The sequence below is a fragment of the Phacochoerus africanus genome, chromosome 5, assembly GCF_016906955.1.
Source record: "Phacochoerus africanus isolate WHEZ1 chromosome 5, ROS_Pafr_v1, whole genome shotgun sequence".
Classification (NCBI taxonomy): domain Eukaryota; kingdom Metazoa; phylum Chordata; class Mammalia; order Artiodactyla; family Suidae; genus Phacochoerus; species Phacochoerus africanus.
The window spans coordinates 84,481,690-84,553,778 of NC_062548.1; the positions used below are offsets into that span (position 1 = coordinate 84,481,690).

Genomic DNA, 72,089 nt, shown 5'->3' on the forward strand with positions numbered 1-72,089 from the left:
CTTCTATTGGGTAAGAGAATCTAGTGTACTTCTAATAAATAACTAATTGGAATCAAATGGTGATCACATTGACCACATAAGTTCTAGCAAACACTTAAAAGTATCCTATGCCTATTTTATACTAATAGTTAACATTGATTGAGTTGACGGTTTATTATATTCCAGACACTGGTCTAAGCACTTTACACACATGAATTCATTTAGTCCTCTCAGCAGCAATATGAGTTCACCCAAATGCACTCTCCCTGTTGTTTTCCCCAAAGCCACTTTTATTTGTTTGTTTGTTTGTTTTTTTAGGGCGGCACCAACAGCATATGGAGGTTCCCAGGCTCGGGGTCCAATTGGAGCTGTAGCTACCGGCCACAGCCACAGCCACAGCCACACCAGATCCAAGCTGCATCTGCGACCTACACCACAGCTCATGGCAACATGTGATCCTTAACCCACTGAGCAAGACCAGGGATCGAACCTGCATCTTCATGGATACTAGTCATGTTCATTAACCGCTGAGCCACAACAGAACTCCCTCCCCAAAGCTACTTTTATTTTTTTTTAATTTTAAAATCAGAAATAAATAAGAGATTCTGTTACATGTCATTTTAATAGGGGCTCCAAAGAGCCGACTTTAGAGATGTACAATCTTCAGCATTTTAGTCTCTCACCCAGTGATACTAGCTCTGATATGGGGCTTGAGCAAGACCAGTTTGCAGGTTCAGGTGTCCTTCAACTCCTCAAAAAGACCTATTTTTAATAATAGAGAAAGTTATATAAAAGCAGAGCTGATAATTTCCTAAAGATATACATTTTGGAACCTTAAACTGGGATTCAGGGTTTGACAGGTATGAATACTACATGGTCAGAATTTGTAAATTGGGACAGTCTTGGAAGTCCAAGAAGGATGCCACCAACACCAATCAACAGAGACTTCTAGAAGGCCAAATACCTCCTTACCCAGGCCTGAAATCCAGTCTCGGTGAGTCACTCCTTTATGTGAAGCATCCGTATGACCTCTGCTCTCTTTTAAAATTAAATACTCTGTAGAGGTATAATTCGGTACCTAATCCCTTTTCTATCTAAAGGGCATGAGGAGTAAGAAGAATGGAGAGAAAGGAGGAATGGAGAGGTCTAGGGTAGTAAAAGATGGGGAAAGGCCTTCCAACCCCACCACTTGACTGAAACTTCTGTTAGTTCCTACCTTCAGATCAGAGCTGTCCCACAGAAATATAATGCACATCACACATACAATTAACATTTTTCTAGTAGCCACATCAAAAGTTTTTTCAACAATCAGGTGAAATTAATTTTAATATATATTTACTTAAGCCAACATATCAAAAATACAATCATTTCAACATATAGCCAATTAAAAATTATTAATGAGCTATTTTACATTTTTATGTCTTGAAATCTGATGTATTTTACATGTACAACAAATAGCAACTTGAATGCCAACTGTATTTAAAATTCACAAAAGTTTTAATTAAAAAAATAGTTTCATATACTGTTGTTCAAAATATACTTAAAAATTTCCAATAACTAAATCAAATGCTTTTAAATTTACATTTAAACTAATTAAAATTAACTAAAAGTACAAGTTCAGTTCCTTGGTCACAGTAGCCAGTGTGGCTAGTGGCTACTGTATTCAACAACACAGCTGGAGAATGTTCTATGAGTGCATAAAGTTTTATGGGACTATGCAGCTCTGGATGTAGTCTTTGGTGTACAATAAACTTCATTCACTGCTTGGTCAGCAGTGTCAGGGAAATGGGTTATATATACAAAACAGATTCCTTAACTATCCAGAAGCCTTGCCTTACCTCTCCTAGACTGACTCCTCCAGGTCCCCTCTGCCATGTTGCCCCCCGCCCCGCCACCATGCGGCAGACTAGTAAAGAGCAAGTTCTTTGGAGTCAAAGCGTCCCAGTTTTCCTCTCAGCTCATCATTTACCACTTGACTCACAAGTTAATTAACTTCTCTGAGCCTTAGTTTTCACATTAATACACTGATGATATTTTAAAGGATTGTTGTGAGAAGTGAGATAATGTGCACAAGACATTTAGCACAAAGCCTGCCATATACAAAGGAATAAATGGTGATTATTAAACAAAAAGCTCTGTATACCCTTTTGCATGTACTTCCACAGCTTCCTGCCACTGGTGTGTGTGGTTATTTCTTGATAATCTTAAGTGGGGCAGGAGTTAGTGGGAGTAGGGGAGAGGGGAAGAGAGCCCTGGCATCTGGGCACTGGTGTGTGCCCCAACTCAGGCTTGAAGTTACTTTATGAATGTTTTTGCTGCTACTGTTATCTTCAGCTTTTCCTTCCCTGCTTATCAGTTCAGATGGCTTTTGCTCTGGAACTCCAATTCCCATGTGGCCCCCCTCTTTCTGCTCTGAACTAGAAAAAATGATTAACCACACAAAACAGCCATCAACACTCTTTCCAAGGACATCAATGACCTCATTAAGTCCAAGCACATGGATACCTTCTCCCCAAACTCTCTTCAGTGTGTGACACTGTTGCTTCACTCTCCTCATCCTGGTTCTCCCCTAACAAGCCTCAAACCATTCTTCCTCCTTCTTTTGTAAAAGCAAACCTGGGCCTGAGCCTTCCCCACGGCACAGTCTTGTTTACTCCCAGGCCCCAGCACAGTGCCATGTCCTGTGCTAGTCACCTCATTTCATCTCTACAGTGGCTCTGAGAGGAAGGAACTGTCATCTGCTTTTTATAGCAGAAAAACAAAAACAAAACAAGAGGAAAAAAAATCTAGGCCTATCTTAATCCAGACTCCATGTTCTTCCTAACACATAGGCCTAATTCCCATAATTCATTCAATGGGTTGATGCTCTCAGCCAGGATGGATATCTAGCATCTACCCTCAAAAGGTTTGCAGTTGAGTGAGAGACTCTTGGAAGATACAAGTAAATATGGTGGTGTGACAAGTGCTAAAACAGGGCCCTGTGGGAAAACACAGAAGTAGCACCTAACACAGCCTTTGTGGGCAGAAAAAAACCTCCACCAAGGATAAAACATCTATGCTGAATCAAGAAGGACCAGTAGGAATTACAAAAGAGAAGGGAGTAAGAGGGGTGATCTCAGACAGAGGGAGATTAACTGCAAATGCCTGAAAACAGGGAAGAAAGAGTGGGAGGCTGCAAGCAATTCAGTGTGGCAGGAGCCTGAGCAGAAGTAGCCTGAGACAGGGGAGCAGGGACTAGCTAGAATCTAGGTTGAGGGTACAGGAAACCATTGAACGCTTTTAGCAGGGGAGAGGCTGGTTCAGATTTGCAAAAAGAATAAAAAAGAATCACTCTGACTGCAAATAGAGAATGGACTCAAGGGGGGGCCCAACAGGGGAGGACAGGGAGACTAATTAGGAGGCCACTGCCATGATCCAAATAAGAGATGATGATGGGGCAAATTAAAGCCGCATCTATCTCCTTCCTAGGTAAGGAGAAATAGAGAGAAATCCAGAATGGAGGGATTTCCGTTCTGGGATAACTTTGTGGTTGAAAAGATGTTATTAGAGTGGAGAGCAGCTAAGGAATCAAGGATAATGGTCACATTTGGAAATGGGCAACTGTGTGGATGGTGGTAGATCATTGAGAGACACAGAAGAAGGGGCAAGTACCAGGGAATACTGATGCATTTTCACTTGGGACGTGTTGAGTTGAGGTGTCAGTGGGAGACCCAGATCAGGATGTCAGGTAGATAATGGCCTATGGGTTTATGGTTCAGGATAAGAACTGTTGGGATAGAGATGGAGGTTTGAGTTTCAGCAATGTAGTCCATGAATACTTCAAAGGGATACAAAGTGAGAGGAAAAGCACACTGAAGAAGGAACTCTGAGGCACACTCACATTTAGGAACTGAGTAGAAGAGAGACCTTAAGGGAGGCTGAGAAGAACCCAGAGAAGCAGGAGGAAAAGCAAAACAGTGTGATCTTGTGGAAGCAAAGGAAGGAAAGGAGTGGAGTTTAAGACGCTGAAAAGTGTAACTAATTCAGCAATAGGGAAGTTACAGTTGCCCAATGGAGAGCGGTCTCAGCTGAGTTTGGGTGGCAAAAGTCAGTCTGGAGTGGGTTGAAAAGAGATTTTATAGTAGGCAATTGTGTGTGGTGAGCATAGACAACTTTTCAAAATGTCTAGTTGCATTAAATTCAAGCAATTCAATAGTGCGGTGAAGATTAAATGAGATGATGAAAATAAAGCAGTTAAGCACAACGCATGGCACTTAATAATTCAATATATGTTAGCTGTTACTGTTATGTATTAAGGATTATACTTCAAGGAAAAAGAGAACTGGTGGTGGCTATAAGGAAATGTGAATTTAGGGAGGATTGTTTTTAAAAAATACCTCTATCTTTACCATATTGAAAAAAAATAAAGTTTCAAAACCCACATCAAACAAATATTTGCAAATGGTTCAAAAAAAGCGACAATCCTCTGAGCCACCCTCTCAACCCTGGAGACAACCACTTTGAACTACTTTTGTGTTGTGATAACCTCCACATCTCTAATTAACCTCCTAATATGACTACATCTTGATTCACCTTAGACTTCCTGATATGCTGAGTGAGAATTTAGTTTGTTTATACTTCCCTCATCCAAAGTGGTTGTATCGGCATTCTCAGTTTCTGCTGGCCACCTTCACTTATGCTCTACTTTTCATTCCATTAATCATAGATAGCATCTCTTGGCTCCCTACATTTAAGATGAGGATGTCAGTAGCCTACTCTTCCCACCACCTTTCAAGGTGAAAGGTTTTTTTTGGGGGGGGGTTGTTTTTAAAATATGAGAGACTCTTGCACAGGTGTAAATGGAATCAATGAAAGTGAACACCTGAAAATAGATGACAAAACAGATGTTAGTGTAAGAAGAGTTCAGAGCCCAGGGTGGGATGTCTCCTTCATAATGGCACCACCAATTTCCTAGCACAAATCTTAGAATCTTCTAGAATGCATGGAACTCCTTTGCACCCTGGATCCAATCAGCCATAAAATTCCATACATTCCACCTCTTCAGTTAGTGTCTTTTTATTCTTTTTTCTCCTGCCCATGGCTTTAGTTTGGACTTCCAATTATTTCTAATTTAGACAATAGACTTCTAGCTGATCTTTCTCCTCATTTTTCCCACCTAAGTCTTAAACTGATGCTGATTAATCTTTAAGCAAGCTCTCATCTTCTTACTCCCTTGTTCAAAATCTGTAGTCTGCCTTTCAAGGTCTTCCACAGTGTGGTCCAAGCCCATCATGAGGTAAGGGAAGGTTCAGTCAGGAAGGAGCAGGCTAGAGGTCTGAGGCAAATGGAACATGTTCCCCAGGTAAAGCATACTTTCTCAGGCCCACCTATTCTACAAGAGCTTCAGGGCCCTTCTGGAAGGAGTGAAGCCTAGTGAACCACTCCAAATGTGTCTGTTGCAAAGTCCAATAACCATAGCCATGTGCTCTCATTCAGAATTCTCTTAATATTTCCTTTGGAAATTCACAAAAGAAGAAATACCAACAGCCAATAAACATTTAAACGTTCAACATCATTAGCTAGAATGTAAGCCAGGAGAAAAGAAGTGTACCATTCTTTGCAAAGAGCTTATGCATTATTCTTGTAGCTGGTGGTTTAGCTGGCATCTGCTTTCTCCTTCCCTGGTCTGAGTCCTTTGGGGAACTGGATAGGCCTGGCATAGGGCACTAACTGTGGAGAGCATGTGAGGCATGTACCTCTGTGTCACGGAAGCTCTGACGCTGAGGGTGATTATTTTTAGTGGTGACCTTCTAGGTTCCAAGGAAAAGTAAACAGACGTGCACATGATTTCCTCTGAGAGACTCGTGGTAAACAAATTGGCCTGCACGCTCCCACTATTATCCCATGTTCTGAATCCAGGGCTTTTAAAGAGCAAGCTCAGGTGAAAGCTGGAAACCAACCAGGATGAAAAGAGGGGTAAACTGAGTGAAAGTTCACAGTTTCCAGCTACTGGGTCAGAGAACTACAGGTGAAACAACTCATCTATTCCAAATTCTTAGAAAACGTGTTGTTTTAAAGTTTCAATACTTCTTCATGAAAATAACACCAAAACTTATTATTTAATGTCTCCCCTTTTATTTTTTATTATTCCATTTGCTTTACTTCTGCTATTTTTCCTATGTAATGTGTTTATTATTTTAAGTGAATATTATTAAAAACGTACAAAGAAAAAAAATCTCCATAATCCTGCCCCTTATTAATAGTTTGTTGGATATCCTTTAGATATTTTATGCAGATACTTACATCTATATATCAACGAAGGAGAAACTGTCTTATAAATCTCTTTGTCATCTAGTACTGTATCTAGGGCATCTTTTCACTTTGGCATATATAGGTCCCATTCTTTTGAATGGAAGGGGTCATTTAGGTCATTTCCAGTGTATTACTATTATAAACAATGCATAAGTAATCATCTCTGAACAGGCATCTTGCATACTTGCATGAAAGTTTCTGTTGGACAGGTTCTGGGAAGAATTTCTGGATCAAAACATTTACATATTTTGAAGTTTTAATTTAGTTTTTGGCAAGTTGCTCTCCACCTGTCTCCTGACAACATGAAAATAATTTCTCATGAAGACTTAGCAGCTAACACAGTGCCTGGTTAGCTCTTTGTTAATTGTGATTAGATTAAAGAATTATAAATATTACTAATGGTCCTAGTTCTGACACCACTGAAGTGCACTGCCTTGCCTGCTTCAATCTTAATTAACCCAGACAACTGAGGTTATTTAAGTGTGGAGAAGTGTCAGATTCATAGCAGTAGTAAATACAATGAAAAGTAATAGTATGTACCACAATATACAGCACTTCTGATTGTCTCCTCTGTGACGTGATATTGTCGTTACCTGAAATCATAGATTCTAGACAGAAACCTAGACATTAAATGGTCTGTTACTTTTTTTAAAAATTTTTTTGTCTTTTTGTCTTTTTTTTTTAATGTGAAAATGTGAAAGCCCAGAAAGGTAGTGATTGTCCAAAGATTTGAGAATTAATAGATTCTACTTAAAACACCTTTTATTTCTCACTTTCTTGACTTGAATGCACAGATTTTTTTATAATTTTATTTCATTTGACTATATCATACAAAAAAGGTACACTATTGGCCGAGATGTGTCTTCAAGTCTTTTTAGTTCTATCAATTTACATGCCTAGAGTTTTCCTTCTTGCCCTCCTAATTTTCTACTTCAAGTTGGCCAAGGATTGAAAACAAAATAACCACGATTATTAGAATGATATGTCAAGTGGTGGGATCTGGGAATGAGTCTAAGATTTTCCAATGAGTGAAACACAAGAGATGTAATACTTTTTTTTTTTTTTTTTGTCAGCTATTTTGGCTACCCAGGACAGCTTGATTTTGTAACTAAGCAGCTTAGGAACATGTATGCCATGTTCTGGATAGCTGAGATGATTTTTTTATATAGGCAGTTGACCCTTGAACAACGCAGAAGTTAGGGACATCAACCCTCTGTGCAGTCGAAAATCTGCATATAACGTTATAGTCTGCCTTGGTATTCATGGCTTTGCACCTTCAGATTCAACCAGCCTCAAATTGTGCAGCACTGTAGTAGTATTTGTTGAAAACAACACAGTTCAAGCCCCTGTTGTTCAAGGGGGAACTGTATATAAAATACTGTTAACAGTAAAATCCTGGGAGGTATTCAGAACCTTTTAGGCTTAAAAATTTGCCCAGTTCTAAGGAAGAAAATAGTCAAAGTGTCTTCAAAGGCTGTTAACATTTGGCCAAGGTCTATTTAAAGGACAGTGAAATAAGAATCCTTTCTCCTTTCCTTTGCTGATATATAATGCCAACTTTGGTCTCATCATCAGTCATTTCAGGAATAGTATCTGTGGCAGGCGGAATAATGGCTGCCCAAAGATATCCACATCATAATTCATGAAATCTGTGAATATGTTATCCAACATGGCAAAATGGACTTTGCAGATATGATTAAATTAAGGATCTTGAGCTGGGAAGATTATCCTGGATCATCCATCTGGGCCCAGTGTAATTACAATGGTCCTTAAAATTGAAAGAGAGAGATAAAAGAGTCAAAGAAGGAGATATGACAGCAAAGGCAGAAAGCAAATTGATATGATTGGTTGAGGAAGAGACCATGAGCCAAGGAATGCAGGCAGCCTCCAGAAGCTGGAAAAGTCAAGGAAACAGATTCTGCCTAAGAGCCTCCAGAAAGGAATGCAATCCACTGCCAACACTTTGATCCTGGTCCAGTGAGACTATTTTAGATTTCTCTCCAGAACTGTAAGATAACAGATTTGTGTTATTTTAAGTGACTAAGTTTATAGTAATTTGTTATAACAACAATAGGAAGCTAACATCGTGTCTTACCATAAGCCAATTTAAGTTTGAGTTTTGATTGAAGGAGAGTTGTTCTTTTGCATTTTAATCAAATAGTTAAAGAATACGAAAATGTTTAAAGAAACAAGCTGAAAAAAGTAACCACATAATAATAGTAATAATTAACATCAGTTGAGCACTTACTATTTACCAGACTTTGTGATTTACAAAATTTCACTGAAGGTTTACAACAATCCTATGATGAAGGACTATGACATTAATCTGTTTGTTAGATAAGAAAACAAATATAAAAAAGGTGCAAATTAATTAACTTTAATAAGTAAAGAGATTAGCCAAATTCTCCAATGGTAAGGTGCAGAATTCCATCCTCTGAAATCAACCAGGGAAAGGTTGAAGGTAGTTGCTGTAAAACTTGGGCAAAGGTAAAGGTTGTAAGAATCCTAAGGGGTAGGTTGTGAAAATAAATCCCACCGAAATGCTATGAGTTCCCACAATATGGGAGGAAGCTCCCAGCTATTACAAGGGGCTCAGCTTGTTGACTGGCAGACCAGCTAGAATCCCCAGAAGGAACATCCCTTTCTCCCCCACCTTCCCTATCCCATCTGGAATCTTTGACCCATAACTCTGAATTCATAACCCCAATCTTGTCTTTGACTGACAACACTGAACACATGACATCAGATTGACAGTCCCAAAATAAATCTGTTCCCCTCCATTGGAATGTCATTGGATAATGACATACTGCAATCCAAAATAACATACACATGATGAAGAAATTAATATAGTCCTAATGACATATTTACAAGATGTAGTAACAAATTTTTAACTCACTGTTCTGCTTGTGTGTGTTATTGTATTTAAGACATTTGAAATGTTTTAGAGAATCACACAAGTTTGGATAAAAATCTGACATTCTAAACTGATTTTTCATTGAAATACTTAGGATTTGACCAATTAGAGATGTAATGAATATTTAAACACTTGAATGAATTTGATTTAATGTATATGTTTGATTTTTTTATGCTACATAAATGCCTAAGAGAATCTGATTTACTAGATTTACAATACACATTTGTTGAGTGCTTATTACTTGCCGGTACTGTTTTAGGTGCTTTGCATGCACTAACTCAGGTAAAGTTCATACAACTCTATGAGTTTGGTACTTTGCTGCCCCTACTTTCAGATGATATAAACTGAGGCACCAAGAGTTTCATAACTTAACCAAGATCATACAACTGATTAGTAGCAGAGCAATCTGGCTAGGAGTCCATGCTTCTAACCAGTGCCCCCTCAGTGCTCAGGAAGACACTTACAGGAATACTCTCTAAGTGCTCAGAACTTGGTAGAGAACATGCTCAGATGATTTACAGAATGTAAATCTGCCTTGTTAGGAACATGAAGTACCTGAGACAATCAGATACAGCAATGTGAGATTTTGATATATTTAAGGGAGTTTAATAAATGAGACTTATAAACAGTGTGTAAATATGCAAGAGAATTGATTTGTTAGATGTGTATGCTTTTGTGACTTTACTATGTAATGCTTAAAATTCCATCCCATTTATAAAGTGTTTAAATGGGAAGTTTAATACATCAAATTAATATGCTCACTGAGCATTAATCAAAGAACGAGTGAAAGTTTCATTTTAACAAGAAACTAACAGATTTAGAAATGAATTTGAGATTTGTGTTTAAATACCTAATAACAACTAGGCTTAAATTTTACAACCCTAATAAATATCATTTAAAACACAAGCAACTTTATGGGTTACTTCCCATGCACAAAAAGTCCACTCTGACATTTAACATCTCAGCTGATAATTGGTAAAGTTGTAGCCCTGTTTTGCAGAGAGGGAAGGAAACTGAGGTGAAGAGATATAACTTCCCAAGGTGGCAGAACTAGGAAGTGATGGATGCTGACACCAGATGGCCAAAGCCAGCACACTAACCACACTCCTATACCACCTCCAGTGTCTGGAGATTCCATTTCTATAGAACACAGTGTTGGTTATGAATACATAACCTGGAGGAGTCCACACTAGTACAACACTAGTCTTTCCTAAAATGGGAATTATGGAGGACTGTTATTTCTGTAACATTTAAGGTTTAAGTAAAAGGAGTCCTCTAGTCCTTCACTCAATTTTCTTTTTTTTTTTTTTGTCTTTTTGCCATTTCTTGGGCCGCTCTCAGGCATATGGAGGTTCCCAGGCTAGGGGTCTAATCGGAGCCGTAGCCACCAGCCTATGCCAGAGCCACAGCAACGCAGGATCTGAGCCACGTCTGCAACCTACACCACAGCTCACGGCAACGCGGGATCTTTAACCCACTGAGCAAGGGCAGGGATCGAACCCGCAACCTCATGGTTCCTAGTCTGATTCGTTAACCACTGCGCCAACACAGGAACTCCCCTCAATTTTCTAACTAATTTCTTTGGTGACAATTCAAAATTTAGAGCATTTGGCACCTCTTTGTATTTTCACTTCTCTGCATTGTCAATCAGTATTTTATAGTCAGGTATTAATATCTACCTCATGAGCTTTTTAAAAAATACTCCTGTTCATGCTTCAAATACCCCTCAGATGGGCATCATTCTCAGGTGAAACCTTTTATGCCTTCATCCCCAAATGCACCATAGAATTCATCACTCCTTCAATGATGCTATTTTTGTACCTAGTACATGCTTTTATTATTAACTGTATAACACTGAGTTATAGCTGTTTTTCTATTCAGGTATCTTCTCTAGTAGAGCGTCTGTGTTATATACGGCTTTTCCCAGGATCCAGCACAGAATTTGGGTGGTAAAACCAAACATATTTTGCAGTTATGGAAGCTGAAGTATGCTTTGCATAAGCATTTATCATAGTTTTTCCTTTCTGTAAAAGACTTTCTTTTGGCCCTTTAACTCTTAAGTGGTCTAGCTTTGGGGTAAATGATACAAACAATCATGACTTAAGTTGATCTAAAAGTAGAGGAATTCAGTTAAACCATCACAAAACTGGAAAAATTAAATTCTCTCAAAACATGAATCATTTGCAAGGAGTTAAGACTGGAGCTAAATCACATATTAACAGCTGGGAGGGAAGGAGAATCTTCTATTTGCTTCCCCTGAGGTGTTCCATGTCCAGTTGCTCTCAGACTAGCCAGGCCCCCACATCTGGTATGTGTTTCTAAGGGTCCAGTTTTCTACTTAGAAGAAAGAAGAAAAAGCACTTAACCCCTTAATCAGAAGAATAGCTTTAGATAGTTGGAGGCCAGAAATTTCACTTACTTAACATGACCCCAGTACATTTGCATTTTACCCTGGATTGCTTCTATGGTGTGATTTCGGGAGACAGTAATGTTTTAGAAGGCACAGCCCTGTAGACCACCTAGCTCACACACCACTAACCCCTCTGTCCTTGCCTGCGGCGGTCTGGGGGCCGGCCTGGGAGTGGAGGCGGTGACACCGGTGTTGACCCCTGTCCCTTCCTCGCCTCCAAGCGGCTGATAAGTAAAAACGAAAACAGAAGCTGCCCCGATTGCCCACTCTGGGGCTGGCGACCTGCTCTGGTCACATGGACTGTGTGAGAGGATGGAAAGAGCCGCGAGCTCGCGGGCTGGCGACCCTCTTAAGAGTTTGTATTCTCCTTTGACGGATGGTGTTCCCTTTCGCACCGCCGGCAAACTTGGACAGCCCTACTGCCCACTCTGAGGAGGCCGGGCTGCCCCGCCCCACCGAGCTGGAACTAACAGGAGTCTCTGCCTCCAAGAGGCCCCGCCCTCCGCTTCCACACTAAGGCCACGCCTCCTGGGCCCCAAGTCCCCTGAGGCTCCATGAGGCTTGGCCGGCTTAGAGGATGGGTAGTTCCTCTTCCTCTTCCTCTCCTTTTCATCCTCCTCTTTCTTCTGTTCCTCCTCCTTCTCTGTGTTGCCTTGAGTCCCTGATCTCGAAGTCCTGGCAGAGAATGAATGAGCCGAGGCGAAGCTAGGGTGCTTTCTTATTAGAGCCCTGGCCGGGCCTGGGGATCTTGCGGCGACGGCGACGGATGGCCTTGGGGTTCAGTCTCCTTTCAGGCGTATCTCCGCTGTGAGAACCTGTTGGGGAGGGTGGATTCTTCCTCCTCGCTTACCAGCCCCAAGCCCCTCAAGTGGAAGTGGTAGTAAGGGGAATAGTTAGATTGTTGAAAGGTGAAGAATGCAGTGGAGTTACAAAGTACCTGGCCAAAGAAAAATGAAGGAGCAAGGACATGAAAGCACTAACATTTGGAACAGCAAATTCGTTGTGAGTTTAAAAAAAAAAAAAAAAAAAAGGACAAATAGAATCACCATCAAAGTATCACTATTTTCGAACTGCCTTCTAATTAATTAATTACAGTTCACAGGATTCTGTTATTTAAAGGAGACACTTGACCTAATGATTGCAAACCGAATGCAGATGGCATTATTTAGAAAATGCAATCAAGAAGCAGGAAAATGGAATGTTGGTGTTTCCGGAGTTCCCATCAGGTACCTGAAAGATAAGGGAGGGAATCTCCAACAGATATGTATATCCCAGACATAATCAAGAATGACTTAAAGTTATTGCCTTTTGGGTTTCTCCGTGTCTGACAGCAGATAGTAGTCAGGGTAAGTTAGCTGGTGTAAACACTTGTTATTCAAATGAAGTCAGATGATTTAGCAGTTTTTTTGCCTGTGTTCTCAGACACTGAAAAACACTTCCTTCATACTTGTGGGGAATTTAAAGGGAAAAACCCCCAAACACCTGCTTCAAATGCTTAGCATTGTCCTCAAACAATTGTAGAAGCCATCCTTTAGCTTCTATGAATTTTTGCCTAAGGAAATGTGTAGCTGTGAGACTACATAACCACCTATTCCTAGTGACCTTTGTCCTTTAGAAATTATTCAGCAATGGTTGGTAGCAGAGTGAAAGGTACACACAACCCTATATGCCTATCATTGCTGACAAGGACATACTGAAATTCTAGGAGTTGTCAAGATATAAGTTCATGCTGTTTCTCCTGTTTTCCTTCTACCTCTGACATAAAGAATAAGTGAATATGGTTAATAGTTGGACATGAGGAAGAAATGATGAATTCATAGATTTCTATTTGAAAGACTCCAGGTAGAAATTTGGAATTATGAAGGTTTTTTTTTTTTTTAAATCCTACTTAATGAAAGGTGAATTGAGAACAGACTATATTCTGGACACTTGCTATTCATTATTTCACAGAACCTTACAACCTTTGAGATCACCACTATCCTCATTTCACAGAGAAGAATTAAGACTTTGAAAAGTCACGATAACTTGTCCAAGGTCACATGGCTAGTAAGTGACCAGTAGTTTGGAATGAACTCAGGTCACCCATCTCTCCAAATTAAAAACTGTGCAGAGTGTGTGTGCATACATTTATCTGAGTGCATCATGATGTTGCTTTAAATAGGTGCATTTTATCTAAACTATACCCCAGGAAAGTTAATTTTTTAAAATCATGTAGAATGAGTGTGATATTTTTATAAAACTCATCAAAGAAAGAGAATGATGATGATTCCTCATCTGACAGTTTCTGAGGAAAAAGAGATGGAGGTGACATATGTATGTTATTAAAACACACACTAAGCAAACACAGAATTGGAAAAGTCATCTGAAGTATGTGATATCAAAATTATCTAACAAAAATATGTCCAAAGTACTGGGCATTAAAAAGTGAGATACATTTGCTAGTGATATGCATTAAAGTCACATTTTCTTTGTATAAGATAGTATGTACTATATTAAACATTGTGATTATAAGCTGTGCAACAGAATTTACACATTTTTATTTTCAATTAAAATTTGAACAGTTTGTTGAAATAAGCTAAGGCACTGTTAGTGTTTGAAAGCCGTGCTTGGCTGTTTAAAGAGAATATATCAGCTCCTTTTTCATTTTATAATCCATTTTTAAATCTCATCAGTTTCAGAAATATTTTAAATCTAGAGCTTTAATTGTATTAAACCAGAGAGTCACCTTGTGGTGCAGTGGGTTAAGGATCCAGTATTGTCATGGCAGTGGCTCAGGTCCCTGCTAAGGCACGGGTTCATTCTCTGAGAACTTCCACATGCCATTGACGTGGCCAAAAAAATTTATTAATCAAATATTTTGTGAATTGTGTATTCTGAATAATCATGGTTGTCCATACATATGTAGAAACAGGATACAAAATAGCTCAGTTCTTTTCACAAATGCCCAAACTGGCTTTCTTAGGGTACTTAAACTGGTAGTTTCTGTCCCCACATGATACAGATGTCTGTATTGGTCAGGTTAATAGCCCTAATAATGACAAACTCCATAAGACCTCAGAATAGGATATGACCAATGAGATTTCGCTCTTAGGAATTCTGCACAACCTTTAGCTTTCTAAGAGAATATATTCCTCAGTGACAGTCACGAAGGCAATGTCTTATCCTGAGTAAAAAAGAAAGCAATGCTCCTCCTTTCATTCTTATCCTTAACTAGTTGTTTAAAATGTTTCCTATAGTTGAAAGGCTATTTCTACCAGAGTAGAATAGTGTAAAATGAATTAAGTCTAAAAGCTTACATGTGCATAAATCCAAAATATTAACGTAATAGAGATTAAAAACACAAGCCACAAAACAAATGTTATGTATAATGACATATTTCCTTCTTTTCAAAAGAGCCAGAACCACAGGCCCTATACTAAATATTTTAGAAGTGCCATAACTGAAGATTTTTTCCTACTAAAACAGTCATACACACACAGATATATGTATATACATATATACAAATATATATGTGTGTGTGCATGCATATGTATACATATATATATATATTCAAACATGTCCTAGGAAAAAGTCTGGAAGTCTATACCCTGATGTCAACATATCAAAGTCTCTGGGTTGGTAGAATTATAAATCTTTTTTAGACAGTTCTGCTTGTCAGTATTTTCAGATTGTTTTATAACATACAAACATAGCCTTTTGTAAAAAGAAAAAGGTGTTTTAACATCATTTTGAAAAAGAAAAAAAGTGCTACTTAAAGCCATCAGAATTAGTTTCTTTGAGTCCTTCCTAATTCGCAATTAGCAACAAATTACTGATTACTCCCGGTACGGAATTTTGACAGACTAAATAATACAGCTTTATATTTGGTATCTGCCTAATACTTGAGAGGGAAAAAAAAGTCCTTTGAACTTATCTACAAACCAATTTAGGAAATCCTCTTGGAAAACTCAGCTGTGGGACAACTATTTAAATAGATTAAATACACATCTTCCATTAGCTATTGTATCAGTTGAGTTGTAGGTTGGTAAAAGATTTAAAGCAAGACAGGTAGTCCAATAAAAAGTTAAACAAACAAAATATCATGTGGAAACAGATTTCCTAAAAGAACTGCATCGTGCTGATAAATGGTCATTAAACAAAAACACCTAGGACATTTTTGCATAGCAGAGGTTTTGAGATGGAACATCACCAGTAGGCTGGTAACATGGCCCATTTTTATAAAATATATTAGCACAGTGTTTTATTTTTTTATTTAATTTAATTAATTTATTTATTTTTTGTTTTTGCTTTTACCTAGGGCCACAGCCACGGCATGTGGAGGTTTTTGTTTTGTTTTGTTTTGCTTTATCTAGGGCCTCTCCCACCGCATGTGGAGGTTCCCAGAGCCACAGCAACGTAGGATCCGAGCCACGTCTGCAACCTACACCACAGCTCACGGCAATGCCGGATCTTTTAACCCACTGAGCAAGGCCAGGGATCGAACCTGCAACCTCATGGTTCCTAGTCAGATTCGTTAACCACTGCGCCACGACGGGAGCTCCCTAGCACAGTGTTTTACATACAGCAGATTTTCAGTATCTTCTTATAAAAATTTATTTTGATTCAAACCTATGCAGTAGAGAATGGTTCCTAAATTTGTTTTACAATTTGAGTTTGATTGCTCACTGGACAAAACATGTGGTGCTAAGTTTCTCCTCTAAATTTGAGCATCTGGAGAAATAAGTTGCAATGAATTTGAGTACACATCCAACAAAATGAAAGAAAACCATCTGTTGAGGCACTCTGATGCAGTAAAAAGCACTTTGGAATGTACTCCAATATTGCAGGTAAGCTTGGGGTTCATTTCTCACCAAGATTTCTTCTGGTTTTAGAAATTTAAGATCTGAAAACAAACATAGGAAGATTCTAAAATCTTCTCTGGAGAGAAGGTCAATCAACTAGGGACCTTGGGACCCAAGGCACAACACAGGAATGAGTCCTCTGGATTGTCTCTTTGCCTCATATTATCCTAGACTCGGAAATGAAGAAGCTGGCAACCCCCACAAATAAAGGAAAGCACCAACAAAATCCTACACTATGGCCAGAGGACTTGGAAAAGAGCAGCCTAGCAGGACAGAAAAGCTTCAGGCAGTAAGTACTACACTCTAGCCAAACATGGCAGAAGAAACTGTGGCTGCAACCCCACCTGTACTAGTAGTAGCCAGGTGGATAGCTCAGACTTCCACTTTTGCAAGGCTGTAGTGAACTTTCCACCCCTCTCCCCAACTCCCACTAACACAAGTTTGGTGTCGGAGGAACCATGATTGAGAGTCAGGATTTTGACGACAACTTAGTAGTAATGAGACCAGACACCACTCACCCTACATCCATGGTGTTAGTGGAGTCCACATGGAGAGTAGTATTAAGTCCTCCTGTGCTCCTCCTACCTACCAGGGAGGTATCAGCGGAGGCATGGTGAAGAGCTGGAACTCCCATCTCCACCTATAGGTAATGAAAAGCACCCACTGCTCAGGTGCCAGCAGAGGCTGAGAGAGTCCACTACCCATCTGGATGCCTACTGTCAACTGGCAATAACAAGGTGGCTGCTCCACACCTACTCCTTCCTTCCCCTGCTGGAACAGTGCCAGAGAAAATCAGCTAAAATAACAGGTTTAAATAAAATCCATATGATCTCCTTTGAAGCACAGAAGTTTTTAATTTTGATGAATTTTTTCTTTTGTTGCTCTTGCTTTTGGTGTCATATCTAAGAAACCTTTGCCAAGTTCAAGGTCATGAAGATTTGACCCTATATTTTCCTAAAAGAGTTTTATAGACTTAGGTCTTTGATCCATTTTGAGCTAATTTTTGTATGTGGTGTAACATAAAGGTCTGGCTTCATTCTTTTGCCTTTGGTTATCTGGTTGTCCCAGCATTTGTCAAAAAGAATATTCTTCCCCATTGAATGGTCTTGGCATGCTTGTCAAAGATAATTTGACCACAAATATACAAGTTTGTTTCCAAACTCTCAATTCTACTCTATTGCCTATATATCTATCCTTGCACCATTACTACATTATCTTGATTACTGTTGCTTTGTAGTAAGTTTTTTTTTTTTGGGGGGGGGGGGTGTTGCTTGTTTGTTTATTTGCTTTTTAGGGCCTCACTCACAGCATTTGGAAGTTCCCAGGCTAGAGGTTGAATTGGAGCTACAGCTGCCAGCCTATGCCACAGCCACAACAATGCAGCATCTGAGCCGAGTCTGTAACCTACACCACAGCTCACAGCAACACAGGATCCCTGACCCACTGAGCGAGGCCAGGGATCAAACCCACATCCTCATGGTTACTAGTTGAATTTGCTTCTGCTGTGCCCCAGAGTAAATTTTGAAATAAAAACCAAGAATCCTCCGTCTTTGTTCACTTTTTCAGGATCAATTTGGTTATTCTGAATCCTTTGAAATTCCATATGAATTTTAGAATCAGCTTGTAAATTTCTACAAAAAGTCAGTGGGGATTCTGATAGGAATTGAGTTGAATCTGTAGGTCTGTTTTAAGAATATTGCATATTGGAACTCCTGTTGTGGCTCAGTGGTTAACGAATCCAACTAGGAACCAGGAGGTTGCGGGTTCTATCCCTGGCCTTGCTCAGTGGGTTAAGGATCGGGCATTGCCATGAGCTGTGGTGTAGGTTGCAGACACGGCTCGGATCCCGCATTGCTGTGGCTCTGGTGTAGGCCGGCGGCTACACCTCTGATTAGACCCCTAGCCTAGAAACCTCCATAGGCCACAGGTGTGGCCCTAAAAAGACAAAAGACAAAAGACAAAAAAAAAAAAAGAATATTGCATATTAACAATGTTAAGTCTTCGGTTAAAAACATGGATTTTTTTCCCCATTTCCTTAGATCTTTAATTTCTTTCTTTCAATGATGTTTCGTAGTTTTCAAAGGAGAAGTTTTGCCCTCTTTGTTAAATTTATTCCTAAGCAGGCGTTCCCATTGCAACTCAGCAACTTAAGAATCCAACTAGCATCACTGAGGATGAGGGTTCAATTCCTGGCCTCACTCAGTGGGTTAAGGGATCTGGTGTTGCCATAAGCTGCAGTGTAGGTCACAGATATGGCTTGGATCCTGAGCGGCTGTGGCTGTGGCATAGGCCAGCAGCTCCGATTTAACCCCTAGCCTGAGAACTTCCGTGTACCTCAGATGTGGCCCTAAGAAGACAAAAAAAAAAATTATTCCTAGCCTTTTGTTCTTTTTGATGCTATTCATAATGAAATTGTTTTCCTAATTTTATTTTTGGATTTTTCATTACAATTGTATAAACTGCAATTAATTTTGGTCAATCAATCTTGTTGTCCTGTAACCTTATGAAAATGTCTTCTAGTTCTAATAGTTTTTTGGTGGACCTCTTAGGATTTTCTATGTAAAAGATTCTGTCATCTGTGAATAGAGACAGTCTTATTTCTGCCTTTCTGATCTGGATGCCTTTTCTTTTTCTTGTCTAATTACCCTGGCTAGAATATCTAGTACAATGTTGGATAGAAGTGGTGAGAAGTGGTGAGAGTGGACCTTCTTGTCTCATTCCTGATCATAGGGGGAAAGCATCCAGTCTTTCACTGTTAATGATGTTAGCCATGGGTATTTTGTAGGTGTCCTGCATTGAAGAAGTTTTCCTTTATTCCTAGTTTGCTGAGCAATTTTATTGTGAAAGGGTGTTTGATTCTGTCAAATGCTTTTTCTTTTTCTTTCTTTCTTTCTTTTTTTTTTATTTGTCTTTTTGCCTTTTCTAGGGCCGCTGCCGCGGCATATGGAGGTTCCCAGGCTAGGTCGAATCGGAGTTGTAGCCGCTGGTCTACGCCAGAGCCACAGCAATGCGGGATCCGATCCGAGCCGCGTCTGGACCTACACCACAGCTCACGGCAACACCAGATCCTTAACCCACTGAGCAAGGCCAGGGATCGAGCCCACAACCTCATGATTCCTAGTTGGATTTGTTAACCACTGTGCCACAACGGGAACTCCCAAATGCTTTTTCTTTATCAACTGAGCTGCCTTGTCTGCTTGGGTTGCCGTAACACAATACTATAGACTGAGTAGCATTAACAACAGAAATTTATTTTATTGTAGTTTTAGAGGCTGAAAGTCTGAGATCAGGATGCCAGCATAGGTAGATTCTGGTGAGAGCTCTCTTCCTGGCTTTCAGACAGCCACCTTCTCACTGTACCCTTTCACTGGGGAGAGAAACCAAATTCTCTGGTATCTCTTCTTATAAGGGAACTAATCCCACTATGAGGGCCCTTGTGACCCTTTAAGACCTCATCTAAACCAAACCACCTCCTAAAGGCCCCATCTCCAGGTACCATCACATTGGGTGGTAGGCTTTCAACATAAGAATTTCCATGGTGCTCAATTCAGTCTATAGCAGATGATCATGTCATTTATGTTTCCTATTCTACTGAAATAATGTATTATATTAATTGAATTTCTGATGTTGAAACAGCATTGCATTCAAAGATTGCTCAATGTTACCCACCATATAAACAGGTTAAGAAGAAAAATTATGTGATCATGTCAATCAATGAAGGAGAGCACTGGAAAAAATTCAACACTTGTTTATTATAAAAGCTGTTAGAAAATTAGAAATAGAGGGGAACTTTCTCAATTTGAGAAAGAACATCTAGAAGAAAAACTTACCATTACTATTATACTTAATAAGGAAGGATTGAATGTTTTCCCCCTAAAATCCTAAACAAGGCAAGGTTATTCAGTATCATCACTCTCATTCAACACTGTGCTAGAAGTCCTAGCCAATACAATAAAGCAAAAAAAAAAGAGAAAAGAACAGGCATACAGATTAGGAAGGAAGAAATAAAATTCTCCCTATTTGCAGATGACATGATTGTCTACGTAGAAAATTCCAAGGAACCTACAAAAACAAAAGCACCCCCCCAAAAAAAACTAATAAGTAAGTTCGGCAAGTTCACAGAATATAAGATAAACAAAAGAATCAATTGCATTTCTCGAGTTCCCATAGTGGCAAAGCAGAAATGAATCTGACTAGGAACCATGAGGTTGCAGGTTCGAACCCTGGCCTCGCTCAGTGGGTTAAGGCTCTGGCGTTGCCATGAACTGTGGTGTAGTTTGCAGACTTGGCAGCTTGGATCCCATGTTGCTGTGGCTGTGGTGTAGTCCAGCAGCTGTAGTTCTGATTCGACCCCTAGCCTGGGAACCTCCATATGACACGGGTTAGGCCCTAAAAAGACAAAAAAAAAAAGAAAAAATTAGGAGTTCCTGTCGTGGCTCAGTGGTTAACGAATCGTACAGGGACCCATGAGGTTGTGGGTTTGATCCCTGGCCTTGCTCAGTGGGTTAAGGATCCGGTGTTGGTGTGAGCTGTGATGTAGGTTGCAGACGCATCTCAGATCTCGCGTTGCTGTGGCTCTGGCGTAGGCTGGTGGCTACAGCTTCAATTGGACCCCTAGCCTGGGTACCTCTATATGCCTCGCATGTGGCCCTAGAAAAGGCAAAAAGACAAAAAAAAATCAATTGCATTTCAATATACTAGCAATGAATATGTGAACACCAAAATTATAAATTCAGTAATATTCATAATCACGCTCCTAAAAATATAATAAAGTATAAGTCTAACAAAACATGTAGTATGCTGAAAAATATAAAACTAATAAAAGAAATCAAGAAGGTCTAAATAAATGGAGAAATATAAACTGTGTTTATAGATTAGATACTCAACAAAGTAAAAATGTCAGCTCTCTCCCAAATTGATATACAAGTTTGGTGCAAGTCCTGTCAAAATCCTAGCAAAGTTTTCTGTAGATGGACAAGATTATTCCAGAATGTATATGGAGGAGTTCCCTTCATGGCTCACCCGGTTAACGAAACCTGACTAGGATCCATGAGGATGAGGGTTTGATCCCTGGCCTCGGTCAGTGGGTTCAGGATCTGGCGTTGCCATGAGCTATGGTGTAGGTCGCAGATGCAGTTCAGATCTGGCATTGCTGTGGCTGTGGTGTAAGCTGGTGACTACAGCTCCAATTTGACCCCTATCCTGGGAAACTCCATATGCCATGGGTGTGGCCCTAAAATAGAAAAACAAAAAATTATATGGAAATGCAAAGAATCTAGAATCACGAAAACAATTTTTAAAAAGAAAAATAAGATGTGAGGAATCAATCTACTCTATTTCAAGACTTTATTATATAGCTACAATAATCAATACCATGTGTCTACTGATACACAGACCAGTAGAACAGAATAGAGAACCTAGAAATAGACACAAATATTCTCAACTGAATTTTAACAAAAGTGCAAAAACAATTCAGTTAAAAGCTAATCCTTAGGAGTTCCCATTGTGGCTCAGCAGGTTAAGAACAGAACACAAGGTTCTCTCTCTGAGGATGTGGGTTCCATCCCTGGCCTCACTCAGTGGGTTGGGGATCCGGCATTGCTGTAGATGTGGCTCACATTTTGGTATTGCCACGGCTATACCATAGGCCCCAGCTGCAGCTCTGATTCAACCCGTAGCCTTGGAACTTCCATATGCCACAAGTGCCGCCATAAAAAGAAAAAAAAAAAGAACATGAAGGAAAAATCACACTGATAGGCACTGAATATCTCAGAGTGAGCAGACTGCTAGCTGAGTGTCAGAGTCTTGTTCCTGCCCTGCTGAAGATTGGGAATCAACAAGATAACAGCCTAATAATATCTTTAGTAGAAATAAGATAATGTACAGAAGTAAAATAATTTTATGAAACAAGAAAAGTATCTAGGTTATATTTTAGTAAGTACTTCTATGGAATTAAAATTAGAGAGGTATGGGAAGAAAGTTCAATTTGGGGTTTTACAATATGCAAGACAATTTTGGGTAATGGTTATGGCCGTGGTTTGACATGAACTTTGGTCATATTTTTCTGAGTAGCTCCAATTCCTTACTAAAGATTGTGAAAGCAAATTTGACCTGATTTAGCGAAAGTAACACCAATTTCCTGAGGCAGCAGTAAGCTGCCCATTTCATAACCTACTTTCATTAATTTCTACACAGGTAGATGTCTATTGCAGGTGATGTTTGGATTTAGGGTATTTATTCCAGCTCAGAACTATTGGACTACCTCATGGCCTTAATACTCAATGCTCAATCAAGCAGTAAATGGCATAGATTCTGCGCCTGGCAGATTCAGAGCCAACCTGGTTCTGGCCCAATTTAGGAGTGTACTTGACCGAGGTGGTTCAGCATCATCTCTGTTTGGAAAGAGGAATTTGACCCTGCCCTTATCATTATTATTCAACTCTCCTAACCTCAAGTAGTTCACTACTGATAGGGTAAAGTATAAATTCCTCCAACATCAGGCTTGGTTGTATCTATATTACCTATGTATGGCAGAATTCAGTAGTGAAGCCATCTGGGCCTGTGCTTTTCTTTGTGGGTACTTTTTTTGGGGGGGGGGTGCATTTATGCAGTTGCTTTTATTTAATTCAACTCTAAAGATTGTGGCAATTTTTTGATGGGTAACACCTTAGATTAACACTAATTATATTGCTATAAATTTGGTTCAGGGTCCAAACAGGAATCAGGAAAGAAGCAGAACAACAACAAAAAGTTTCAAACACTAAAACAGAGAAAGACTTTTTTCCCTTTAATGAAATGCTACTTTCCCATAGACTTCCCTAGGCTGGTCTGGCATCTCAGTACTAGGAAACAAGGCTTGGGCATTTGGAAGAAAATGCAGGTTAAGCCACGGTGCCAAGCAAGAGACTGAAACCCCACCCTGAGTGTCCATCTCAGGCGTGTTCTGGGAGCAGAGGCAGATTCTCAAGTGTTTCCTAGTGTTCTTTCCTTTTCAACAATCCAATTCCCCTTCTCTGGCTAATTTAGGGCAGGACTCAATCCCCTCACTGCCTCTCCTGGTTACCCTGCTACTTCCAGGGAACCAGGCAGGCATGTCCGGCTTCTGCTTAGACTGGAAAGGCAGCAAGACCAGCTCCGAGCCACCTCCTGAAGCCTGCGCAGTAGGGGTTGCAGAGGAAGGCCCCTTCAGGCACCGGAAAGACCTGGGGCTCTAGGGAGAACCCCGCTGACCCTTGGGAAACCTGGCAACAGTTGCCTGTGATCCCTGGTGGAAATGACCAGTCAGAATTAATCCCTATCATTGGGAAAGGTCAAGGGAAAAAACAGCTTCCCTTCCAAAAGAAAACGAGAGAAGAAACCAAAATATTTAGAATGGCGTAAGAAGTGATATGTGTAAACTTCTTTTTGTTATTAAATCTAACTATAAGTTCCTAGAGTCCAGTTACCAAGTTGAATTGTGTGGGATGGAGGAGAGAACCCAGGCGGAATTTAACTCAAGAGTTCACGGTTTCGGGCTGTGAGGTCCTGGGTTTGTGCTGGGCAGCCCCTTTATGAACAAGGGCTTGGGTGGGCTGGGCTCTGTGCTGGCTCCAGTTCCATTGGTCCCTTCGGGGTGAGCCTGGCCCCGTTCACTAGTGTTTCCTGGTGCCTGGGATGGAACACTCTGTTACCTGGAACCAGATGAATACCAGGAGCTATTTCTATAACAACCTGTGCTGTCATGGCACCCTTGGTTTGTGGGGTCACTGGACTTTGGGCCTTGTGGCCTGTAGCCTTGTCCTCCTCATCTGTTCCCCGGCAATACCTCTCGATGAGGCTGGTAGGGCCAGCCACTGGAGTCTGCGGTGGCTGCAGGAGTCTCTCCTAGTGCTGAGCTTTTCTTGTTAGCAGTTGTAAGGCTGGGAGCAGAGGCACAGGCGGAAGAGGAAGCAGCAGAGGCATCACATGGGCTACTCAAAACACAGAGGCAACCAAGCTACAACAAGATCTGGTTGAATAGCTGTTCTTTGGATGGGACACTTGTCCAAATGAATCAATGTTCTTCTTTAGGGTCTCTATATCACAGGTGAATCGGGCCACTCATCCCAGATCCTCGTCATATTTGCGTTCACTAACAAAGTGCTTGATATCAGCTCTGAGCTCAACCAACTGCTCCTCTGACATTCGCACAGCCACAATGGTCATCTTCTTCAGAAGCTTGGCCTTCTTTTGATGGCTGAGCAAAATTTCCATTGCTTCAGCTTTCACTTTGTCCATTTTGGCCAGCAATGCCACTTCTCGATCCATTAAACAGCTCTGCAGTTCAGCAAAAGCTTGTTTCATTTTCTTAGTGGAAGCATCCATTTCTTCTTTAACTACAACTCAATATCGATATCGTGCAAGAGACACCGTGCAGCGCTGGAGGTCTTCCACAGATTTTTCAATATTGAAGTCTAGCTTTTTGTTGGTGGAAGAGAGTAGAACATCTTCCAAGCCTAGATTTGAAAATGGAGGTCCTAAGGTAGATCCTGAGAGAGATTTATCAGCATTCCTATTTTGTTGAGAATTCTGAGTGGAGTGCATAGTCAAAGACTTGGACTCAAAATCAGAGACACTATTCTCCAGCATGGATCCTGTTCTATTCAGCACATGGGGTGTGGCAGACTCAGGATCCTCCAATTCTCTGGCATCTACTGAAAGTGTCTCCATACCTTCACTGAGTGAGTCCACTGACTCAGTATCATTGATGGCACCACTGACATGGTAACCATTAATACCACCTGTCTCTGAGGAAGGTGCAGACTGCTCCTCCTGAGTGGGAACCGATTTATTGGAATCTGGGATACTGTTACTTGGTTCTGCTGCAGGTTTTGGTTTTCTTTTCTTCTTTTTGTTCTTTTTCTTGCCTGTTACTGCCCATTCTTTGAGTACTTCACTGGCACTACCTTCCATGAATGCTTGTACTGTTTTATCCACACAATTATCAAAGTGCTGCAAAACCAGGATAATTTCATTGTTGCTCTTATTGGGAACTATTGCACGCACTGCATCAATCTTCTCTTTCATGTTCTCAAAAGCTCCTCCCTGGGCCAGTACAGTATTGGACTGCAAATCAAAAATGAATCCTGATGAATCCTTCTGGTTTTGTTTCCTAGACATTTAAGGGTTTTTTTTAATATCAAAAAATACAGAAGAAAAGTAACCGTTTGCCTTGTGTTTGCCTTGTCTTGGTTCTGGCTGTAGTTCTCTCTGATTTAAAAGGACATAACAGAAGTCTGTAGTTGGAGGCGAAATAAAATCCTGGTAATTCGAAATCCTGTTCCCTAGTTGTTGATCCCCTTGCCTTCTCTGGTTATCAACTTCTTGTCAGGAAATATCACTGCAGACATTCATGTCTCTTTTTCCAGGAAGATTCGGGTTAAGGATCTGGTGTTGTCACTGCTGTGGCTTGGGTTGAAGCTGTGACGTAGGTGTTTGATCCCCGACCCAGGAACCTCCCGGGCTCCCGCAATCGCTGTGTCCCCCCAGTTCCGGCTCTGTGCCCTGGATGCTCCGGGGTCTGAGAAGAGGAAAGGAGCTCCTCCGCCACCTCCTCCTGCTCTTATCGGTACTTTTTTTTAAATTAATAATTCAATCTGGAGTTCCTGTTGTGGCTCAGCGGTTAACATACCTGACCTAGTATTCGTGAGGATGCAGGTTCAATCCCTGGTCTTGTTCAGTGGGTTAAGGATCCACCATTGCCATGAGCTGTGGTGTAGGTTGCAGACACGGTTCGGATCTGGCGTTGCTGTGGCTGTGGCGTAGGCTAGCAGCTACAGCTCCACTTGGATCCCTAGCCTGGGAACCTCCATATGCCATGGGTGCAGCCATAAAAAGACAAATAATAATAATAATAATTCAATCTATTCACTTGTACAAGGTATCTAAATTGTCTTTTTCTTCTTGAGTTAGAGTTGGTAGTTTGTGTCCTTCTAGGAAATTGTCTATTTCATCTAAGTTATCTAATTTGTTGGTGTACAGTTGTTCATAGACTTCCTTATCATCATTTGTGGCTAAGCTGAACTAAGCATTTCTAAACATGAGCACTCCTTTCTTGCTCCCCTTTCACTTTTGCACTTGGAATGTCCTCAAATTAATCTCTACCTATTGAATTGTATTAAATACCTCCTGGGACCAAAGTATTTTTCAGAGTTCTTTAGGTAATCCATGAACAACTATATATGATAAGGTCTTGGCATTAAAAGAGCTTATTGTTTAGTATATTTCCTAAAGTGTGTTCTTCAGAAGTCCTAAGATAAAACTCAAAAATAAGTTTCTATGATCAAAGACATGAGGAAGATACATTCATTCTGTAGCTGATTCATAATTCTCATTTGCATGTCAATTGCTCTAAAAAGTTCTACCATGGAGTAGCCCAGTGTTTTCCTAAAAGTATTTGAACAGAATTCTTTCTTTATATAACATCCATTAACAGCTCAAATAAGTTCAGTTCCATGGAACAATTTTAGGAAACATTGGTCTAGATAAAACGTACAACCAAGTTTATGTGTAAACTTTATGTGTAAACTTGGGTTTATGGTACAATACAAGTTAAAATGAATGTCACATCTGAGAGTGAGTCCTTAAAACATGATTTATATGGAAGGACTGGAGAAAAGAATAGAAAAAAGGCAGAGTACATAATGTAGCATTCCAGGAAATAGAAAAGCAGAAGTGAAGATAATAAGAGTTAAGCTAAGGGAATAGAGAGCTGTCAAAAATATCAAGTGCTGCAGACAGGACAAATGGCACTTGGATTTCAGTTTCAAAATCAGTGTCAACTTTCAGAAGAACAATTTCAGGACAATGGTGGAAGCAGATAAGAAGAAAATAATGAACAAGTAGAATAAGTATGTGACCTCCAAGGAAGCAAGGGATTTTTATTTCTTTTATTTACTGATTTTCCCTGTCATGCAGAACCATGCCTGGGATATTGAAAACGCTCCATATATATTAAAGTGAATGAATTAATGCATGGATAAGTGATGGTGAAAAAAAAAAGTTAGGGCAATGGGAATAATAAAGGGAAGATTATAATAATGGTGTAGTTAAGGAAACAGGCAACTTGAATATGCTTTTAGGTAAAGAACTCCAGTGGAAAAGTGGAACTCAAAAGTGAAAAATGGGAGCTCCCACTACGGGCAACGGGATCGGCAGTGTCTTGGGAGCACTGGGACATGGGTTCCATCTCCTGTCAGCACAGTGGGTTGAGGATCCAGGGTTGCCACAGCTGCAAATTAGTTTGGGGCTGCAGTCCAGGTCTGATTCCTGGTCCAGGAGCTCCATACACTGTACACAGCCAAAAAAAAAAAAAAAGTGCAAAATGGCGGAGACTGATGGAACACTATCATAATGGAAGCAAAAAGGAATGAAAACAAAGTCATAAATAGAACAGAAGGAGGCAGTCCCCACCTTAGCACATAAAATGAAATTCATGGAGTTCCCGTTGTGCCTCAGTGGTTAACGAATCCAACTGGGAACCATGAAGTTGTGGGTTTGATCCCTGCCCTTGCTCAGTGGGTTAAGGATCCGGCGTTGCCATGAGCTGTGGTATAGGTCGCAGACGCGCCTTGGATCCCGCGTTGCTGTGGCTCTGGCATAGACCCTCGGCCACAGCTCTGATTCGACCCCTAGCCTGGGAACCTCCTTATGCCACAGGAACGGCCCTAGAAAAGGCAAAAAGACAAGAAAATAAATAAAAATAAAATGAACTTATTCACAACTCTCTTCAAAAAAAATATTCACTATGGGTTCCATATTCCCATTAACTGTGTGAAAACCCACTCAGGTTTCCAAGCTAAAAACTCCAGTCTTTTTTAATACTTCCTTGTGTTTCCTCTTCTTGCCTAAATTTTACTTAAATTGATAGGAAGTTACCTCAGTTCCACTCCTCGAATGCTCCCTATTATCTATTTCCATTTTTCATTCCCACTGGCACTACCCTAGGTAAAGTGTTCTTTTCTAGGTAGTGTTCATTTTCCTGCCTGAAATATTTTAATGATTTTTCTAACCATCCTCTGAATTCAGTAGCTTTCTGCTCTCATTCCTTTCTCCCTAGTTTCACTAGAACTATGGTCTTAAAGCCCGGATGTGATTACACCATTTTTCTCCTCAGAAGAGCAGCAATAAACATTCCTATCTATTATGCATCTTCCTTTAGTGAGTGCCTCATATGTGCTAGGTGCTAAAGATGCACTGATGAGTTATAATAAAGGGAGCATTTCAAATTAGGGGCGAAAGATCAAATGACCAAAACAAAATGAAAAGACGCTCCATAATAAAATGTTATTTTTCTCCTATGAGATTGGCAGAAATTAAAATGACTGAAAATACCCACATATGTGGGAAAACGAGTACCCTCATCCATTATTAGTGCAAGTATTAATAAATACAGGCTTTGGGGAAGGCAATTTAGCAATACTTGTTAAAACTTTAATAATATCCATTTGCCCTAATAATGGTTTGCTCTGGGGTTGTGGAATTATGAGAAGCTATTTCTACTTTTCAGTGTTTTCTACTGCTTTTCACAATATTTAATGTTTATAATAAATATATATTTATTTTTCAACTTGAAAAAATGAAGACACAAAAAGGAAAAAAAATCTTTCTTTGATAGAGTAACACTTTTTAGGTCAACCTTCCAAGTCTGCTCAAATTCCAGCCCCACCTTTTTGCCTTCCCTGCCTTCCCCCTCCTCTATTAATCAAAACAGTACTCATCTTCCTAGAAGGACTCCTAATCACTTCCCTTTCTCACTGAAGCTCGTCCTCCCATCTGGGTTCTCCCATCTGGTTTACGTTGCCCCTCCTTGCTGCTAAGAGGGGAGCTTGTTTGCACCTCTAGCGAACACAGTTGGTTTGTATTGTTGTTACTGTGACTGGTATCTTCCTTGCCATCATTTATTCTCCACTTTATCTGCCTTTTTGTGGAATAAATGTTCACTTCAAAATATTTCTGTGGGGTCTTATGAATTCCATAACTAAATCCATACTTTAATCATAGAGCTCTTGAAGATAGCTCTTGGACAATTACCTTCAAGTGACAAAATGCTATTTTGTATTAATTTGTATTTGAACAGAGTGCAGGAATTAATTAAATATATCCATAGATGCCTGGTGTTTATTCACTGACAATGAAACGGAATTATTACCTCAATTTAAGCCTTTCACTGGTGATTTGTTTACGAAGAGTTGTGCTAAATAGCTGAATTGTTGTCATGACCCTTTGCCTAGATCTTTTCAAAACAGTCATTCAGTTTTACATAACAAAACACACACACACACACACACACACACACACACACACACACAATCTTGTAACCAGGAGAGAAACAGAAAACAATTCTTAGAATTTTAAGCTTGCACATTCTTTAAGATTGGGCTTACAGCAGATGGGCATAACCCATGATTTTGTAACTCAATAATAATTAAATCCTGTAAGTGCAGAAGTGTGTATGGTTGCACAACTGTGATAATGTGTAGAATAAACAAACTAATAACCTTAAATGAACTTGATCAATAGGGCTCCTTTCAGTAAATCAAAGAATTAACTACTTTTTGCTGTTTTGGTGACTACAGAGTTTCAGGTCCCCAAGTGGGAGTAGCCCTTAAAGCTAAAGTGGCAGCCTCATTATCATTTGTAAATTTCCACTAACAAGCCAGCCTGGCAGCCTCCCTTGGCTGCTGCAGGCTGTGACCTTTCCAACAGCATAGTATTTGTCATTGTTTTGTTTATAAGCATCTATATATGCCATGCAAGTTTTGAGGAGAGAGTTTCATGAAAACTGAAACTAAGAAGGAACTCAAAAGTAAAAAAACCAGAAACTACTTCTTTATCCCTTTCTTTATGATCTCAGGACTTCAGGGACCTCGAAAGATTGATTTCCTCTCACTCAAGTTTCTTATAAAATTAGCTTTGGCTCATGCATCTGTAACACAGTAGTTAATTTTACAAGATAAGCAGTACAGGGGAAATGTATCTGAGGGGAAAATCCAGTGCCAGAAGCTCAAGAGACACTTATAAGGTCACAGAACTAAGGTGGTAAGTGAAGTGGTCCTGCCGGAGACCTGCAAATAGCAAAGGGTTCCTCTTCGGGTTAATTTCAGTGTATCTTTCATCACATTTCACTTTTCTTTTCAGCCAGCATTAACTGTAAGTGGGCCTTACTCAAACCTGTTTTTTGTGCACCTTTTGAATCACTCATCCAAAGAGCAATTGTGATTTAAGTCATGAGATTTTAACTTTTTATGTTATTATCTACATCCCTGTAATGGTCTTGGAGGCTCTATTAGCCACAACATTGACGTATGAACCAGTTCTCCGAGTTCGCAGCTACTTATGCCATTCCTAGAGACTAAATGTGCTTTCAGATAAGCAAAATGGGCTATTCAAGTTGGAAGGCATGTTACAGGTTTTTTAATTCAATCTCACACTATAGGAGGGGTCCCTGAGCTCAGAAAGGCTCCACAAGGCTCAGAAAGATCAAGCAGTTTCTTTGGGAACAGAGCTGGAATTAACTACTCTAGATTCCTAATCTGGAGTTCTTTATCCTCCCAGTGATTCAACGCCAGGATAATTTCACTCTTATACAGTCAGAGAAAGTCTCTGTGAATTAATTAATCTTTTTATTTGGATATGTTAATCTTTTTAAATATGCAGAAGACTCATTTAACTTCAATATGTCAGTACTGGGAAAATGCTCACAAAGAAACTTCCCTCCAAAGCATCTTGAGGCAAACTGTCTTATAAAACAGTTTGATGGGACTGGCCTGTAGAACTTTTCCGCAATGATCCCCAAACTATGAATTTTTAAGAAAATATTAACCAGAACTATTAAATTTCCACCTGATTATCAAAGTGCCATGTTTACCAACCTGCTTCAACAAAATTCCCTTCAAGCCAGTCAAATCACTGTGAAACCGATAGCACTTATGTCTTGAACCTGGCCAGAACCCAGACTGGGACTTGAACCCACATGCCAGGACTCAAACCCAGCCTAAACCCAGATTGGGACTTGAATCCACAGTTTTTAAATTAGAATCACTCACTCCATGTCTGGACTTAATGAGGTTCAGGTTCTTTGTGCTTCTGTGCAGAAGGAATTCAGGGAGAGACAAAGTGAAATAGATTTCAAAAAATAGATTTATTAAGATAGGACGCTTGTGGGAGATGCGAGTAGGCAGGCAAGGAAGTTCTGCCTTGAGGATTAGGTGGGCTACAGTTTTACAATCCAAGGGGAGTGGGGGTGGGAAAAGACCTCCTCTTCCTTCTCAAATATTAGCTCCTCCTTGGTATCCGTAAAAGAGTATTTGACCCTATAAGGTCAAACTAGGACAACACGGTGCTTATTCAAATAAGCAGAAGGGTGGTCCTTAAACTCCTGCCCTGGTCTGAACCCAAATTCAGGCCTCACTCCATCCCCCATGCAATAACCTGAGGCACATCTCACCCCTCCAATAGTGAGGCAAGCCTGCCTTGTTCTGATGGATTTCTTGAGCAATTAACTTACAGTGATCTCCCAAAGTTCCCTAGGTTTTCCTGTATCTGTGGTCCCTTATTGGGACTTCTACAACTACCTGTGAAACTATCCTACTCTATCCCTATCAACTGGGTTTCTTCTCTGCTGTGTGCCAAGTGAGTGGGGCAGCTCAACAGGTAAGTTCAGAGAGGCACAGAAATCCTGTGGAATACACAGGGCTACTTCACTTCCTCTTGATACTTTTCCCTAATATATGGACTTGGCATTTCCAAAGTGTGTCCCTTAGAATGTTAACTTGGATTTGAAAAAATGTTTCCATGGTTAGGTAAATTTGAGAGATCTATTTCACCTAGTTTCCTTTGTTATGCTAATTCTATTGCTTATTCATTCAATGGATTTTTTGTCAGTGTCTTCTATGTGTCAGGCATCATTTAGGGGGCTTAGGATACAGGATACCTTTGTTCAACAAAAAGGACACACATCTCTGCTCTTATGGATCTTATATGAGACAATGTGATGAATGTAGCTTTTTCCTCCTGTTGAATTCTTAGGTTAATGTCCACTTAAGAATTAATTCTCGGAGTTCCCATCATGGAGCAGCAGAAATGAATCCGACTAGGAACCATGAGGTTCCAGGTTCAATCCCTGGCCTCCCTCACTGGGTTAAGGATCTGGTGTTGCCGTGACCTGTGGTGTAACAGTCACAGAGGCGGCTTTGATCCTGTGTTGCTGTGGCTGTGGAGGCCTGCAGCTGTCACTCCGATTCAACCCCTAGCAAAAAAAAAAAAAAAAAAGAATTAATTCTTAAGTTAAATGACCAAGAATGGGACGATGAATTGCATAATTAATAGTTTGCAATAATAATAAGTTTGAAGAAGGAAAAACCCAACAAGCGATAGGATGATAAAATAAGATTTATTAGGAACTTGGTTAGGAGCAACCAGAGAGTTGCTCACTTGATGAGATTCTGAATCTGGCTGTGGGTAGGGAGACTTTGGTATTTTGAAAGCCCCTCCTGATGCATCCAGTCTCTTCTACAGCCCTCCCTTTCTTTCGTGAGACTCCTACACCACACCTCAGAGCTCCAATCCTAGGCAGAGCAAAAACACAGCACAGCCAGCTATGGTGGCCTCAGGTTCTTCCTCCCTTCCCAGGAGTTCTAGGTGAGGAACAAGCAGCAATGGGCCCTGAAAGCGGAGCTAAGTGGCAGAAATTTAGTCAGGAGGAAGTGACTCAAGGCTTTCACCATTAAAGACTGACATTTCATTTAAACTTGACAACTAAATAAACTTTTTCTAAAATATAAAAAATACTTATTTTGTGTCAAAAATCATGAAAGTGTTCATACTATGATTCAGCAACCCCCCTCTAAAGAATTTAACTTAAGAATTAAGTCAGGAGTTCCCGTCGTGGCGCAGTGGTTAACGAATCTGACTAGGAACCATGAGGTTGCGGGTTCGGTCCCTGCCCTTGCTCAGTGGGTTAATGATCCGGCATTGCCATGAGCTGTGGTGTAGGTTGCAGACGCGGCTCGGATCTCAAGTTGCTGTGGCTCTGGCATAGGCCAGTGGCTACAGCTCCGATTCGACCCCTAGCCTGGGAACTTCCATATGCCATGGGAGCGGCCCAAAGAAATAGCAAAAAGACAAAAAAAAAAAAAGAATTAATTCAACAGGATTTCCCTGGTAGACTAGTGGTTAAGAATCTGACGTTGTCACTGCTGTGACATGGGTTTGATCCCTGGTCTGGGAAATTCTGCATGCTGTGGGTGCGCCCCCACCCCCCAAAAAAGAATTAGTTAAACAGAATTATAATGCTACATACACCAAGTTGGTTATTGTAATGTTAAATATAATAACAAGGAGGGAAAAACAATCTAAATATTCTATAGTTGGAAAACTCTTAGACTGTGGTATATTAACTTAGAATTATTACCTTTGGCAATTTATGTCAACTGTGAAGAAATACAAAGTAATGGTAAGTGAAAAGGCAGAAGACAAAGTTGTTCGCTAAGGAATACAAGCTATATAAAAATGGGTATGCAAAACACAGATGACAAGATTAAATGGAAAAAATGGAATCAATTTGCTAGAGTGGTAGGAAAATAGGACAGAAACCCATGTGAATTGGCTTAAGCAAAAAGGAAAATATTCATTGGCTCAAATAACCAAGCCTTGTGTAGAGATGGCACTGGCCTTAGGGATATCTTGAAAGAAGGACATAAATTACTGTCAGGATTTGTCTGCCTCTCTCCTCATTTTTCTGTACAGGGAAGATTCCTTTCTCTCAAACAAACTCTTCCCAAAATGAGGAGATCCTCTTCTTTCCAAGATGAATGTAGATGCCCCAAAACACATTCTTAATATATTCCAAATACAATGAAAGAGCTTGCTCAGCTCCAGTTTAAGAACAATTCTGGGGAAGAGTTATGATTGACCTGACTTCAGTCATGTGCCCATCTCTAGGCCAGCAATGGCCAAGCTACCATGATTAGTTCCAACCTCTCAACCCACCATGTGGTCAAGGAACAGGGACCATTTAGGAACACAGTAACTTTAATTAGGCTCCTTTGTCTAGAGGAAGAAGAAAGCATTTCCCTAAAAGTAGAGAGGTGCTGCTCCGAGAGACAATTAATTTGCCTATTGTTCAATTTAACATTTTAGAAAGATGTCTTGTTCTTAGTACCACTCACAATACACTGTGATTTCCTAATGCAACATGATTTATTATAAGGCTACATGGTACAGTAGAAAGAGCACTACATTGAATGCTAGGAAGATGGATTCTCCTAACTTTATTATGAATCAGCTGTGTGTCCTCCTGCTAGTCTTTAAACTTCTCTGATAGCAGTTTCTTCATCCCTGTCAGAATAATGTCAACTCCATGATGGCAGAAATCAAGCCTGTATGAAATGGAGGGAACAACTGTGGAGGCTTGGGTTAGACAGAGGAAGAAGTTGAAGAAGTTGAACTATGACATGTTTGCCAAAAAGTCCTCTGCTTGTCCCATGGGGAACTCTGGGCTTAGAATGGCCTTTCAGAGTTGTCACAGTTTGCAGTGAATGGGTCTACTTTATATGTCCATGTAGACTGGATGTGTGCCGTTCTTAGGTAGAGACGGTAAACTTGGGCAACCAACATCCCCAGCTCCTAGGAAAATAAGTGCCTTTGTCCTCCAGGAGGGCAGCACACTGCAAATTCCACTACAATCAACATATTTATAGCACCAACAGGTGCCTGGCAGAGAGGAGGTGCTTATTAAATATTTGTAAAGTGAACAAATTATACAAAAGGAAAGTGTGGATGAAATAGCCCCTCTTAGCAGGCTAAGGACCCAGTCTTGTCACTGCAGAAGCTGCTAAGGTGACTGTTGTGGCATAGGTTCAGTCCCTGGCCTAGGAACTTCCACATGACTCAGGCATGGCCAAAAAAAAAAGGCATAAGGATAAGTAATAGGAAAAGAATTTTAAAATTCATGTTGACTGATCTATTTAGGTAGGAAAAAATAAGGCATTCTTTGTGATTGAGTTATTAGTAGAGAGCATTAAGGAAGTAATTAATACAGATATACACAGAGTCAAACTGGGGCGTCTAATACAATAACTGCAAGTCATGGGAGGCTATTTAAACTACTTAAAATTAAATAAAATTTAAAATTCATATCCTTAATCACACTAGTCATATTTCAACTGCTCAGTAGCCATATGTGGCTATTGGCTACCACATTAAACAATAGAGATAAAAAACTTTTCCATCATCCTAGAAAGTTCTAGTAAACAGCACTGGTCCACACTCAAAAGTTGTATTCTTTTCTTCCATTCAATAAAAGTCTAATTTACCCTCATGAATTTTGCTGCTCATTATTGTGACAGTGCTGGAAAGGGAGCCAAAATTTTTAAAGGCTTGGGTGAAAAGGATCACCCTGTATCCAAGTTTCTTCTTGGAAATCCAAGTAGTACAGAACAATCTTAAAGTGGAATAAATATTTGTTGTCATTTCATGCTCTTCCTGCCAGCTGGATCATCTGGGTGTAACCAGGACAGAAAGCCCTGGGCTTCTGAAATGAGCTCTGCTCCTGGCTCCCCACAGCCAGTAAGGCACAACTGCTGTTTCAGCCTCGAGCTGTTAAGATTTAGACATACAAGAGTCAGATTTGTGTTCTTCTTAAAAGGCCTTCTGGAATCTGGCATTAGCCCAGATGTAATGTTGTCTCTGTCTTCATTAGTTTTTTGACCTACATTTCTGAAATTTTTGAATATATTCAAAAGTAGCAGATTCACATAATGAATTCCCAAGTACCCACCACGCAGTCTTAGTAATGATCAAATCAGGGCCTATCTTGCTTTTTTTATATCTCCATTCACTCTTTCCATCAGGATTAACTTGAAGCAAACTCCAGACACTGTATCATTTCATCTGTAAATATTTTCCTATGCATCTCTAAAATATAGAGATACTTTTGGAGTTCCTGTCGTGGCTCAGTGGTTAACAAATCTGACTAGGAACCATGAGGTTGTGGGTTCGATCCCTGGCCTTGCTCAGTGGGTTAAGGATCCAGTGTTGCCATGAGCTGTGGTGTAGGTTGTAGACCCAGCTCGGATCCCAAGTTGCTATGGTTCTGGCGTAGGCCAGTGGCTACAGCTCCGATTCGACCCCTAGCCTGGGAACCTCCATATGCCATGGGAGCAGCCCTAGAAAAGGCAAAAAGACAAAAAATAAAAAAATAAATAAAATATAGAGATGCTTTTAAAAATAATATAACCACAATATCATTATAATGCCTTAAAAAGCCCTGATAATTCCTTAATATCTTTAGGTACCTAGTCATCTGAACAGGTCCATACAATGCCAGAGTTGATATATCCTAAGTCTTTAAATCGGTAAGTGCTGTTCCATCTTTCTTTTTCCTTCTCATAATTTTTTTATAGAGGAAATCATCTTCTTCTTCTTCTTCTTTTTTTTTTTTTTGTCTTTTTAGGGCTGCATCCACTGCATATGGAGGTTCCCAGGCTAGGGATCCATTTGAAGCTATAGCCGCCGGCCTACGCCAGAGCCACAGCAACGCGGGATCCGAGCCAGGTATGGGACCTACACTACAGTTCATGGCAATGTTGGATCCTCAACCCACTGAGAGATAACTAGGGATCGAACCCGCATCTTCATGTATGCTAATCGGGTTTATAGCCGCTGAGCCACGAGGGAACACCAGAAATCAAGTCTTCTGTCCTGTAAAATCTTCCAGAGCCTGGCCTTTGCTCATTGCATTCCCATGATATAATTTAATATTTTCCTCTGTTCCCTTTCTTTCCTGTATATGGGTAGTTGGACCTAGAAGCTTATAAGACATTCTTATACATTGTGTTGTATCCTTGTATTTAGTTGAAGTATCAGATAATGATGTGATCAATCATTGCTAATAATTGCCTAGAACCATACATTTATTTTAGGCTGTAAAACTGTGATATTCTAATTCTATCATTTTTTCATTTATTAGTTGGAATATATCCATTAAAAAAGATACTATATCTAACTCTTCAGTTAGCCATAGGTAAAGTTAACATTGGAAAAGTGCATAAATTCTTTATTTTTTTTCTCTTTATTACCACTCTTCAAAAGAATGAGTTGACTCCTTACCATCCTCCAGAAGACTAACTATGAGCTTATATTTTTATTTTCTCAGTATCAGAAGAGATAAACATATCTGATGTGTTTCAATCTATTGTACTTACCTTTTTTATACAAACTGTTCCATCTTTGGCCATTGGGAGCATCTTCAAGTTGGCTATGGAGCCCTTTTGATGTGACTTCAGCAGTCTTTGATAATTTCTTTACTAATATATGTACCCCCTTTCTAATCTGTTTGCTTTGATATTATCCCACGTTCTCCTGCAAATGTATCAGTTACTGATTGTGCAGTCTCAGAACCTTTCTTACATAAGAACCAAGAGAGACAATCCTTGTATCTTTAATGCATTTGGAATAATTTATATTCATTCATTTATTAATAAATAGTTATTGAGGGAATTCCTATTGTGGCTCAGCAGGTTAACCCAACACAGTGTCTGCGAAGGTGAAGGTTCAACCCCTGGTCTCGCTCAGTGGGTTAAGGATTGGGCGTTGCTGCAAGCTGCAGCATACGTCACAGATGCAGCTCAGAACTGGCTTTGCTATGGCCGTGGCATAGGCTGGCAGCTCTAGCTCCAATTTTACTCCTAGTCATGTGCCACAGGTGGAGCCCTCAAAAGAAAAAAAAAAAGAGAGAGAGAACAAATAGTTATTGAGAATTGGCAGTGTATTAGGTATTAACACAATTCCCACTTCAGCAAGAAAGACAATAAAAACTCTATAGATAGTTATATATAAGTGTGATACTGTGAATAGGATTGTAAAAGAAAAGGAAAAAGTACAATGAGAATGTATAATACCTGATCTAACATGTTAGGGGAGACTTTCCTGAGAAAGTCAGTGAGAAGCCAAAATTCAGAGTAAGTAGGGTGATGGTCGCCTAGGCCTAGCAAAGGAATAGAGACAGAACAGCATGTGCAAAGTCTGGAGGTGGAAAATACTTATCACACTTAAGGAACAGAAAGTCCTGCAAGAGCTGGATGATGGTAAGGAAGAGAAGATACTCAATGAAGCTGGAAATGCAAAAGCAGGGGTCAAATTATCCATGGCCCTGTGCGCCAGGATTTTAGGCTTTATCCTAAAAGGGATAGGAAACTACTGGAGTGTTTTAAGGGAGAAACAACACAATCAATTTTTTGTTTGTTTGTTTCAATTCTAGCTGTTGTGTGGAAAGTGAGCTGGTCAGGGCAAGAATGAAAATGGAAATTGGGGGTTGTAAAAGCCTGATGTCATAATTCCTGTCATGGCCCACCACTGACAAACCTAATTTGGGTTTGCTCCCTGACCTTGGGTTAAGGATCCAGTGTTGCCGTGAGCTGTGGTGTAGGTCACAGACGCAGCTCTGATCCTGCATGGCTGTCACTGTGGTATAGAATGGCAGCTAAGCTCTGACTCGACCTCTAGCCTGGGAACTTCCATATGCTGTGAGTATAGCCAAAAAAGATAAAGAAAGAGAGAGAAAGAAAGAAAGGAAGGAAAGAAGGAAGGAAGAGTTCCTGTCATGGCTCAGTGGTTGACAAATCCTACTAGGAACCATGAGGTTGCAGATTCGATCCCTGGCTTCACTCAGTGGGTTAACGATCTGGTGTTGCCGTGAGCTGTGGTGTAGGTCACAGAAGCAGCTCGGATCCTGTGTTGCTGTGGCTCTGGTGTAGACTGGTGGCTACAGCTCCGATTAGACCCTTAGCCTGGGAACCTCCATATGCCCCGGGTTCGTCGCCAGAAAAGACCAAAAGACAGAAAAAAAAGAAAAAGAATAAAGAAAGAAAAGAAGATCCTAGTGTCTTACACTAAGACAACCATGAAAATAGAGGGAAGTAGATAAATCCTAGAGATTTATGGACAACCAAACACCAGTTTCATGTTCGGGGGAAACAATGGAAACATTCTCACTAGTCTCAGTAGCAAGACAAGATGCCCACTGCCAGAATTCCCTAGTGGCTCAGTGGGTTAAGGATCTGGCTTTGTCACTGCTGTGGTTCTGGTCGCTGCTGTGGTACGTGTTCCATCTCTGGCCCTAGAACTTTCCCATGCCATGAGCACAACCATGAAACAAAAAAGTAGGGAAAAAAAGATGTCCACTTTTACCACAATTATTTAATATTGTTCTAGATGTTAAACAATGCATTTGAACAAGAGGAGGGAATTAGCAGTGTCAAAACTGGAAAGGGGAGTTCTCATCGTGGCACAGCAGAAACGAATCCGACCAGGAACCATGAGGCTGGGGGTTTGATCCCTGGCCTCACACACTGGGTTAAGGATCTGGCATTGCCATGAGCTGTGGTGTATGTCGCAGATGCGGCTCGGATCCTATGTTGTTGTGTCTGCAGCGTAGGCCAACAACCATAGCTCCGATTCCACCCCTAGCCTGGGAACCTCCACATACCACTAGTGCGGCCCTAAAAGGCAAAAATTTTTTAAATAAATAAATAAACTGGAAAGGAAGAGTTATAAACTATCGCTATTGGTAGATATGATTATATATCTGGAAACCCCAACGTCATCAAATGGAAAATCCATGATAAACAAAACAAGAATGCAATCAATGCATACAAACCAACAGCTTTTATGTACACAAATAGCAATCAGGCAAATTAGGAAAAAGACATTATTATTATTATTATTTTAATTTTTAGGGCCACACCTGTGGCATATGGAAGCTCCCAGCCTAGGGATCGAATTGAAGCTGCAGCTGCCAGCCTATGCCACAGCCACAGCAACGCCAGATTTGAGCCTCATCTGCGAACTACACTGCAGCTTTCAGCAACACTGGATTCTTTAACCAACTGAGTGAGGCCAGGGATCAAACCCAAATCCTCATGGATACTAGTTGGATTCTTAACCCAGTGAGCCACAATGGGAACTCCAAAAGACGTTATTTACAATGGCAACAAAAACAGATAAATTCCCAGGAATAAACTTACCAAGAAATGCACAAGATGAAAACTTTAGCACAACAGTTTAAAGAAATTTTTACCAGAACATAAAAGAAGAACAAATGGAAAGGCCAATCATGTTCTTGGATGGGAAATCAGAAGACTCAGTCACAAAATATCAATCCTCTCTACCTTAACCTAGACATTTAGAAACAGATACATCTTTGATCACATTAGCAAACGTAGTTCGGGTCACTTATAAGTGAAAACAGAAGCCAGGAGATAGTGAGAGGCTGAAATGCAAAAGATAAATAGAAATTGTTAGCTGAGTGTCATTTTTATGGACTAAAGACAAAACAGCAAAGGCTTGGGGACTCAAAATTGTTGTAACTTTCAAGAACAGAAAGACCCACAAGAGGTGGACTGTGGTAAGGGAGGATGAGCAGGTATGGGAAGAAGCTGGAAAGGTAGTGAGCCACAGAGTGGTGATAGAGTGAGGAAGTGGAAACCTCGATGCTGGCAACTCTGTCCGGAAGGAAGACTAGCTGCTCAGTGGGTAGTGATAGGACGCTAGCTGATATTTCCTCCTTCAGGGAAGTATTCAGCCCCAACCTGGTTCCTTCTAAGTAAGAGGGATTCTTCACTGCTACCTTCAGGATAATGCCCTGCAAATCAGACCTTCATGAAGGCTTCCTGAGACCCCTGGGCTGAGGGACTTGTTCCTTCCCAGCTCCCAGGCTCTCACTGAAAGTCAGTGACTTAGTGCATTTCTCAGCCCTTCACAATATATACCAATCTTTTCACAAGATATTCCACGATTGACTTAATACCAGCAGGGGATGAACACGGCGCTGTTTATCGGGGAATGGGACAAGGGCTAGAACCGCCACTCCTTCCAGGCCAGCCCTCCATGGTGCCATCTGCCACACATTGGCTGGAGTGCAGCCTGTGGTGAGGACTGGGAGAAAGTTAACCTGATATTTGAACAAGACCCTGCCCTCATTACTCAGTGTCCTGCCCAGGAGGGCTAATGAATGATATGGCAATGTGGACCTAGGAAATACTATTTGATACACCTGACTAATGCCTGATTTCCCAGAGAACTAATGTCCCAGAGAAGCTTAGGCTCTGGGAAGGTAACTTAAAGTCTATTTCCTGGAACAAAGGCCCACAGCAGTCCTGCTTCATAAGCTGCCAAATAAAACTGTCGGAATGTATTTAAGAAAGCCAGGCCAGTCTGGCTATGTTTATTGGGAATAGCTACATGAGACAAAGAGGAAAAGAGTTCTCATTCCATTCATTCACAGATATTTACTGAGCATCTACCATGTGCCAAGTCCTATTCAAGGTGGTGGGAATACGGAAAAGAGCCAAGTAGATGAAACACTTGTCCTCACAAAGCTTACATTCTAGTGGGAGGAAAGACAATAAAGATAACAGATGACAATAGATATGCATATATTAGCAGGTTGTATTACAGTTTCAGTTAGTGTAGGTAAATGTCTATAGGACATTTTCAGGACACAAATTGGTGTTGGTAGAAAGCATAGCTATGATGGATATTAATCATCATATTAGCTATTAGGTAGAGTAGCTAGGGAAGAGCTTTCTGAGAAGGTGACATGTAAGCTGAATCCTGAAAGATGAGCCTGTCTTGTGAAGAGTGAGGGAGAGAGAGAAATGTTACAAAGGCCTGAGTTAGACAAGAATTTGGAATGTTTTAAAAAACAGAAAGAAAGTCCATTTCTGCAGTGTGCTAAGCTAGGGAAGAGATCTTAAACACAAGGCTGGGGAGGCAGGCATGCTGTGATAAGGGAGGCGGGGGTTCCCTAACTCACTGTGCTCTTACAGCACAATTATCTGTTCTACTGTAAAGCAGCCCACTCAGAAGCTGCCTGGCCTCAGCTCCGAGAGAGGACATCTTCAGAACGTCCCAAGAGTGGCGGAAACAGATGTAAAAAAATCTATGCTCTAAAGCTCACACATAGCCCCCTTCAGGGTGCTTCTGGAATTTTCTCTCAGGTCTTTTACTTTCGTGTTACATGACTTCTAAATAAATTTCCTTATCTGGTTTCTAGCCCAGGGTAGATTAGAAAGGGAGGGAAGGGCAGGCACTCTCTTCATTTCGTCATCAAAATTCAGCTGACATTTTGATCCAGTGAGTCATTTTGCTTGGAAACCACCTTTCCCCCTGACGGACTTCAGCCTGCAGTGTAAGTATTCCAGGATTCCTCAGAACACCATTACAACATATTTCGTGTAACATGATGTAGTGGCAGAACACTGATACATGTCAGTCTTGGATGCAAATTCAGACTCCAACATTCCTAATTCCATGTTCCCTCTGGATTGTGAATGATTTAAGAACATTGTGTCTTAGTCATCTTTGAATTCACATAATCCATGCCCCTACTCCAAGCCAGAAGTAATGCTCATTATGTAATCGTGCTTGATAAATGGATCTTGAATGAATAAATGAAAGCATGATCGTGGATAAATTACCCTCTCTGATCCTCAGCTGCCTCATCTATAGAAGGAAATAGCATCACCACCTCAAGGACTTGCATGAAATGCTAAATAACAATATATGCAGAAAGCACAATGTACAGTATAACATACATATGCATGCGAGGTATTTTGCTACTTGGGGCAGAATCAGAGGTGTTCTTCAAAGGGTCAAGAGAATGTTTAAGTCCTTGCGCCTACGACTTGAAATAGTTGCCACTAGATGGCAATGTTTTCTTAAGGCACATTGAGCCATTTTTCAGTTTACCCTAAGGGCCTTCTCAGACTTGAGTGTTCTCTTACAACTGGGCAAACAGTATGCTTTCGACCACATGCTCAGTCATGGATAGCTTTGAGGAAATCAACCTTCCCATTCTCAGCTTCTCTGTGTCCTCTTTCCTAAGACTAACCTGCTTAGGAAAGTACCTGTGTTCATGATTAACCCTTCTCAAACTTTTCAAAAAAAAAGAATACCCATTATTCCTCCCAAATCTGATTTTATGGCACCACCAGGTGAATATCCTGCAGGGCATCAAACAAAAGGGAATCTCCTTCAACGATGAACGAGGAACCGGTCTTTCCCTAGTTTTTATATGCTTCTGTGAAGAGTGAAACATGGCTTTAGAAATGGGATATTTTGGCTGATTTTGATATCATGCTGTTCGTTAATGGTCTGAATATAATATGCAGTATATGGAGTGATGGGATTAAAACTTCTGCTATCCCCTAAGTATCAAAGAAAGCATTTACTTTAAGGATAAAAAGCACAGAGGGAATCTTTTTGAAATGCTAAACAATAGTTTTTCAAATACTTAAATATAATTATTTTTGCCTATTCTCAATACTAATCCCAAAGTCTTTTTTTTTTTTTTTTTAAGGGCCACATGCAGCATAGGGAAGTTCCCTTCTAGGAATAGAATAGGAACTGCAGCCGTCTACACCACAGCCACAGCCACAGCAACACTGGATCAGAGCAGAATCTGTGACCTACACACCACAGCTTGTGGCAATGCCTGATCCTTAACCCACTGAGTGAGGCCAATGATTAAACCCAAATCCTCAAAGGCTACTAGTCAGGTGCTTAACCCCTGAGCCACAAAGGAAATTCCCAGGAAACAAATACCTCTGAATGGCCAATGTAGTTGTCATTTCAGGTCTAACTATGATATTTTCAAGGATCACCAAATTTTTCATGACTAACTAACTAAACAAACCAAGTTTTTACATATCTCTTTCAAATTTGACGTGCTATTCAAAAACATAGGTTAAAACTATTTTTATCAAATCGTATAATATTTCAATTTTTTTTTTTTGTCTTTTTTGCCGTTTCTAGGCCGCTCCCATATGGAGGTTCCCAGGCTAGGAACAATCGGAGCTGTAGCCACTGGCCTACACCACAGCCACAGCAACGCGGTATCCTTTAACCCACTGAGCAAGGCCAGGGACCGAACCCGCAACCTCATGGTTCCTAGTCGGATTCGTTAACCACTGTGCCACGACGGGAACTCCAATATTTATTTCAATTTTAATCAGTTATCTTTATTTCATTTTATTTAATATTGCCTATTTCTTATTAACAAAAATGCAATCGAATGTTACATGCCAAATCAATTAATTTTTGCAATCTATATTTTTCCACTTCATTAAACCATAGGAAAAGTTTTATTGTAACAGCGCTCTTTCTGATTCTTATAGTTGACATTTATTGCCAAAAGCCAAAACACAGAGTTTGAAATAAACATATAGATAACATTTGACCAAAGAAATATCAGGACTTGTATCATATCCCTTTCTTGATGAATAACTTATAATTTGGCTATTCATGACATTGCATTATTTCAAGTTAGGTAATGAAGAATAGCATATTGATTTATTTGTTTTCTTAACTTTAAAAATTGATTAATGAAAAAAATTGATAAATGAATTATATTAAATTACCTTAAATTTATTTTGACCACTTTTAATCCTTACAACCCTTGAAACAGGTCCTATGATTTCCCTCACAGAGAGGTTAGGTAATTTATCCACAGCCACAAAAGCAAAAAAAGGCTCTGAGCAAGCCAATATGAATGTCATCATAACCACGTAGTAAAACTTACAGTTTGTATAACTTATACTTTATGTAGTCCAACTTTACACAGTGAAATAAGCATGACCATCTGATTTCCAAGCTCACAACAGAAAAGAAACTAGAGAGGGGAGCATAATCTTGGAGGGACAAACATTTTGACATTAGTGAGAGTGATAGTCAACACCCAAAGCAAGTGAAAAAACACTAGAGCTATAAAAAGCAATCCTTAAGAGGAAAAATGGAGCTATTTTAGTGAAGGTGCTAAAAATTCTACCCTGTATTGCTCCTTTTAATTAAATTAATATTTAATGGCTATGTTATAACTGTAAATATTTTTACTGAGTCACTTATTGTATTATTATTTAAGTTGGGCAACTTATTGTTTTCCCTGGAAGTAATAATTGCTTCATCTTCCCTATTACTTAGTTTGCCAGATACCTATTACTAATTAATTCTCAAACTCAGACATTACTGAAAAATGTTGTCTAATGTAGTCAAATACTTCAGGTACATTTTTTTCTAGGAACCATCCTTCTGGAGTCTCATTCTTCTGCTTCAATCTGGTTCTCTGTATGCCTGAGAATCATCTATTCTCCCAGAACTTCTCATCACTACTTTCCTAAGCATTCTTTTTATTTTATCTTATGATTTTTTAATTGCGGTAAAATACACATAACTTAAAATTTACCACCTTAGCCATTTTATTTATTTTATTTTATTATTTATTTATTTATTTAATATTTTTTGAGGGCCGAACCCACAGCATATGGAGGTTCCCAGGCTAGGTGTCCAATCAGAGCTGTAGCCACCAGCCTATGCCGCAGCCACAGCAACTCGACATCCAAGCCGTGTCTTCCGTCTACACCACAGCTCGTGGCAACACTGGATCCTTAATCCACTGAGCGAAGTCAGGGACTGAACCCACAACCTCATGGTTCCTAGTTGGATTCGTTAACAACTGAGCCACGATGGGAACTCCACTTAGCCATTTTAAAATGGACAGTTCAATATTTTTAAGTGCCTGACATTGTTGTGCAATTTCCAGAACTCTTTTCATTTTGTAAAAGAGAAACTCTATACTCATCATATGGAGCTAAAACATAGTAAGTAAATTAGCTCCCTATGACTGCTGCCATAGCAAATTTCAACACCTTGGTGACTTAAAATGACAGAAATGTATTTTTTCTGTCAAAAGATCAACTTCAGTTTACATGTATTGTTCATTATTTTTCATTGCTATGCAGTATTCCATTGAATGAATACACTGTTTAGTCATTCTCCTGTTGATGCATATTTGGGTTGGGTTGTTTCCAGTTTGGGCTTATGAATAAGGTTGCTATGAACATTCTTGTTCATGTCATATGCATTCTTTATTTTTTTTCTGTGTTTAACACTTTACTACTTGGATTCCTTCCCTTTTTTGGTTTAACCTCTCAGTTTGGTGAAACACATTCTCCAAACACTTCCTGAGAAATGATGAATGGGAGGTAATTTATTTGAACCTTTCTGTGTCTGAAAACAGTCGTATTATGATTCCAAACTTGGTTTATAGTTTAGCTGACTACAAAATTCTTCATAATTTTGATTGCCTTTCTCAGTTGTCTTCTGGATTTCACCATGACTCTTGAAACGTCAAGTATGGTCCTGATTCCCAAGTCTTTAGATGTTACTTGTTTTTCTTCCTGGAAACCCAGACTTCTGAAGTTTCACAATGATGAGTCTTGCTATATTGAGATTCAATTTACATGTTATAAAATATACCAAATTTTAAGTGTGTAAAATCATGAGGCCTTTCTTTGTTTGGTTTTGGGGTTTTGGCTGCACCTGCAGCATATGTGAGTTGCCAGGCCAGGGGTCGAAACCGTGCCTCTGCAGCAACCCAGATCTTTAACCCTTATGCCACAGGGTTAATCTTACTACACCACAGTAAGAACTCCTAATTAGATGAGGTGGTTTTGTTTGTTTATTTGTTTTTTGTTGTTTTCTTTTTTGGTCTTTTTAGGGCCACACCTGCAGAGTATGGAGTTTCTCAGGCTAGAAGTCGAATTGGAGCTGGCCTATGCTACAGTCACAGCAACACCAGATCCAAGCCACATCTGCAACCTACACCACAGCTCACATCAACACCAGATCCTTAACCCACTGAACAAGGGCAGGGATCAAACCTACACCTTCATGGATAGTAGTCAGATTTGTTTCCACTGAGCCATGACAGGAACTCCCAGATGAGTTTTGATACATGTATACATTCATATAATCTCTACTGCATCATGATATATAATATTTCTAGCATTCCTAAAAGGTCTCCCTTTGCAAGTAACCTCTATTCCCAACACCTTTTGAGGCTTGTTGATTTTGTTGTGCATAGCAGTAGTTTCTTTCCTTTTGTAGTTGAGTAGTATTCCATTATATCAAATACTACAATTTATCCATTTACCAGAAGATGAACACTTGGAGTATTTCAAGTTTGGTTTTTATGAATAAAACTGCTATTAACATTCATGTACAGATCTTTGTATGAATCTGTTTTCATTTCTCTTGGGTAAATACTTAGGAGTAGAGTTTCTAGGTCTTTGATAAGTGTTTGTTTAACTTTACAAGAAACTGCCAAACTGTTTTCCAAAGTGGTTATATCAACTTGCATTCCTAGCAGCAATACTTGAGGGTTCCACATGCTACATATTCTCACCAATATTTGATGTCGTAATCTTTTAAGTGTTAGCTGTTCTACTGGGTGTGTGGAGGTATCTCATTGTGGTTTGAATGCTGTTGAGTAGTTTCCATGAGCACATTCGCCATCCATATATCTTCTTGGGTAAAGTTTTCAAATCTTTTACCCACTTTTTATCGGGTTGTTTGTTTACTATTGTAGGAGTGTAAGAATTCTTTATGTATTCTAGATACAAGTCCTTTGTTGGATATGTTTCATAAATATTTTCTCCCAGTCTCTGAATCGCTTTTTTTCTTAAAAGTGTCTTTTGAAGAGCAAAGGCTTTTAATTTCGTTGAGTTCCATGTAGTGGATTGAATACTGTTACTACAAAATTTACATCCACCCAGAACCTCAGAAAGTGATCTTATTTGGAAATAGGATCTTTGCAAATGTAATTAAGGTAAGGATTGAGATGCGATCATACTGGATTAGAGTAGGCCCTAAATCCAATGATACTTGTAAGAGACAGAAAAGGGCACCAGAGACACAGAGAAGAAGGCCATGTGAAGATGAAGGCAGAGATTTCTATTATGCTGTAAATAAGTTCTGGTGCCAATCAAGCTGGGGTGGGTGGGTGTCCCATAACCACCAGTTCTCCCGCACCAACTGGGTGTCCTACAATTCAGTTCAATTCTGACACTATCATGAACTGAAGTTTGGCACTTGCCATCGGCCTCTACATGGAGTAAAACATGCAGCTACTACCAACCTGCAGCACCCCCTGAGTGGAGTGCAGGATGGAGACCAGGAGTGAGGCACTCTGTGCTCTGGGAAAACTGGAAGAACAGGCCTTCACATAGATAATTTTAGGAGATTTTATGAGCTCAATTCTTGCATCTCCTCATGTCTAGAAAAACCAAAATCCTTCAGTGATGACTGATGTCTGTGAATAACAGCAACCTTAATGAGACCAGCAGCAAATTTCCATAAAATGTGTGCATGGGAGTTCCTGTCATGGCTCAGTGATTAGCGAATCTGACCAGGAACCATGAGGTTGCAGGTTCGATTCCTGGCCTTGCTCAGTGGGTTAAGGATCCAGTGTTGCCGTGAGCTGTGGTGTAGGTTGCAGACGCAGCTTGGATCCCACGTTGCTGTGGCTGTGGCATAGGCCAGTGGCTACAGCTCCGGTTAGACCCCTAGCCTGGGAACCTCCATATGCTTCGGGAGTGGCCCAAGAAATGGCAAAAAAAAAAAAAAAAATGTGTGCATGGTTGCATGCACCTCCCCCTTCACCTTTATGACTTTTATCTTGATGTTCCCCCCTTTCCTCTTTAAAGGCAGCATTTCAGAGTTATCTGGGCTGTAGTTAGTGGACAAAACAAAAGATGTCATGGTCATCTGTGACAACAACCACTCCCAAGGGTGGGACCTGAGGGAACTCAGGGAAGAAACAAAGAAGACTGGCCCACAGCTGAGGTGCATATCAAAGGAGTGACTCCGGTGAGCCCAGACATTTGCATCTTCCCATAGAAACTGGTTTTCTGTAAATCTGGTTATCTGTAAATCTTTGGTTCCTACTACCTTCCCTTTGTTGAAAACTCATATATCCTGCCACCCCCATCTCAACCTGCTCAGAGTGGTTTCTTGGGGCTACCTGAGATGCTGTCTCCCAGGCTTAAGTCCTAATTTCACCCCAAATAAAACTTAACTCTCAACTTTCAGGTTGTATTTTTTTAGTCGACACTATCTACCCAGAAATAGCAGCAGATTCCGCTGGTTAGGGCTTAATATCGTAAGACTGCCCTTCAGTTCAGATGACAATTACAAGCCCAGGTTGTTACCTGTATTTCTGGCTAACTTGCTATAAATTGAAAGTTCCCACAACCGCTTCCTGGGGTTTGATTAATTTGCTAGAGCAGCTCACAGAACTCAGAAAACCCATTTGCTCACTAAATTAGTTTATTGCAAAGGGTATTAATGGATACGGATCAACAGCCAAATGAAGAGATATGCAGGGTGAGTTCCCAAACAAAGGAGTTTGGGGCCCAGCACAATGGCATGTGGAGGCATTGTGGTTCTCCAACCCAGAAGCTCTCCTTATGGGTTTTTATGGAGGCTTTATTACGTAGACATGATTGATTAACTCATCGGCCATTGGCAATTGATTTAACCTCCAGCTGCTCTTTTCTCCCTGGAGGTCAGGCAAGAGGGACTGAAAGAACCCACCCTCAAATCGCTGGTTCTCTTGGCAACCAGCACCCCTAGGGAGGGGAGGCATCCAAAAGCCTCTCGTTAACATAACAAAAGAATCTTTGTCATTCTCTTCACAGAGGAAATTCCAAGGGTTTTAGGAGCCCCAGTGCCAGAAAGGGGAGAGGGAAACCAAATATATATTTCTTATTTTAAATCACAATATTTGGTCATAAAGTAAATTGCTTAAAAAATTGGATCCTAAAGATTACAGGTGGGGGAATTTTGGAGTGTGTCCTTATTCCATTAGAGATCACGGAAGCACAACTAAAAGAATTGTGGACTCACATGGCAACTGTGGATTGAGCAAAAATTCTTTTTGAAAAGGCTCTCTTGAAGATTATGAACTCAAACACTGGAGGCACTAAGGTGATTGCAGGGAGGAATCAGAATATGTGAAATTCCTTAAAAATTTATTGACTTAAATAATTTTGCCTGTTATACAAAATTTTTAAAACCCTTTACACTTACCAAGAAAAAAAAATCGCAAATATTACATGCTGCCACAAGCCAAGAAATACTAGTGAAACTGACAGCACTTAGGACTCAAACCCAGCAGAAGTCAGATTGGGACTTGAACCCACAATTTTTATTTTATTTTACTTTTTATTTTATTTTATTTTATTTTTTCTTTTTAGGGTTTCACCTGAGGCATATGGAAGTTCCCAGGCTAGGGGTTGAATCAGAACTACAGCCAACCTGTGCCACAGCCATAGCAACTCAAGGTCCGAGCCTCGTCTACAAACTACACGACAGCTCACACGATGCCAGATCCTTAACCCATTAAGTGAGGCCAGGGATCAAACCTGCATCCTCAAGGTTCATTACCACTGAGCCCTGATGGGAACTCCTTGAACCCACAATTTTTTTTTCCCTGCCTTTTTAGGGCCGCACCCACAGCATATGGAGATTCCCAAGCTAGTGGTCTAGTCGGAGCTGTAGCTGCCGGCCTACACCACAGCCACAGCAACACCAGATCCTTAATCCACTGAGCAAGCCAGGGATCAAACCGGCAACCTCCTGGTTCCTAGTTGGATTCATTTCCACTGTGCCACGATGGGAACTCCCTGAACCCACAATTTTTAAATTAAGATTACTCACCTGATGTCTGGACCTACTGAAGTTCAGGTTCTTTGAGTCTCACTGCAGAAGGAATTTGGTGAGGGACAGTGATAAACGTATTAAGACAGGATGCTTTCAACAGATACAAGCGGGCAGGCAAAGAAGCACTGCCCTGAGGATTAGTTGTGCTACATTTTTATAATCCAAGGAAAGTGGGGAGTGGGAAAAGATTACCTTTTTCCTCTTTCTTCATTAGATCCACCTTCATATCTGGTAAGAGAGTTCTTTGTCCCTATGTGATAAAACTAGGACTGTCATGACACTTACTCAGATAGGCAGAAGGGTGGTAACATACACTAAAATATGTTGAATCATGTCAGGTTTCCTCATAAAGAGGGTCTCCTACTTTGTAATGTCATCTTTCCCTTAATTCCTGTCCTTGGATCCTTACCTTGCTGAATTTGAATACATGCCTCATTTTATCTTTCAATTAATGACCTGAGGTATATCTCAAGCTTTTCCTTATGGTTTTATAGTTTAGCAAGCCTGCTTCGTTCTGATGGCTTTCTTGAGCTATTATTAACTTACAGTGTGGTCTCCCAAAGTTCCTTAGGTTTCCCTTGCTATCTATGATCTCCTACTGAGACTTCTACCACTACCTGTGTAACTATCCTACTCCATCCCTATTACCAGGAGCCCAGAAGCAAGGAAGGATTCTCCCTTGGAGACTTCAAAGGGAGTGTGGCCCTGCCACATCATTTTGGACTTCCGGCTTCCAGAAATGTGAGAAAACACTTTTCTCTTGTCTAAGCCATCCTATTTGATACCGTTAGAAAACTAATACAACCAAATATGACAGAAAAAAAATTAAAATCATTAATAAAGAAAACTAATACAGTCTAATGTATCCATTTTTTCTTTTATAATTCTGCTTTTTTTGTGTTCTATTTAAGAATTTTTTGCCTCATTCAAGTCACTAAGATTTTCTCTTTTTTTTCTCTAAAACTTTTATAGTTTTAACTCATATACCTAGGTCCATGATCAATTTCATGTAGATTTTTTTATGCTGTGAAATAAGAATGGGGTTAATTTTTTTTTCATGTGGCTATCCAATTATTCCAGCACCATTTGTTGAAAAAAAAGTATCTATTTGTCATTAAATTACAGAGGAATCTTGGCCAAAAATCAATTAGCCATAATTCTAGGGGCCTATTTCTGGACTCTTTATTCTGCTCCATTGATCATCATTCTACTGATATTACAATGCCTTGATTTCCACAACTTTATAAAAAGTTTTGAAAATAGATACTGTAAGTCCTCCAACTATGTTCTTTTTCAAAATTGTTTTGGCTTTTCTAGATCTTTTGCGTTTTTTGTTTTGTTTTGTTTTGTCTTTTTGTCCTTTTTTAGGGCCGCACCTGAGGCATATGGAGGTTCCCAGGCTAGGGGTCTAATTGGAGCTGTAGTTCCCAGATCCGAGCTGTGTCTGTGACCTACACCACAGCTCATGGCAAAGCTGGATCCTTAACCCACTGAGCAAGGCCAGGGATCAAACCCACAACCTCATGGTTCCTTAGTCGGATTCATTTCCATTGAGCCATGATGGGAACTCCTCTTTTGTATTTTTATCAAAATTTTAGAATCACTTTCTCAGTTTTTACAATTGGGATTTTGATTTGAGCATTCTTCCCTAAAGCAATTTTATGTCCAAGTTATGATAGGCAATGTCTGGAGACATTTTTGGTTGTTTCAGCTAGGAGGTGCTACTGGATTTTGCTAAACATCCAGGACAGCCTCTTAAAACACAGAATTACCTGGCCAGAACATCAGCTGTTCTGCTGCTACAAAAACTTGCGTTGAATATGTAGGTCATTTTGGGGAGAAATGGTGTCTTATTGAAGACATGGAACCTTTTGACCCATGAACACAGCATTTCTCTTGACTTACTTGGGTCTTTAATTTCTCCTAGCAATATTTTGTAGTTTTTGGCATATAAGTCATGCACATTTTATGTGAAATTTGTCACAATCAGCCATCACCACTATCTAGTTATAGCACATTTTCATTATCCCAAAAGCTATACATGTTAAACAGTCACTTCCCATCCCCCTTCCTCCTGTCTCTGGAAACCATTGATCTGCTTTCTGTATCTATGAATTTACCTCTTCTGCATATTTTATATAGTGGAATCGTATAATATATGGCCTTTTGCGTCTGCCCTCCTTACTTAGCATAATGTTTTTAAAGTTCATCCATACTATAGCATGAATCACTACTTATTCCTTTAATGACTGAATTTATACACACACACATTTTGTTTACCTAGTCATCAAATGATGGACATTTGGGTTGTTTCTACCTTTTGGCTATTGTGAATAGTGCCGCTATGAACATTCATTTATAAGCTTTTGTTTGAACACCTGTTTTCAATTCTTTTGAGTATATACCCTAGGAGAGAAATTGCTGGGTCACATAGTAATTCCATGTTTCACAGTTTTTTTGTTTTTGTTTTTGTTTTGTGTTTTTGCTATTTCTTGGGCCGCTCCCGCGGTATATGGGAGGTTCCCAGGCTAGGGGTCTAATCGGAGCTGTAGCTGCCAGCCTAAGCCAGAGCCACAGCAACACTGGATCCGAGCCGCGTCTGCGACCTACACCACAGCTCACGGCAACGCGGGATCCTTAACCCACTGAGCAAGGGCAGGGATGGAACCCGCAACCTCATGGTTCCTAGTCAGATTCATTAACCACTGCACCACAACGGGAACTCCCCATGTTTCACGTTTTGAGGAACTGCCAAACCATTTCCCACCAGTGGCAGCACCATTTTACATCCCCACAAGCAATGTACAAAGATTCTCTTTTCTGCACATCCTTTCCAACTCTTGTTAATATCCTCTTTCTTTCTTTAATATTGTTGTCATCCTGGTTGGTCTGAAATGGTATCCCACGGGAATTTTTTTTTTTTTTTTAAGCTATTTCTTGGGCCGCTCCCGCGGCACTTGTCTTTTTTGTTGTTGTTGTTGCTATTTCTTGGGCCGCTCCCGCGGCATATGGAGGTTCCCAGGCTAGGGGTCGAATCAGAGCTGTAGCCACCGGCCTACGCCAGAGCCACAGCAACGTGGGATCCGAGCCGCGTCTGCAACCTACACCACAGCTCACGGCAACGCCGGATCGTTAGCCCACTGAGCGAGGGCAGGGACCGAACCTGCAACCTCATGGTTCCTAGTCGGATTCGTTAACCACTGCGCCACGACGGGAACTCCACCAGGGGAATTTTGATTGGTGTTTGCCTGATGACTAATGATGTTGGACATCTTTTCATTATTTGTTAGATATTTGTATATCTTTTTTGGAGAACTATTTAGTCAAGTATTTTCCCCATTTTTAAATTGGGTTATTTGCCTTTTTGTCGTTGAGCTGCAAGAGTTCTTTATATATTCCAGGTACTAAACCCTTATTAGATATATGATTTATACATAGTTTCTTCCTGCCTATGAATTGCCTTTTCATTCTCTTGATAGTGTTCTTTGATGCATGAAAATTTTTAATTTTGACTAAGTTCCATTTATCTATTTTTTCTTTTGTTACTTGTGCTTTCAGTGTATATCTAAGAAACCATTGTCAAATCCATTGTCATGAAGACTTAGCCTTATGTTTTCTTATAAGAATTTTATAGCTTCACTCCTATATTTAGGTCTTTGATCTATTTTGAGTTAGTTTTTGTCCATGATGTCAGGTAAGGGTTTAGCTTAATTCTTGCCTGTGGATATCTAGTTGTCCCAGCACCATTTATTTTTTGTTTTTTCACTTTTTTTTTTTTTTTTTTTTTTTGGCTGCATTCATGGCATGTGGAAGTTCCAGGGCCAGAAATTGAACCTACACCACAGTTGCAGCCTGCACCACAGCTGTTGCAATGCCAGATCCTTAAACTGATACATGGCAAGGGAACTTCCCCCAAACAATTTGTTGAAGAGACATTATTTCCCCACTGAATGGTATTAACATTTGAGTTGTAAATCAATTGACCATGAAAGTATGGGTTTATTTCTGAATTCTTAATTCTATCCCATTGATTAATTTATTATTTTTTTATTAAAAAATTTTTTTTTGTCTTTTCTAGGGCCACACTCATGGCATATGGAGGTTCCCAGGCTAGGGGGTCCAATCATTGCTGTAGCTGCCAGCCTATGCCACAGGCAAGCAACACAGGATCTGAACCAAGTCTGGGACCTACACCACAGCTCATGGCAATGCCAGATCCTTAACCCACTGATCGAGGCCAGGGATCGAACCTCCAACCTCATGGTTCCTAGTCGGATTCGTTAACCACTGAGCCATGACAGGAATTCCTCTATCCCGTTGATTTAAATGTCTATCCTTATGCCGGTACCACAGTTTTGATTACTGTAGCTTTAAAAGTTTTGAAATTGGAAGTGTCCTTCTGCATTGTTCTTTTTCAAGATTGTTTTGGCTAGCCATGATGTCTTGCGATTCCATATGAATTTAAGAATTAGCTTTTCCAGAAAGTTCCGATTGTGGCTCAGTGGTTAATGAACTAGTATTCATGAGGACATAGGTTCGATCCCTGACCTTGCTCAGTGGGTTAAGGATCCAGCATTGCCGGGAGTTGTGGTGTAGGTTGCAGATGCAGCTCAGATCCGGCATGGCTGTGGCTGTGGTGTAGGCTGACAGCTGTAGCTCTGATTCGACCCCTAGCCTGGTAACCTCCATGTGCGTCAGGTGCAGCCCTAAAAAGACAAAAAAAAAAAAAAGAATTAGCTTTTCCATTTCTGCAAAAATGGCCATTAGGATTTTGATAGGAATTGCATTGAATCTGCACGTTTCGTTCAGGTAATATTGCCATCTTAATAACATTAAGAATCTATGAACACAGGATGTCTTTCTATTTATGTATATCTTCTTTAATTTCTCTCAGCAATATTTTATTTTATTTTATTTTTTTGACTTTTTTTTTGTCTTTCTTTTTAGGGCCGCTCTCTCGGGATGTGGAGTTTCCCAGGCTAGGGGTCTAATCAGAGCTGTAGCCTCCAGCCTATGCTACAGCCACAGCAATGCAGGATCCGAGCCGCATCTGCGACCTACACCACAGCTCACAGCAACACTGGATCCTTAACCCACTGAGTAAGGCCAGGGATTGAACCTGCAACCTCACGGTTCCTAGTCAGATTCATTTCTGCTGCACCACAATGGGAACTCCTCTCATTCTTAATATTGGTAATTTATCTCTTCATTTTTTTTTCTTGATAAATTTGACTGGAGGTTTGTCAATTTTGTTCATCCTCTCAAAGAACCAGCTTTTGGTTTCGTGATTTTCTCTATTATTTTTTTGTTACCTATTTCATCAATCTCTGCTATTACCTTTATTATTTTCTTTCTTCGGCATACTTTGGTTTTAATTTGTTCTTCCTTTTATAGTTTCTGAAGGTGGAAGTTAAGGTCATTGATTTGAGATGTTTCTTCTTTCCTAATATATGTATTTAGTGCTATAAATTCTGTCCCCCCCCCTCTTTTTTTCCTTTGGCTTTGTCAGGGATCAAACATGCTCCATAGCAGTGACGATACTGGATCTTTAACCTGCTAGGCCACCAGATAAATTTCCCTTTAAATACTGCCTTACTTGCATTAAAAAAATGTTGACATGTTGTTGTTTTCACTTTTATTTACTTCAGAGTACTTTTTAATTTCTCTTTTGCTTTCTTTTTTTGACCCACACGTTATATAGAGTATATTATGTAGTTTCTAAGTATTCAGGGATTTTCCTTAGGTCTTTCTGTTATTTATTTCTAATTTAATTTTGTTTTGGTCAGTGAAAGCACTTTGTAGATTTTTTGGGTTTGGGGGGGGTTTTTTTTTTTTTTTTTGTCTTTTTAGGGCCCCACCCACAGCATATGGAGGGTGCCCACAGCTCACCACAACACTGGATCCTTAACCCACTGGGTGAGGCCAGGAATCGAACCCACAACCTCATGGTTTCTAGTTGGATTCGTTAACCACTGCGCCACGACAGGAACTCCAGGTTTGGGGGTTTTGTTTTGGTTTGGTATATTTTGAACAGCTGAACTTGCAGCATATGAAAGTTCCTGGGTGAAGGGTCAAATCGGAGCTGCAGCTGCAGACCTATGCCACAGTCACAGCAACACTGGATCCTTAACCACTAAGGCCAGGGATAGAACCTGCGTCTTCATAGACACTATGCTGGGTTTTTAACCCACTGAGCCACAATAGGAATTCCTGTTTTGATTCATTTTAAATTTATTGAGACTTGCCTTATGGCCCAGACATGGTTGGAAATATGGTCCACACACTGGGAGAAAATGCATTCATTATTACGCTAATACAATGACTAAGGTCTGAGCAACAATATGTGTCATATCGTATATTAAAGTTTGGATTTTACGCATCAGTCTAATGAGCTCAGTAAAGAGTATTCCCTCCTGTGAGAGCAAGCTGCCTCTTAAATGTTCTCTACACACAATGGCAAAGATCTTAATTGAAAACTGAACTTTTCAATCTTCCAGGTATTTTCAAGTATCCATATGTTTGTATTCAAGTATTTGTTTTAGCTTAAGAACATGAATGAAGATCTTAGGTCTCTGAACAAATTGCTTTTTCTTGGTTACTTTGTTTCTCATCTGAGAATTAAAAATTAACTCAAGTAAATTTAATTTACTATATTGATACACAAATGTATTCTAAGGGAAAATGTAGTTCATAGTGCTTAATATCACTGAATGTAACAATTTAAGTGACCAGTAAATATGTAGAATTTGAGCCTCCTCAGAATCAGTCCCAAAGTCTATTCATGAACATGTTGAGTTTAAATATTTGTAGAGCCATTAAATAGAGTGTGTGTGCATTGTCGACTTGGAATATTTTTAATATGCTACTAAGGATCATAACTGCAATATCTGAATAAAATTATTGGTCTAGGAGTTCCCGTCGTGGCACAGTGGTTAATGAATCTGACTAGGAACCATGAGGTTGCGGGTTTGATCCCTGGCCTTGCTCAGTGGGTTAACGATCGGCGTTGCTGTGAGCTGTGGTGTAGGTTGCAGACACGGCTTGGATCCCGTGTTGCTGTGGCTCTGGCGTAGGCCAGTGGCTACAGCTCCGATTCGACCCCTAGCCTGGGAACCTCCATATGCCGTGGGAGCAGCCCAAGAAATAGCAAAAAGACAAAAAAAAAAATTATTGGTCTATTTAAAGTTGTCACCTGGAGTTCCCATTGTGGCTCAGAGAGTTGGGGACCCAACATTGTCTCTATGAGGATGTGGGTTCAATCCCTGTCCCTTGATTGGTGGGTTGGGGATCTGATGTTGCTGAAAGCTGCATTGTGGTTCACAGATGTAGCTCAGATCCTGTGTTGCCAAGGCTGTGGTGTAGGCCTCAGCTCCAGTTCAACCCCTAACCCAGGAACTTCCATGTGCCATGGGTGTAGCCATAAAAAGAAAAAAAATGTTGTCACCAGTGTCGAAAAGCAAAGCAAAACAAAGCAACTGAAAAGAGTGACTTTTGCTAGTCCCACAAAGCAGAGGGGAGTAACTGGAGGAAGAAAAGATCTATCCTTCCTATGCTCTCCCTATAGCCTATACACACACACACACACACACACACACTCACACACACACACACCTATTTTTGTTTAGGCCAAACCTGCAGCATATGGAGGTTCCCAGGCTCAGGGTCGAATCAGAGCTGTAGCTGCTGGCCTTCACCACAGACACAGTGACGTCAGATCCTTATCCCACTGAGCGAGGCCAGGGATCAAATCTGCAAACTCATGGATACTAGTTAGGTTCATTACTGCTGAGCCATCATGGGAACTCCTCTTTTTAATTTTTTTTTGGCCACACTCAAGGCACATGGAAGCTCCCCCAGCCAGGGATCAAACCCGCACCACAGCAGCAATGTGAGCAGCCACAGTGACAATGCTTGGTCCTTAACCTGCTGAGCCATGAGAGAACTCCACAGCCAGTATTTAATCTCTAATTTAATATCTAATTGAGCCCTCTGTCCTTCAATGTCTAGACACATCCTGTGGTAAAGAGGGTACAGTGATGATAGGATTTGCTTAAGTCATTAGGCCCTTGTGAGAACTATTTTTTTGTCCCCCACAGGGGCTATCTGGGAATTTCAAGCCCTAATTTTGATTTTTTTTTTTTTTTTAGGGCCGTACCTGTGGCATATAGATGTTCCCAGGCTAGGGGTAGAAGTGGGGCTACAGCTGCCGGATTACACCACAGCCAAAGTAACACAGGATCTGAGCCTCATCTGTGACCTATACCACAGCTCATGGCAACGCCAGATCCTTAACCCACCGAGCAAAGCCAGGGCTCAAACGTGAGTACTCATGGATACTAGTCATGTTCGTTAACCACCGAGCCATGACGGAACTCCTTCAATATCTTCTTAACATATGCATACGGGGCCCACATGCCCCATACTAAGCATGGGTCCTTTCAATTGCAAACTCTAAAGCTATGTAGAAAACTAAACGTTATGGTATCAGATCTTAGGAACCAATCATCAATTTTCTTTTCTTCAGGGAACATTTTTCCTAAAATAACCACAAGTCTGCATGCACAAAACTAAATTCATTTCTAATTTATAATATTTCAATGATAATTCAACCCCTCTCATCTGGTAAGTGTTTTTCAATTAAACATTCTTGGCACACCATGATAAGTTTTTAAAAAGAGAAAAGAAAATATTACTAAGTTCAGTCTTTTTTTTTTTTTTTGTCTTTTTGCCATTTCTTGGGCCGCTCCCGCGGCATGTGGAGGTTCCCAGGCTAGGGGTCGAATCAGAGCTGCAGCCGCCGGCCTACGCCAGAACCACAGTAACAGCAACGTGGGATCCGAGCCTCGTCTGTGACCTACACCACAGCTCACGGCAACGCCGGATCCTTAACCCACTGAGCAAGGCCAGGGATCGAAGCCACAACCTCATGGTTCCTAGTCGGATTCGTTAACCACTGAGCCACGACGGGAACTCCCTCAGTCTTATATTTAAAGCAGAGAAATGAAAGAAATGTCCCTCACTTCAGCCACAAGCCTACAACAAGGTAGGCAACCAATCCACTCTGCAGAATTTTCCCCGAAGTTCCTCAATAGCTTTAAAAAATAATAATAGGGAGTTCCCATCGTGGCACAGTGGTTAACGAATCCGACTAGGAACCATGAGGTTGCGGGTTCGGTCCCTGCCTTTGCTCAGTGGGTTAAGGATCCGGTGTTGCCATGAGCTGTGGTGTAGGTTGCAGACATGGCTCGGAACCCGCGTTGCTGTGGCTCTGGCGTAGGCCAGTGGCTACAGCTCCAATTAGACCCCTAGCCTGGGAACCTCCATATGCCACAGGAGCGGCCCAAGAAATAGCAAAAAAAAAAAAAAAAAAGACAAAAAATAATAATAACAATAATAGGAGTTCCCATCATGGCTCAGTGGAAATGAATCTGACTAGTATGCATAAGGATGCAAGTTCAATCCCTGGCCTAGGTCAGTGGGTAAAGGACCTGGCATTGCCGTGAGCTGTAGTGTAGGTCGCAGATGTGACTCGGATCCCGAGTTGCGGTGACTGTGGTGTAGGCCAGCAGCTACAGCTCCGATTAGACCCCTAGCCTGGAAACTTCCATATGCCAAAGGTGTGGCCCTAAAAAGATGATTAATAATAATAAAATAATAATAATAACAACAACATAGAGAGAGATGTTAGTTACTCCCTTCACATTCAATAATGTCAATTTATCAACATTATTTAATGTGAAAGGAAGAACTATATATATAATTCAAGAAGAACCATATATGCATAATTCAAGAAACTTTTTTGTGAGCGGTAATGAAGTTAGGAACCCTGCCCATACCCAGGGCTGAATAAGAAAGCAATCTCCTACACATGTCTGCAAGGTGAAAACAGTTAAGAACGTTGGAGAGGAAATCAGAAAGCCTGAATGCTGGTCCTGGTCTTGTCACTGACCTTTTCAGTGAGTTTGAATTAACCCCCCCCCTTTATTTTCCCCACTCTGGAGTTGCTCATCTTTAAAGTCAGGAGAATGGATGAATAAACTCCAGCATCCATAGGAAAAAGCTTCCTCCCATCTGTTTCCCTGTTTTCCATGGCTCTCCGATCTCCATGTTCTTCTCTGTCTCTGGTGACTCCTTCTCTGACAATTCTAAGTCTGTTTGTCACGTAAATGTAGGAGCCCCACAGTGAAGTCCTCGACTCTTTTTTTTTTTTTTCTCTTATCCTCACTTGCAATTTTAGTTATAATCCCTGTGGTGGCTACTGGTGTATTATCCAAATTCCCCTTTCTGTATTGAAGCTTCACTTTTCCCAGCTGCTGGGAAGTTTGGTGGATAACAACTCTCAGCTGAGTTTCCCTCTAGGCATTGCCTTTCTGCAGAGAGATCAGCCTCACCCAGGTTCACACCCCCTCCCTGGAGAAACATTTGGGTTGCTGCTATGGTGTGGGTTCAGTCTCTGGGTCAGGAACTTCTGCATGCCAAGCCTATGGCACTGGACCTCCCCTCTGCCAGCTGGCAATGAGATCCCCATCACTGGTGGTAGGGTAAGCACTACAAGCTCCTGGTATGCCGTGTAACTGTTAAACTGTAAGTAATGATGACTTTTTGGGTGGGTGTGTGTGTGTCTTTTTAGGGCCGCGCCCACAGCATATGGAGGTTCCCAGGCTAGGGGTGAATTGGAGCTGTAGCCGCCGGCCTACACCAGAGCCACAGCAACGCGGGATCCAAGCCGAGTCTGTAACCTACACCACAGCTCATGGCAATAGCAGATCCTTAACCCACTGAGCAAGGCCAGGGATCAAACCCGCAACCTCATGGTTGCTAGTCGGATTCGTTTCTGCTGCACCACAACAGGAACTCCCCTAAGTAATAATGACTATTAATATCCCACCAAGTTCACCACTAGAAGACCAGAGGGCCTCTGTGGAAGTATAAACACACTCATCTCCTGCAACCAGAGGGGCAGAGAAAACTGAAATTTGACCCTGGATTTAGTTAAAAGAGTAGAAAATCTCCAAAGAAATTTGACTTCTTCAGTCAGCTATCCCAAGTCAGGGACAGCAGATCCCTCTAAACCCTCTGGGCCAGCAGAAATGGCCCAGTGCTTCTGGTAAAGGCAAGTGCTCCCACTTGTTTGAAAATAATTCAGAAGCCTCTCAATCTAAAGAAGAAATCAGAGAAGGATTTTCAAGAGCAGCCCTGCTACTTGGCCATTATGACTCCATAGTAGGAAAGTATGCCATTCAGCACTTATGGCAACTTCCAATAGGAGAATCATAAGATAGACCCCTAGGGTGTTAGAAGTCTATGCCAACTTCCACCATTTGAAAAATAGCTCCAGATGTGCTACTGCACTTTGATAGAGACAGAACTGATTTTTGATAGGTTCACAGGAGGACGGAGACAGATCCCCCCCAACCCCCAAATGGGGCTGTTCACCTTGGAGACTTGCTGTGGACACCCTTTCCTGGAATGTGTTTGCTCAAGTTGGGCAGCAAGAAACAATGGCCTGCGGAAAACAACTGCCTGTGTAGATTAACCTCCTACAGGGATTAACTGCCCTCTGTCATGGGACGAGACCCCCTACCCCTCCCTTGACCTTCCTCTCCTTCTTCGTTGTTCCTGGCACAAGTTCCTGCTATGAACTCCATCCACCCACAGATTCCTGCCACAGATCCTTTATAAACCTAGCACCTCCTAGTCAGAGCTGGCACCATCCTGAGCTTAGTCCATGCCCCTCTGATACCTTAATAAATCTCTCTTGCTTTACTAACTTGGCCTTGTGCATTCCTCCCTCAGCAAACCTAACAATTATGGGACATCAAGTGGATATGTGGCCAAGGTAGCCTATTGTGAGATGGTTTCTCTCAAGCCCATCTGTATGGGGAGGCCATTCAAGGTAGCTGTTCTCCAGATCTCTTTATATCTCCTGCTTGACCAGGCTGTTTCACTCACAGGATCATCCAATCCTCTTAATTATAGGTCCCCTTAACTAATTACAGGACCATCCCTAAGAACTGATTGGTCCATACAGCATATCCCTCCTATAAAAGATAGCCTTCCCACCTCCAGCCCGGGTTGAAAATACTGCTGCCGTGTTCTGCTCGCTCTCTGCTGTATACGTTGGGGGTATTGCTCCAGGACCCTTTGTGTAAGTTCCTCTATCCAATAAGCCACCAATGTTTCTACTGCTGTCTCTGGGCTCTATTGTTACTCTCAAAGCTGGGCAACTACAAGGCTTGCCGTCCTATGGGGGGAGGGGTGCAGCCAATACCACCCGTTACATAGTGGAAGAGGTACCTCTGGGATCAGGCAAGAACAGAGTCAGAGGCCACAAGCAAGCTGCACAAGTAGGTGATTTGGACCCCCTCCCTCAGTTCACACTTGTGTTTACAGTGGTATATCCAGTAATCCCTTGGGAGTGTTTCTTTGGACTCCCTTGTTCAGTTTTGAAGGTAAAAAGATGAATGCAGCATCCATAGTCTGAGAAAGTTTGGTGACCTGAGGCTCATCCCTCAGTCTGTGGTCATTCAATGTGTGTGGAAAGAGAACTGGCCTGACACAAGAATACAGGGGCAGCCCTGAATGGCTAGTTAGTAAAGTGGTTCAGAACAAGCCTCCCAGGATATGCCATTTTGGCAAGTAGATTATTTTGAGCTGAAGACAGTGGAGGCCCAAAAGATTCATCAAGAGCTTTTTGCCTATCACCACAACTGCCTAAAAGAACTTAGGGAGAGGACCTGGTCTAGGAAGAGAACTATTACTGGAGATAAATACAAAGAGTATGGCAGGTATGGTAAGCTGGGGGGAACCCCCTGTTTATTCAAAGTCCTCAGTGTCTTCTTGTTGTAACTAAACATTTGCCCTTCCCATCTTTTTGTGAATTTCCTTCCTTCCCTTTGAAACACAAGACACACATCTATCTCCTTCTCCTTAGATTGAAGTGGCACATAAGCCTGACTGGTCAGAGAGCCTCTCATTGTCTTGGTGAGGCTCCCATCTGTACACAATTACCTTTGTTTTTCTTCTGTTTGTCTTAGGTCAATTTAATTACTAGATCAGCCAAAAGAACTGAGATGGGTAGAAGATAATTTTTCCTCCCCTACAATAAGTTGGTCAGGGATCACAAAGAAGAGATTGAAAGATAGGAATGAGGGACCAGGTCACACAGACCATGAAGGCCTAGCCCAGCAGAGGTGCTGGCCAAGGATAAGGGGAACAGGTAATGGAGGAGGGCAACTGTGAGTTTTACTTGCACCTGAAGACCTGCTGCCATAGTGAGGCTGGGCCCATCACACTAACCTTCCTTTCATAAGTTCCCCCCAGGAAAATAGACCTACCAGAATTCTGGAGAAGCTAAATTTACTTCACAAAGAAAGTGGGTCTGGATGGATAAGGGGTGCATTGCCATGGACCCTGTGGTGTGCCACCCTGTCCTCCATTCTGGACCCAGACACTCATTCCCCCAGGGCCTGGGTGTGTTGGTTGCCAAAAAGTCTTCAGCTGCGTCCTTCTCCAGAAGTTGCCTTCAGCTGATGAACCCAGACTCACTGAAGATCAGTTTCCCTGCGTGGGTATAAAGCCCAGGCCCCTTGCCTCAAGATTGGACTTCTCTGTAGGCCCATCCTGCTCCAGAGCTCGCACAGCAGTTCAGCTCCTTCCCACTCCTCCTGCATTCACTCCCACACATGTTGATTCCCAGGGTACTTCCTCAATAAAACCCTGCACACAGTGTGAATGGTCTCTTGGTGCTTAATGGGGACAGAGTTTCAGTTTTGGAAGAAGGAAAGGTTCTGAAGGTGGATGGTGGGGATGATTGCGCAATAATGTGAATGGATGTAATTGCACTGAATTGACTCTACAATTAAGAACAGTTAAAATGGTAAAATTTTGTTATTATATTTTACCACAAGAAGGGGAAAAAATCCTGCATGTGAATCTCCCACAAATCTTTTTTACCTAGGGAATTTAACCTAACATCCTCCATAAATATGACAAAGATTGCTAGCTTCCACCAATATTCATTTTTTTTCTCCTTTGTTTCTGGAACTCAGCCTGAGATAGCAAGTAGTCTTGCAGCTGGCAATGGGATGCAAGATATGTGACTACATTTGGCCAATTGGATGTGAGAAGTGTTATGCCCCACTTCCTGGTCATTCTCTTAAAGTAATAGGCATGCCCTCTACTCCTCTCTGCGTTCTTCTTGCTGGTTGGGATTCAGATGTGATGGCAGGAACTGGAGTTGGAGAGGAAGCTATAGGTAGAGGATGACAGAGCCACCCTACCAACTCTAGACAGGTTATCTCTGGCTGTTAAGTGAGATAGAAATAAAAATAAACTTCTGTTTTGTTTAAGCTGCTGAATTTAAAGTATCTATCACACCAGCTCAGCATATTTCCTCACACTTTAGATGACTCCAGGATCCTTTCTTTCTTTCTTTCTTTCTTTCTTTCTTTCTTTCTTTCTTTCTTTCTTTCTCTCCTTTCTTTTCTTTCTTTCTCTTCCTTCTTTCTCTTCTTTCTTTCTTTCTTCCTTCCTTCCTTTCTTCCTTTCTTTCTTTTTTGCTTTTTAGGGTCACACCTGCCTGCAGCATATGGAAGTTCCCAAGCTAGGGGTCAAATCAGAGCTGCAGCGGCTGTCCTACACCCCAGCCATACCAACGCCGGATCTGAACCACATCTGCAGCCTACACTACAGCTCACAGCAACACCCAGGATCTATTTTTCTGACCCTAATTCCTTTGACAAACAATTCATGTTTCACATTTCCAGTTCTTATATTTGGCATGCCCACACCATAATATATCTAATGTTTCTAAACCTTGTTCCTTATTTCCAATAATCCCACAATTCTCCTACCTATGAAGAAAGAGCCCTGGAATTTCCATCTTGGCTCAGTGGAAATGAATCTGATCAGTATCCATGAGGATGCAGGTCGATCCCTGGCCTCACTCAGTGGGTTAAGGATCTGGCATTACCGTGAACTGTGGTGTAGGTTGCAGACATGGCTCAGATCTGGAGTGGCTGTGGCTGTTGCATAGGCCAGGGGCTACAGCTCTGATTCAACCCCTAGCCTGGGAACCTCCATATGCCACAGGTGTGGCCCTAGAAAGCAAAAAAACAAAAAAATCCCTAAACATTCACACACAGTGGAGTATCATTTAGCCATTATAAAAGAAGAGGTAATGTACTGATATGGAAAAATTACCAAGATCTATTAAATGAAGAAAGGAGAAGTATAGTGTTTATAACATAGCACTATTTGTGTTAGAAAAACTGACTGTATACATATGTAAATACTGGTATGTGCATAGAACATCTTGGAAAGGAATAGGACAGATGGGGGACTAGTGGCAGAGAACTAATTTTTTACTATACACCTGTATGAAGCTTTGGATTGTGTACTCTATGTGAAGGGCAAGAATGGAATATGCACTATTCATGTTCTGATCTGTGTAAATTGCACCACTAGGGCTGTCTGTGTGTGGCCTGGGCGGCTGTACTGCTGTGCTCCTACACAGGACTGTATCCATCCTGCTGTGCCTGTTTTACATAATAAAAAGTTTAGGAGCTCCTGTAGTGGCTCAGCAGGTTAAGAATCTGACTAGTATCCATGAGGAAGGGGGTTCGATCCCTGGCCTCGCTCAGTAGGTTATAGGATCTGGTGTTGCCATAAGCTGCAGCATAGGCCGAAGATGTGCTTGGATTTGGTGTTGCTGTGGCTGTGGTGTAGGCTGGTAGCTGTAGCTATGATTGGACCCCTAGCCTGCTGCAGGTGTGGCCATTAAAAAAAGAAAGGAAAAAAAAACAAGAAAATATACTTATGTTTGTTCTGTAGCTTGGACAAAACAGTCTCTGAAGCTGTCTCAGTTAAAATATCCTAGGATTTCATAGATCTCTGACTGGACAGTTATTTACATCTCTGTTACCAGCCATCAGTTTTATTATCATTTCAAAAGATTATCCACTCTTCTCAGGAACTTCCTTCTGTGCTGAAATGACCAGGCAGCTCTTTCCTCCTAAGAATTCCAGGTGAGACTGGGGGGTTGCTCAACACTAAAACCTACCTAAGGGTTTAAAACACCCCCACATTTGTCCTCCTGGGAGCTGTCAATCATCACTTACTAGAGACTGAGGACCTGAAAAAAGTCCTTAATATTTGAGCCTGCAAATTTCCGTTGCTTGAATTTCCCATGTCATTCTAAGGAAAGCATTATAGATACACACCAAGATGTATACACCAGAATGCACGCTGTGGCTTATTTCTTTTCTCCAAAAACATGGTCACAAACTAAAGAGCTATAAATATGCAGCTAATTAAATCTAGTACAGTTCATCTAGGTAATGGAGTTCCAGTTGTTGTAGTCATTTCCCCATTTCATTATTCTTCCATTATGTTGATAAACAGTAGCTAAGGCATTATCCCTAGGTGATCCCAATTTGGTTTTTTTTTTTTTTTTTGTTAAGAAAATTGACTAATTTTATCTGGAAAAGCTTTTCACCAATATTTCAATAATGCTTTTCTATGGGAGTTGAGCTTATTATAGATTATTTTCATTTCTTTTTTGTGTTTGCCTGTATTTTCCAAAGTTACTACAGTTAATGTTTCCTCTTGTAATTAAAAAAAATGTTACTCCCACCCAAAGTCAATTTAGGGGGGTCCTATGAGCACTTCAACGTGCTCCTCATTAGTCTCTGATATTACTCTGAGGCATGCATACGAATTTTAAATGAGAAACATCAATCCTAGGTTACACAGAGAATTCTTCTTATTTTTACAAGGAGGAGGTAAGAGGAGAAGAGTGGCAGATGGTAAGAGGAAAATAAGACAGCTTAAATCACTTTGTTACCTTTGTGAGAAGTTTTTCTTCCAAGAAGAGTCATTTAATGGTTTTCTATCTAAATGAGCTATTTTACATTTTAGAGATGACAAACTTCACTCTTCACTAGGACCATATGCTTTTTTGATATTCATAAAAGCTTTGAAGTCTAAAATATATGCTGTTTAGGAATTTTAGTCTGGACTAGAGAATAATAGCTCTCCCTTAAATAATATATAAGTACCTTTTAAAATTGGCCTTGATGAGGGGAAATTTTAAAAATAGAATATATGGGTCAGAATCAAGTTAACTGAGTACAGTCCTTATAAAAGATTTATGGATTTGATTGAAGGATTATTTTGGACACATTTGTGTATAGCATAAATACAATTAAATATAAAAAAATTTAATAGTGAAAAAGTGAGTCCTAAAAAGACCAGCAGGTGGCATAAATAATTTATTTAATCAAAACTGGCGAGATATATATTGTAAAGGATCTCTTCCCTGAACTTTTGCCCATGAAAAAAATTCTCAAGTATTCCGCCCAAAATTCCCAATTAAAGCGTCACTAAAAAAGACTTCACTTAGTTATAAATACAAAAATTAGAATTGCAGAAGAGATGGGTCTCAGATATCAACCCAAACTAGATTATAAATTGTATGCCCAGGCCTATCATTAAAATGAAACACAAAACACAGCATGTACTGAGAGCATCTAATCTCGATGCTCCACTCAGCATCCTTCAGCATCTCTGAAGTGGGAGGAGTATGCAGACATCAGACTTAGGAGAATCTTGTCTTCAAAAGCTATGTAGGTGTGTCCCTGTCCCAGTAAACCCTGCAAGAGCGACAGAACCCTCCCTTCAAATGAAACTGGAATGTTGCTCTCAATATTCAGTTTTTACTGGGTCCTAGTAAGGCTCCAAGACACTAACCTATCACATACCTGTTAGTTGCCTTGGATCCGAAATAACATATTTTCCCAATTTATCAATATCTGATGAAATAGTCAACAAGAAATGTTTGTTTTCACTTGCTTCTGTTCCTTCTCTCATGGAAATAGCTCCTGTCAAGAGAAGTACGGGCCAAAGAGTCGACTGTGTAGTGGGATTGGCCTTGAATTGCATTGGAAGAGGGGACTTTGGTCAAGGGTAGTCCTGAAGGTCTTGACTCTCAGTAGCATGTCATGCAGAGACAGAAATTTGTGAGGCCAAACATGTCACCTAAGACCTCTAGAGCAGCTTCCTGACCTGTGACCCTCAGCAGGAGAGCCAGGGACCACAGACTTCTCACCATGGGTTAGAATCTAGATATATGTAAAGACTAGAACGAACTGCAATGAGATTTTAGTACTGCTTTTTCTGGAAGGGGAGTTTATAGGAGATTATTTTATGCTCACTATTATATATTTATATGCTATCTTTAGTAGGGAGTAAATGAATACTTTTCTATTATGTTTAAATTGTTTGAAATGAGCCTGTGCTTGTCTTGTACTTTTTGCGATCATAAGGAAAATAAAGATTTTCTGACGCTCTTACAAGCAAGTGTAGGAAATCACTCTACTAGAGAATTTTTCCCTAGGTGAAAATGTAATAATTTTTTCTTCCACAGTCTTTATGTGAATGAATTCAATTTTTGTGTCCAAATACTGGCTTGACAAAACCCACCTAACCTAAAAAGTGTCTAAGTCAGCTAACTATTCAATTACACAAATCACCAATGACTCATTTCAGAGACTTTCCAGGTGTCTCCACTATTACTGCACTGTTTGCCTTCCTGTGGATGTCTTACACACAGCTGCGTTTTGAAGCATCACCTCTCATGGTCCTGGTCCCTCCCCCAGGCAGCAATACTGAAAGTCAGCAGCTTTTTCTCAAGTGAGACACTCCGCTCTGTTGCTCTGTGCCTTGTAGGCAATCCTCAGCTTTTTTGATATTCATAAAGGTTTCCAGATATTTACTGGAAGACAACTGGGGTGGGGGGGGACATAGAACAATGTTTTCCTTAAAACAATTTATAGCTCTCGCTTTCTGAGACAGCCCACACACTTTCTATCTTTATCAGTAAATCTACTTCTTACCTAAAATAAAATGTTTTTTAAATTTACAAATAATGGTCGGAGTCCAAGTCTGCCCCACAAAAGTTGGATTCACACATAATATAGTTGAAATTATTCAAATTTTGGTATAGAGACATAGTAGGCATTTAATATGTATTTGTTGAATGAATGGACATTGATAGTGCTTCTTAGCAAGAGGAATGTATAGACTGAGACCCAATCTTATTCTCCACAGCCCAGGGAGGCACCCTCTCTGCTTCTAGCACCTGGCAGCTGTTGATACCACAGATACTTATAAGTTGGGTGTTGGTAAATTGGGAGACACTTGTGTTAGTGTCTTAGACAAAGATATTTCAGTTGAAAGTCACTTGAGGGAACTTAACTATAAGCACAAGCCTGTTGAAATGCACACCTTCTAGTGGGACAGTTTTTAGAGAAGGAAGGCTGTGAGCTGAAAACAATAGGTATCTATTGTATTTGGTGTTTTAGGACTTTAGGTCAATTTACCTTAGAATTAATTTGGTCATAAGAAATTGAGGTTCACTAAAGTTAGCTAAAATAAAGGGGATTTATTATAAGGTATGATAATGAATCTCTAGCATTAGTCCCAAAGGAGTCAGCATCAGGCTTCCTATGACTAGGATGGAGGGTGGTTCTGGGTTCAAAGCTGCCCAGGGGCCCTCAGCCTCAGAACTCTTTAATATGCTGTGAATACACATCTGCAGTATTCTAGCTGCCTCTCCACAAACTACCAGAAACAACTGTACTGGATGATAGGGTGAAGGTCATTGGTTAGCCTGAAGATTGCCAAACCACCTTGGTGGATCAACTGTGACCCAGGAGGACAGGATGAGGGGTCGCTGGAAACAGGTCATAGCTGTCCAGCAAAGAGGACTGTGGGGGCCTCTTAAATACATTTAACTATGAGTATCTGGTTTAAGAATACAGTGGGGCTCAGGACTGACCCAGAATCATATATAAAGGAGGGGAAATTTCTCCTTAGGCCATTACACACATATGCACACACATACATTCAGGGAAATATAGTGCCTATTACATTAACATTGCCTAGAACCCTGACACTAGAGTCTCACTCAGGTCTGCTTCTGTTTCAAAATGTTCAGGATACAAATCATATCATCATGACCTTAAAAATTGATGTCTGTAATGAAGATTCAGGCAATGTGACAAAGTAGCATTTTAAGAATGTAAACTGTAAAAAAACCAGTTTGGGCATAGGGAGGAAGGCAGGGGTTAGCGAAGGTGGGTGAGGCTTTCTTTGCCACTGATAAGTCATACCACATCTTCCACAATTCCCAGAAAGACTGGCCTCCCTACCTCCTCCATTCAACTATCTTTGCCGTTCCTGTGTGCCTTTAGACTATTATCATTAACAAAGTTCTTGTGTACATTGAATGAGTATCCCTTGACTTATTCTGACTGTTATCAGCGGTATTAACACTCATAATTTTTACTTCTTTATCTGTAATTTTTACAGGGGATGGTTGCATTCTGAAGAGGGAGTACAAATTCTTGCACTGGTCCCAGCTGAACTCACTGAGTCCCTAAGACTGGCTGAATCTGCTACCAGTGAATGGGTAGGTTGTCAGAAGAACAGCCACATCCTGTGTACAAGATGAGCTTAAAAAGTCCTATAGCACTTTCATTCATTCATTCATTCCACAAAAGTCTTGAAATGACTGATATTGCCAGGCACGGTGCCAGATGCTGGGGGATATGGCAATGAGAAAATTAGGGTTCCTGTACCCAGTTCCTGGGCAGGTGTGGTGGGCAGAGATAAACATCAAGCAAATAATCACACAAATAATTACTTAATACACATTGTGCTGAGAGCTGGGCAGAAAAAGCACATCCTGTAGTGGGCAAGAGGTACAGGAGAATTAAATTCAGATAGGGAGGGGTTGTGGTCAGGAAGGGCTCTGAGGAAGCAGCTTCCCAGCCAGAACTGAAAGAGAAGCTGGAGTTAGCTGGGGAAGAATGAGGAGGAGAGCATTCTGAATGGAGGGGACAGCAGGTGCCAAAGCCTTGGGACAGCAAAGAGCTGGCCATACTAAAGGAATTGAATGAAGACCATGTGTTGTGTACTGAGCAAGAGCAAGAGTGGTCTAGGATGAGGCAGTAACTCAGTTCTTGTCTTTTATCTGAGGGTAATCTGTTGCTTTCCATGGGTACAAAGCAGA

General features: G+C 40.7%; 1 pseudogene; it reads right to left on the reverse strand.

Moving 5' to 3' along the window:
* Positions 1–23,928: 23,928 nt before the first annotated feature.
* LOC125126834 (spermatogenesis-associated serine-rich protein 2-like) lies at positions 23,929–25,614 on the reverse strand (annotated as a pseudogene).
* Positions 25,615–72,089: the final 46,475 nt, after the last annotated feature.